The sequence below is a fragment of the Pinus tabuliformis genome, chromosome 1_2 (assembly GCF_031772625.1).
Source record: "Pinus tabuliformis cultivar Carrire ecotype Pingquan chromosome 1_2, CPIR1, whole genome shotgun sequence".
Taxonomy (NCBI): Eukaryota; Viridiplantae; Streptophyta; class Pinopsida; order Pinales; family Pinaceae; genus Pinus; species Pinus tabuliformis.
In genome coordinates, this window is record NC_142298.1 from 1,175,857,060 (window position 1) to 1,175,929,148 (window position 72,089).

The window sequence follows — 72,089 nt, forward strand, 5'->3', positions numbered from 1 at the left end:
AAGTGTGAGCTCCTTCTCCAGCTCCTTTATCTTATCCTTAAGGGCCTTTATTTCCCTTCCTTTTTCTGCTACAGTCTGCTTGGATTTATCATATCTTTCATTGAGCTTGGCTAGACTCTCCCTGGCCTCATTTAGCTCTCCCATTTGGGCTTCCAGGACTTGGATTTCATTCTTGAGCTTCTGCATATCCAGGCTTGGAGCCTGCTCTGTTGTTGGTGCAGTTGCTGATGTAGATGGTGTTGTCTGTTCAGTAGGAGGAGCCGTAGTCTGAGGAGGTTCCTCCAGGTTAATTTTTTCTGGAGGAGGCTGAGATGTTTGTCCTCCTTATTTTTGTTGTAATGCTGCCTGCAGTGCAGCCTATGCAGCCTCTGATTCTCCCAATTTCTCTTGTGTTTGGATCAGCTGTTTGTATAGGGACACTAGCATAGCTGATGCATCTTGGTCATGTCTCAGCTGGGCAACTTCTCCAGTTTGTGGGTGAATGGTTGCTGGGACTTTTACCATTTTCCTTAGTGCTGCCATATCTGCATCTCTTAACTTCAATAATGCTTGTACAGCCTTGATGTCCTTGGGATCATGCCCAAGTTCTATGATTATCTCCTCTAAGGCTTTGATTCTGTTGTCCTTTGCTTGAGAGGATGCTCTCTCCAACTCAAGTTGGGCAGCTGTATTATTTAGGCTATTTTCTAGCCTGTAGTTCTCCAATGTCTTATCTGCCAAGGAGGCATACACCATCTCACCCGTTTTCTTATGTAATTCGATTTTATCCATTGGGTGGATGTCCTTGGCAAGGACCTCAAGGTTGGTCCTTATGTAATCTGCAGCTGACTGCGGCTGCAACACGGCTGGCATAAAGTGGCTCATGATCATCTTGCCCTCCTGGACATCATACGCAGACATTAGTCTCTGCTGGTTAGTGGGAGCCATTTTCAACAAATGATTATATAGCTGTACTCTTATGGGCTCATTCCTCTTCTTTATATCAATGAACTGCTGCTTGATGCCCACCTCAGCTCCTCTTTGCCGGCTTGAGGAGCTGACTTCTCCTCCCACTGTCCTCTCTTGTTCCTGCGGGAAGGAACTTGCAGATTCCTCCATGCTAGGTGGGCCCATGCCCAAAGATTTCCCTATTGGCATTTCTTTCTCAGAAAGGGGATTCATTCTGTGTCTTTTCTCCCCATGAGTTGTTGATGTTGTGAGGGGAGTCTCTCTGTCCCTCTTTTTACTTATGTCTTCTTTTTGTGGGGTTTGGAGGACTAAGGCCTCCACTGCTGTCTCCTGCCTAGGAGGCAGGGTGTCCTGAGCTTGCTGCCCGGTGGATTTCGGGGCTTGTGATGTCTGCTCTTGTTGCACTGGTTGTTCTTTTTCTTGCTGCTCCCCTTGTTGCTGTTGTTCCTGTGGCTGTTGCTGCACTTTTGGCTGCTGTACCTGTTCAGGAGGTGGCTGCTGTGGCTCCATCTCTTTCTCTTTGCCTTTGCCAGAGGTTTGATTAGTAACTTTGGCTGCTTGCTGATGTGCTGTGGAGGATGAGGCAGCTGCTCCCACTTGAGTGCCTAGAAGAGCAAATACCTGTGCACAAAGCTCTAAGTCAGCCATCTTTTGGAGATTTTTAACTGCTCTTTGATTTAATTCTTCTTGTGTGACAACTTTGTCTAAGGTGCCTCTCCTCCACTTTATTTGATTTGCATATTTTTCTATGTGAGGCAACCTTACGTGGTCATAACTGGCCAGCCTATACTTGACCCTTCTTAAAGTTATGAAGTGATTGGGGTCACAAGGTTTCCAAAGGAAACTGGGCTATAGGCCAAGGGATTCTAGCATTCTGTCTGCTTCTTGCCAACCTTCCTCCCTTTTGTTGTAAATGAAGTGGCCTAATTGGTTTCTTACCTTGAGCTGTGCTTTCTTGCCTTTTCCTGAAAAATGTAGCACATCAGCATTCCCAAACTGCCTGAAGTATTCAAGGGCAAACAATCTCATGGGCACATATCTGGGCAATCTGTATGGGGGCAACTCATACCCATATATTCTGATGACTGTGTGGTGTTGGTAATAGTACCAATCCCCAATGATGTATGCCTTGGACAGCTGAAGAATCCTCTGCATCTCATCAGTTAGTCTAGGAGGAGGTGAGCTCATAAGCAGAGACATGCCTGGGTGGATGAAGAGGTCTATAAACTCACAATAAGTGTATGGAGAACAAGATCTGCAATGGATAGCAGAGGACCAATAGACTACTGACCTTGGATTGCCTTGCGCATCCACTCTCTTCATAGCAAAGTGAAATTTCTCATGTTGATAATACAAAATCAAGTGGTAGATGTAGGAGGTGTATCTAAACACCCTTTCTCTTGCCATGTTCATCAATTGCTCATGTCTTTTGTCAGATATGTAGGTGGCATAGTCATAGCAGATTGGAGGCTTGCCAGGGGAAAACATGAGCATCATCACCAACACAGTTTCATCAACAAACTCAATTGAATTATAGCCCAGAATGGGACTGATCATGTCTACAAGGTCCCTGCCCAATTGGTTGAGATAAACATGAGAAATGGGAGGGTACTTCACAGTGTCAGATTCAATGTATAATTGATTTAGTTTGGTGACCTGAGCATCTGTCAATTTAGCTCCTTGCTTTATCAGATCAGCCAGTGATAAAGGGACTAATTTCTTCTCAGTTTTGAAGTGCAGCATCTCTCTGATGGCTTCATGGGTGACATAGAAAACAACTGAGCCTGAAGGGTCAATCACAGCCCTCTGCGTGGCGTCGTAGCATTCAGCACATAGGTGGATTAGGTCAGGAAACTGGTTGACCTGAGGGAGTTTGAAGAGAGGGAGGAAAGAATCCCAAATGCCCAATACATCTGTTCCAGCCTTGTGTTTAATCTTTAATTCGTTTAACAAGTGGATGTGGTACTTTCTGTGCATTAGCATTTCTTCTGATATCTGATAATCCAGGTTTGCTAATGGTTGCCATTCCAATTCTCTCTGAGGGGCATTTAATGGAGCAATGTTGAAGGCTACAGGAGCTACTCGTGCATCCATGGTTACTTTAGGCTTCTGTTTGTATGCACTGGTGTTACTATGCAGAGCAACACAGAGGAGTATTTTTGCAATATAGAGGTGAATTGCAAGGAAGAGAGGGTAAATTGTAACAGCAGCAATTGGAATACTGCACAGAGGACTACTAGAGCAAATGCTCAGCCTTAAAACTCTCTTCAGGGTGAATTGGTGCGGCTTGGGTTCTTAGTTCATGAATGCGCGAACTAACTGTATGTTTTGTGAGAATTTGGCTAAACAAGGCTCTGCAGGTGAATTTTGACTTTACAATTGAAAAAGGAGGCTAGCCACAGGGGATTTTCCGGTAAATTATAAGCTTGCCCACTCTTTTAACTTTGTTTCAGACAATTATGGACACAAGCGAGCGCAGGGGAGGTAAATTCGATAAATACCTGGTGAATTGCTTGGCAAAGTTTGCAAATGCAGGTGGGATGGAAGCGCCGGCGATCTCCTGGTTGATTTCAACTGGTCGCGATGGATTTGGACGTAAAATGCATGCAGGGGGAGTAACAGTCTTTTTCGCAAAAGTAACGAAAAACATGAATTTTGGCCAAAATATAGACTTTTGGGTTATTTGGCGCCTTTTTTGGATGACGTCAGCATGACGTCATCAGGTGGGGTCAAGGTCAGATGACGTCAGCATGACGTCATCGAGGGACGTGGCAGCTTGAGAGTGGTCCACGGGGATGATGAAGTGGCGAGCAGGTCAGAGTAGTGGCGGACGGGGGCGCTGACACGGCGGTGATGTAGCAGTGACGCGGTAATGACGTGGTAGTGACGTTGGCCAGGCGGGTTGACAGAAACCGGAAACGGTAAGCGGTTTAATATCGCACCGCTCTCTATACAGAAGCGGAATTGTCAGAGGGTGTTCCGATACGATCTGGGGGTGACGCGTGGCAGAGGCCTGACATCACCCTCTGACAAATTTCGGAAGGTAACTTTCGGACGTCGAGCCCGTTCCGAAATGCATGAGAGCCGTCGGATGAAAAGGGCTAGATCCGACGGTCGACAGATCGTTAATGTGCCAGGTCAATACGGAAGGGGGCGGGAATAAAATAATATTTTTCTTTGGAGGATGCGCCCGATGGGGACTTTAGGACTTTCGGCGATTTGTATGGTTTTCAATGTATTTTTTGATGCAAATGCGCTTTTGCGCCAAACTTTGGATAAAGCCGAAATGTGGGTTTTTCATGTATTTTTGAAAATGAGCGGGTTAGGGGTGAAAATGGGTTTATTAACAAGGTTCTTTAGCAAATGAAGGGGTTAATGGTTTAGATAACTTCTGAAGGGGAAAGAGGGGTTGGGTTTGGGTTCTTAAACTGACCGGATGTCAATTTAATCCCTGACAATGAACATATGGCTATAATGCCAAGGGAAGGGGATATTTATAGAATGCTTGGGGTTTATACACCATAGTGTTTATAATAATAGGGAAAGGGTAACATAGGGGATTTAGATAATAAGAAGTTAGGGGTTAATATGAATGGAAGAGGTGAATGAGGGGTGATATCACTAAGTTTATGTGAAAACAACTTAGCTTAGGGAGTAGATCAAAATGAAAGGATTTTAGACAAGAAATGTGGCTTTTAAAGGAATAAGAACCAACCTAAAACCTTAAATTCTTTCATGAACACAACTGATGAAGGGATGTTAGTAATGAATGTGAAAGGGGAGAAAAGGGAGTTAGTCATGCTCCTTTGCTTTGCTGCAACATGATGGAGAAGAGGAGCTTCTCTATCCACTGATGTTCATTTATGCTAGACCAGCAAATTCATTTGAAATGATTGACATTTCTGCAACCCCATCTACCTACCCATCTACTTGCCTAGCATTTTTTGTTTGTTCATGGAGGATGCACTTAGACTTGCAGACCCTTATGTGCCTTTTCTTTTCTTTTGGCCTTTTTTTTTGACTTTCTATCTAAGGCTACCCTTATTGCTTCCAAGGTCCCAGATTAAGCAGTTGGGAACCTTACTTTCTCTACCTAGCTACTGGTCTGCCAAGATTAAACAGTTTGGACAGACTTCTTTCTCTATTCTACAACATAAAATTGAAACATGGCATGATCCAGATTAGGCTGTTGGACCATCCATCAAAATTGAGACAACATCAAGCTTATGTACACACCTTGTCTTCTCATGAAAATATTGGATCTTTGAATCACCAAAGAAAAGCATATTTGGAACTTTTATTTATCAATCATGAAATATGAAACCTATTGGTATAGGTAGCTAACAGTGGCTCCACATGGGGATGGTTTTTCCATTTGAAAGACCAAGAACAACAGGTCAGAATGCCTTGGCCCTTGACTTCTTGTATCAAAACTTGGAGTATTCCTCTTTGAAATCCCCAAAATTGTGCTCTTCCCCTCTTGGTGCATCTCTGAACTTGTTTGCCTTCTGCTGATAACTAATAAAACTTGAGAAACTGCATTTTTACATGTTAACAGAAAGTAATATATACACCTGAATATGTACAAGGGAAACTTAGGCTGCAGTTATGTATAGTAGTCAAAATAGTGCTTCAACATCCTGCCATTTACAGGACCTTCATCCAAATCAGCTTCATCAAGACTCCTAAGGAAGTAAGTATTATTTCCTTGCACTGCTTGAACAACAAATGGTCCTCTCCAAAGGGAATCAAATTTTCCATGTTTTCCTTTATCTTCCCTTCTTGAATCCCACTTGAGGACTTTATCACCTATGTTGAAATCTTCAGCCTTAGTCCTTCTGTCAAAGGCTTTCTTTAACTTTTCTTGTAAAACTTGAACTCTGTGATAGACTTGGTCTCTAGTTTGCTGCAAACATATAATTTGATTTACCCTTCTTTGCACATCATTTGGTTCTGCCTGGCTTTCTTGAAGAAGTTTCATGACAGGGATCCCTAGTGATGAAGGGAATTTGGCTTCTAATCCATAAACTAACTCATATGGGCTGATCCCAATTGATCTTTTGGTTGTTAGTCTATCTGCCCATAGGGCATTGACAAGCTTCTTATGCCAATTCTTCTTATTTTCTTCCAACACCTTCTTTATGATGTTCACAAGGCTTTTATTTGATGATTCAGCAAGGCCATTTCCTTGGGGATAGTATGCAGTAGAATGGCCCAAGGTAATGTGAAATTTGTGGCAGAAATTCACCATCTTCTTAGATCTGAAGGCAGCAGCATTGTCTGTTATTATCTTGTCAGGACAACCAAATCTAGAAAGAATATTGGTCTCAAGGAACTGAATGATAGTGGAATCATTTGCTTGTCTGCATGGAACAACTTCAATCCATTTAGTAAAGTAGTCTGTAGCTGTTAGAATCCATCTATGTTGGCCTGAAGATGAGGGATGAATTTCTCCAATGAAATCCAAGCCCCATTGTTGAAAAGGTCTCTCTGTTGCAATGGGCCTCAAAGGAAGTGGCAGTAACTTTTTCTTTCCCTCAAACACTTGACATTTATGACATGAGGTGGTGAATTTCTTGACATCAGAGAAAACAGTGGGCCAATAGTAACCAGCCCTCAGTATCTTATCCACAGTGGACTTCCAATACAAGTGTCCACCACAGTCACCTGCATGAAATTCTTTGGTGACATTGTTAGTTTCATTCTCAATCAGGCAGTTTAACAATATGCCCTCATGGTTTTTCCAAAGCAAATTGCCATCCATAACACAAAATCTTGAAGCTTTCATTTTTAGGAACCTAAATTTAGTTCTGGACAATCCTGGGGGAGCACACAGGTTTTGTAACACATAACAGATGTCAGAATACCAAGGGGATTGTTCAAAGGCTACATTGATCTTTGGAGTCGCCAGCTCCGGTTCATTGTCCAGCTGGTTTATGTCTAAGGCTTGGAAGTTTGCTTCTGTCATTAGTTTGGCCAAACCTTGCCCTTTTATTATTTTTGTAGGTTTTATTTCAATATCAAATTCCAAAATGTTGGCAATCCATTTTCCTCTTCCGCCCTCTAAGTTTTCTTGAGTGAGTATGTCTTTCACGATGGGACTTGGCACATAAGCTATAACATGGGAATATAGGATGTAAATCCTAAAGTCTTTGATGGCTTTGACCAAAGCATAAGCTTGTTTCTCCATGATTTGATATTTCAGAGGTGCATCTCTAAGAGCTCTACTAAAGAAAGCAATGGGTTTCTCATTTCCTTGGTCATCTTTCTGTAATAAAACAGCAGCAATAGTATGCTGGGAGGCAAAAGAGAAAATGATAAATTCTCTATCAAATTGAGGATTTGTCAAGACTGGGGTTTGGGTAAGGGCCAATTTTATACCTTCAAAGGCTTGATTTGCTTCTATTGTCCATTTCACTTTTGAATCTTTCTTTAGCATGTTGTTCAATAATCTGATCAGTTCTGCTAAGTTTGGGATAAACCTTCTTAAGAAATTGATCTTCCCTAAGAAAGCTTGCAATTCTTTGATGTTTCTTGGGTGGGGCATTTGTAAGATAGCTTGTATCCTGTCTGAGTCAATTCTTATGCCATCCTTTGAAATGATATGTCCTAACAGCTTACCTTCTTCCAAACCAAATAGAGACTTCTTGGGATTCAAGGAAATTCCATATTTCCTACATGTTAAGAAGATCTGCCTTAAATGCTTCAAGTGTTCTTGGTCAGATTTTGAGAAAGGTGTGAGGTCATCCAAATAAATGACAAGAAAGTCATGAATCTCTTTGGCAAAAGCAATATCCATTGCCCTTTGAAATGTTGCCCCTGCATTTTTCAATCCAAAAGGCATTTTTACATATTTGAAAGTTCCCCATGGGGTTGTGAATGCAGTTTTGTCTTGATCATCAGGGTGCACTAGGATTTGATTAAAGCCTGAGAATCCATCAAGTAATGAGATCCTTGAGGCCCCTACCACTCTTTGGAGAATGTGATCCATCTTGGGTAAGGGATAGTTGTCTTTGAGGGACACTTGGTTTAGATTTCTAAGATCAACACAAAGTCTTATCTCACCAGTTTTCTTTCTTGTAGGTACCAAATTAGTAATCCAATCAGAAAACCTGATGGGTGCTATGATGCCAGCTTTAAACATTTTTTGCAGTTCTTTTTCGATTGAAGGGAGAAGCATGGGGTTGATCCTTCTCAATTTCTGCTTGAATGGCTTTTGATTAGGCTTGAGAGGGATAGTATGCTGGATAACAGAGGTGTCATAGGATTTTAAATCCTCATAACCCCATGCAAAGACATCCTGAAACTCTTTGAAGAGGTCAATATATTTGGGTTTTTGATCAGGAGGTAAGGATGCAGACAATTTTATTATTTTGGGCTTCTCAATAGTTCCAATGTTGCATTCCTCAATAGCAGCATTAAGGGGCTGCATTTTTGGTTTTCTAGGGATATCATTTGAGTCAAAGATGTCCTCTAATGGAGTTAGGCCTGTTGGAAGAAAATTGTCTTTCATCTCTATGATCTTAGCCTCTGAAGCAGCTATTTCTTCATAACTGGTTTGTTGAATTTCTTGTATGTTGTTTTTGTTAAAAATTGTTGGATGTAGGATTTGGTGAGCTGTCTTAGGTGATATTGGCTTGTTGTTCTGTTCACTCTGTATTTGTGATTGACTTGCTCCCTCAGTGTCAATGTTCAATCCTGCAAATTCTTGTTGCAAGGTCAAGAAGTTATTTATTTGTGTATCATCTTCAAACACTTGCCAGTCTTTAACATTGTTTGGGACAGAAGGTCTGTGTTTTACCTCAGCTGTAAAGAAATGGCTAGTTTCAAAGGGTAGTTTGCAGGTGCTTGCAAATGTGGCTAAACTATGAGCATGAAGATTATGGGTCCTAGCAATTTTGGTGATTTGAAATTCAGTGAAGGAGTTTAGTATTTCAGCGGCAGCAGATCTATAAGATCTCAGTCTTTTGTCATTGGTGAAAAAATTACCCTTTACTTGTTGGACAACTAGGTCTGAATCTCCTAGTATTGAAACTTTTATGGCTTGAAAGGATTTTACTAGTCTGAGGCCTAGTAAGAGAGCTTCGTATTCTGCCATATTGTTGGTGCACCTAAAGTTTAACCTATAGGCTCGGCCTTCTGCATGACTGTTTTTTTTATTATGTATCCAAACTCCAGCTCCTGCCCCTAATTTGTTGACTGACCCATCAAATTCAAGAAACCATAGGATCTCTTGTTCTAGGGGAGACTTAATAACTTCTCTGTGATCTGGGATTGTGAGTTGAAGTTCTGGTTCTTCATTTAGTTTGTCTTTTAGGACAGTCTCATCACTTGATTGGATCAGCTTTATTTCTAGAGCAGCAGTTTGTTCATTAATGTCCTGATTCTTTTTTAGTGTCTTGGTTTCATCATCATTTGTAAGACCTGAATTATCATTGAAGAGAATATATGAATCTATATCAGAATGGACAGCATATATGGGAAAGTTTTGAGGTTTTTCTTCACTGTTGACCATGTATTTCATAAGTGACTCTCTATATAACCTCTTGGGTTGACCAAAGACTGAGATGGTTGCATACGACATTTCTAATTGTAGGGAACCTTGGAGTTTAGCCCCCCATGATCTTGATAACAACATCCCATATTTGGGTGGGATATCAGCAACTACAACATCCATTAGAATTGTTTTATTTGGGTACTGAACTAGGGACACACATAAGTCTTTTATTAAGCCTAAACACTTAACTTGGCTGGAGTCAAATGAGAATAGGTCCTTATATGGTCTTGTAATATCTAGATTCAATCTTTCCATGACTTATTTAGGCATCAAGTTGTGAGAGGCACCTGAGTCAAACATTGCATTGTGTAGTATCTTATCATGAACATGCAGGATGACATAGAAAGGTAAGACCCCTGTAACTGCTGTCTTTCCATCAACCTCTGGACCAAAAAGCAATTCTGGGGTGTCATCCAACACATTGAAATTATCTTTATTACGAGTAATTTGAAAGGAATTCTTAATTTGTTGTCTATAAATGTCATGCTTGGCTAGTTCTGAAAGAGGAATAGCTACCTTCAATTTGCCAATTTCAGCTTCTAAGTCAAAAGGTTTATCCAGTTGGGTCTTGGTATTTTGGTTAATAGCCCTTTCCTTTTCAATGGAATCCTTGATGCCCTCCTCTTGATTCTCTTTCTGATCTTGAGGCTTATCCTTCTTACTTGTCTTTTGAGAAATGTTGCTTGGGTTGTGTTGGAAGGGTGTTGTATCTACTGGTTGCTGTTTTGAGGGGGATGTTTCAGTTATTTCCTCAACTGTTACCTCATCTGTAATTGGACCAGTTTTGTCACTTGGTTCTGTGACAATAGCTTCCTTAGGCTGTGGAGTGTCCTTTGTCTTATCAGGCTGTGTCACATTTATAGTTCTTCTTCTTAGCTTGTATTTCTTATGAACTTCATAAACAGATGTGTCATATCCTTGTTTAAAGTCAAATGACTCACCTGACCTGGTTTGGAATTGCTGAATGTCATCATCCTTATGATCCTCTTGACTCAATAAGACTTGTTGCTCATCATTCAGGCCCATCAGGTTAATGTGGGTGTCATCTGTTTGCTCATTCGAAGTGGATGCCTCAGTATAGTTTTCCTGAAAAGGAGGTCTTATGTCAGGATCAGAACCGGCCTTGCCAACGTTTGGGTTTTGATTTCTCCTAAAATTGGGATTCCTGATAGGGTTATTTTGTGGTGCTTCCCATTATGACTTTCTCTCAACTGAATCTACTCTGTCACCCAATCTCTTCATACCAGTGAGTATTGCATCTAGTTTTTTATCAAAGGCTGAGGGTTCTTCTTTGAAGGTGGTTCTCTTTTCCAATCTTGCCCTGTTTCTTTTGGCAATCAGGTTAGCCTCTACTATGACAACAACCTTTTGGGCATCTTTAAGGGTTTCAGGAGCTCTTTCCTTCAACTGATATGCCATATCAGGGTCAAAACCATCCGGAAATTTGTATAAGGCTAAATCAGGAGGAGGTCTTAAATTCTGTGGTATTGCGTTATATACGTTGTTGAATCTTGCACAATACTCCAAAACGGTCTCTTGAGGACCTCGTTTGATTGTATCATATTCACCAAGTATGTGCAGGGGATCCTTATTTTTCTCCCATCTGTTAGTAAAGGCTTGATAAATCTCATCAGGAGTTGTGATGGTATTTGCAGCCAATGATCTAAACCAAGTTCTTACATCCCCTGTCAGGCTCTGAACAAAGATTCTCATTCTCACACTGTCATCATCTATTTCATAGTTCTCAAAATGGTCTTGCATCCTTCTGGCATGCTGAATTGCTGTGAAAGGGCACGTGGAGTCAAAATATGAGATCTTGGATTGGTAATCCTGAGGTAGAGCTGCAGCATTAGCAGGTAACTGCAGAGGTGCATATCTGTTAGCCATATTTGCAGGATTTATAGGGTTGACAGGGATAACTGGGATAACATGACCGACTGGTACAACAGGGGTAGTGGGGATGGTAGAAACTAGAGTGTTGGTCAAGGGAATATGTGCAGTGGATGGAGGTGTGAAAGGAGGGCTTTGAGATGTGGATGGGGAACTGGGGGAATCAACGGTAGATCGAAATAGAACCTTGATTGGAGTTGGAACAGGGCTTCGATAAGCTGTCTCAGGACTTAAATCAGCAAGAGTTTCCTGTCCTTGCTGCTTCCTAATGATTTTAGGGATTGTATTAGGATTTTCAAAAACAGTTGGGGGATTGGGGTCAGGATTTGACCTTGTATATCGCGGATTCTTCTTGGGAGCCAGCTTCTGAACTTGTTTTTGAGTATGTTTTTTGGAATATTTTTGTGTCTACAAGGGCTAGACAAGATTTTGGAGTGACTGTGTATATATTAAAGCTAGCATGAAAATTTACTGATGCAGCTTAAAGAAATATATAGAAATTAGAAAATCCTGAGGAACTCCCCAGTGGAGTCGCCAATTATGTTAACACCCAGGTTGTTCCCTTTGACTCCCAAGGGAATATGGTCGGGGTAACCACTAACCAATCTTTGGATTGCAGTTTCTAGCCAAACTGTAATCAGAGAGGGCTCTCTCTTTAAGGTTTGTCTATGTTTTGTGAAGTTTTTAGGCTAGTTATGAGTTCAGGGTTTGGTTTTATGTTTCGGTTGGAGGATGTCTTCTGTAGCTAAGGTGGAAATCTTCAGATAGTTCTAGTCCATTGGGTAATGGAGTCTGTGGCTACAGGTTGTCTAAGGGATTGAGTTGAGTTGCTGAAACTACAGGGCCATTCAAATACATCATGAAACAAAATTTAAATTGTGATTATGAACTGTGATTGAACAGTGAAAAGCAATCAAGGATTTTCCACTAAGCTGAGGGTGTAGGAAAGAGATATGTTGCACAGGAGCAAACTTGAATTCTTGAAACAACAATCACTGTGAAAGATATAGTTTGGAGGTGCAGCAATTAAGAATTACACCTTATGACTATAACTAAAGAAAAACATTTATAACAGCATAGATTGAGCTCAGGGTATTCTGTGAATAAATCCTGGAACTATTCTTTTTCTTTTCCATTAACTATGAAACACAGGAACATGGGTGAGCTATGAAAAGATAACAAAACACATAACGAAGAGTTTTTAAGGAGAACTTATTGTGCCATGAAGTACGCAGGAATCCTGTAACATTCAGCAAAACACCACAATGACTCAGATAACGCAGACCTTTGGAAATTCCATCAGCCTTTTTATTAATCCTCTGAAAATTTTACAGCATAAGGAACTCTAGAAGAGAAATCAACAACAACCCCTGCAAACTTATGCGAGGGGGGTATATATACAAATGGTCATACAAAATATTTGAGGCGTTGAGTCATCTGAGAAATAAATACGTTCACCAACTTGTACAGAAAAGCAGATAAGAAGTTATCACAGCTTTGAATACAACATAAATGCTCTTCAATTCTGTCAGAAGACTTTTTGACCTTTGGAGGCCACTGAGTCGGTTGAATGTTCTGTTATAAATGATGAATGACGTGTCTTTGTAGCTCTGTTATCTTGTAGCATTTCGGCCCTGTCACCTGTGACTGTCAGTGCTGCTTTAGTGGCCGAATAGTTTTGCTGAGTTGGCTCAGCCCATTCTTCTCCATGCATGCTGATTTTATCAAAATTTTGCTGTGCATGATAATTTATATAAAAAAGAAAAACTTGAATATAGGCTCTGGTTTACAGTATTGTTTGTATCATTTTGGTCCAGAATTCCTGTGTGGGCAATTGATGTCTCAGGATTTCCTCTAGAGTCTCATCTGCCTCTGTGTATTTGTAGAAATTTGGAGGCACTTCAAACAAATGCTGGATCTCATTCATAATGAAAAAACAATTCTCAACCCTGTTGTAGAGACTCTGCCCTGATGCTGGCCCTGATTCTTCTGAAGTACTGGGGCTTTCTGTAATCTGATTTGTAGCAAATGTGTTGACCCTTTTGGCATAATTTTCATGGGAAAGTAGTCTTCCTGCGCTGTTAAGTAAGCTAGGAAGACCTCTGTTTTGCAATGCCACAAATTTGTTCGTGAACTTATTTACCTCTGTCTGCATGTCCTGGCTTCTTCTTTCCAGTGTTTGTACCAGGTTTCTTAGTGTGCGGACTCTTTTTATTAGCTGGATGGTTTCAGTTCTACTGGAGATTCCCATTGCTGCCAGCTGAGCACTTGTTCTGTTATTAAGCACATTAATCATTCTGTTGGCAACCTCAGGCATGTTGCCTAGAGATGCCCTTGATCTCTGGATTTCTCTGTGTGCTTTTCCTATGAGCTCTATTTGCTCATGAATGGTCTCAATGTATTGCCATTGATCAGTGATTGGTTGCCCAATGTTGGCCCATAAAACTGTCCTAAGCTCAGCTGTCACTTTGTCAAGTGTGAGCTCCTTCTCCAGCTCCTTTATCTTATCCTTAAGGGCCTTTATTTCCCTTCCTTTTTCTGCTACAGTGTGCTTGGATTTATCATATCTTTCATTGAGCTTGGCTAGACTCTCCCTGGCCTCATTTAGCTCTGCCATTTGGGCTTCCAGGACTTGGATTTCATTCTTGAGCTTCTGCATATCCAGGCTTGGAGCCTGCTCTGTTGTTGGTGCAGTTGCTGATGTAGATGGTGCTGTCTGTTCAGTAGGAGGAGCCGTAGTCTGAGGAGGTTCCTCTAGGTTAATTTTTTCTGGAGGAGGCTGAGATGTTTGTCCTCCTTCTTTTTGTTGTAATGTTGCCTGCAGTGCAGCCTGTGCAGCCTCTGATTCTCCCAATTTCTCTTGTGTTTGGATCAGCTGTTTGTATAGGGACCCCAGCATAGCTGATGCATCTTGGTCATGTCTCAGCTGGGCAACTTCTCCAGTTTGTGGGTGAATGGTTGCTGGGACTTTTACCATTTTCCTTAGTGCTGCCATATCTGCATCTCTTAACTTCAATAATGCTTGTACAGCCTTGATGTCCTTGGGATCATGCCCAAGTTCTATGATTATCGCCTCTAAGGCTTTGATTCTGTTGTCCTTTGCTTAAGAGGATGCTCTCTCCAACTCAAGTTGGGCAGCTGTATTATTTAGGCTATTTTCTAGCCTGTAGTTCTCCAATGTCTTATCTGCCAAGGAGGCATACACCATCTCACCTGTTTGCTTATGTAATTCGATTTTATCCATTGGGTGCATGTCCTTGGCAAGGACCTCAAGGTTGGTCCTTATGTAATCTGCAGCTGATTGCGGCTGCAACACGGCTGGCATAAAGTGGCTCATGATCATCTTGCCCTCCTGGACATCATACGCAGACATTAGTCTCTGCTGGTTAGTGGGAGCCATTTTCAACAAATGATTATATAGCTATACTCTTATGGGCTCATTCCTCTTCTTTATATCAATGAACTGCTGCTTGATGCCCACCTCAGCTCCTCTTTGCCGGCTTGAGGAGCAGACTTCTCCTCCCACTGTCCTCTCTTGTTCCTGCTGGAAGGAACTTGCAGATGCCTCCATGCTAGGTGGGCCCATGCCCAAAGATTTCCCTATTGGCATTTCTTCCTCAGAAAGGGGATTCATTCTGCGTCTTTTCTCCCCATGAGTTGTTGATGTTGTGAGGGGAGTCTCTCTGTCCCTCTTTCTACTTATGTCTTCTTTTTGTGGGGTTTGGAGGACTGAGGCCTCCACTGTTGTCTCCTGCCTAGAAGGCAGGGTGTCCTGAGCTTGCTGCCCGGTGGATTTCGCGACCTGTGATGTCTGCTCTTGTTGCACTGGCTGTTCTTTTTCTTGCTGCTCCCCTTGTTGCTGTTGTTCCTGTGGCTGTTGCTGCACTTCCTGCGCTGTACCTGTTCAGGAGGTGGCTGCTGTGGCTCCATCTCTTTCTCTTTGCCTTTGCCAGAGGTTTGATCAGTAACTTTGGTTGCTTGCGGATGTGCTGTGGAGGATGAGGCCGCTGCTCCCACTTGAGTGCCTGGAAGAGCAAATACCTGTGCACAAAGCTCTAACTCCGCCATCTTTTGGAGATTTTTAACTGCTCTTTGATTTAATTCTTCTTGTGTGACAACTTCCTCTAAGGTGCCTCTCCTCCACTTTATTTGATTTGCATATTTTTCTATGTGAGGCAACCTTACATGGTCATAACTGGCCAGCCTATACTTGACCCTTCTTAAAGTTATGAAGTGATTGGGGTCACAAGGTTTCCAAAGGAAACTGGTCTGTAGGCCAAGGGATTCTAGCATTCTGTCTACTTCTTGCCAACCTTCCTCCCTTTTGTTGTAAATGAAGTGGCCTAATTGGTTTCTTACCTTGAGCTGTGCTTTCTTGCCTTTGCCTGAAAAATGTAGCACATCAGCATTCCCAAACTGCCTGTAGTATTCAAGGGCAAACAATCTCATGGGCACATATCTGGGCAATCTGTATGGGGACAACTCACACCCATATATTCTGATGACTGTGTGGTGTTGGTAATAGTACCAATCCCCAATGCTGTATGCCCTGGACAGCTGAAGAATCCTCTACATCTCATCAGTTAGTCTAGGAGGAGGTGAGCTCATAAGCAAAGACATGGCTGGGTGGATGAAGAGGTCTATAAACTCACAATAAGTGTATGGAGAACAAGATCTGCAATGGATAGCAGAGGACCAATAGACTACTGACCTTGGATTGCCTTGTGCATCCACTCTCTTCATAGCAAAGTGAAATTTCTCATGTTGATAATACAAAATTAAGTGGTAGATGTAGGAGGTGTATCTAAACACCCTTTCTCTTGCCAAGTTCATCAATTGCTCATGTATTTTGTCAGATATGTAGGTGGCATAGTCATAGCAGATTGGAGGCTTGCCAGGGGAAAACATGAGCATCATCACCAGCACAGTTTCATCAACAAACTCAATTGAATTATAGCCCAGAATGGGACTGATCATGTCTACAAGGTCCCTGCCCAATTGGTTGAGATAAACATGAGAAATGGGAGGGTACTTCACAGTGTCAGAGTCAATGCATAATTGATTTAGTTTTGTGACCTGAGCATCTGTCAATTTAGCTCCTTGCTTTATCAGATTAGCCAGTGATAAAGGGACTAATTTCTTCTCAGTTTTGAAGTGCAGCATCTCTCTGATGGCTTCAGGGGTGACATAGAAAACAACTGAGCCTGAAGGGTCAATCACAGCCCTCTGCATGGCGTCGCAGCATTTAGCACATAGGTAGATTAGGTCAGGAAACTGGTTGACCTGAGGGAGTTTGAAGAGAGGGAGGAAAGAATCCCAAATGCCCAATACATCTGTTCCAGCCTCGTGTTTAATCTTTAATTCGTTTAACAAGTGGATGTGGTACTTGCTGTGCATTAGCATTTCTTCTGATATCTGATAATCCAGGTCTACTAATGGTTGCCATTCCAATTCTTTCTGAGGGGCATTTAATGGAGCAATGTTAAAGGCTACAGGAGCTAATGGTGCATCCATGGTTACTTTAGGCTTATCTTTGTATGCACTGGTGTTACTATGCAGAGCAACACAGAGGAGTATTTTTGCAATATAGAGGTGAATTGCAAGGAAGAGAGGGTAAATTGTAACAGCAGCAATTGGAATACTGCACAGAGGACTACTAGAGCAAATGCTCGGCCTTAAAACTCTCTTCAGGGTGAATTGGTGCGGCTTGGGTTCTTAGTTCACGAATGCGCGAACTAACTGTATGTTTTTTGAGAATTTGGCTAAACAAGGCTCTGCAGGTGAATTTTGACTTTACAATTGAAAAAGGAGGCTAGCCACAGGGGATTTTCCGGTAAATTATAAGCTTGCCCACTCTTTTAACTTTGTTTCAGACAATTATGGACACAACCGAGCGTAGGGGAGGTAAATTTGATAAATACCTGGTGAATTGCTTGGCAAAGTTTGCAAATGCAGGTGGGATGGAAGCACCGATGGTCTCCTGGTTGATTTCAACTGGTCGCGATGGATTTGGACGTAAAATGCATGCAGGGGGAGTAACAGTATTTTTCGCAAAAGTAACGAAAAACATGAATTATGGCCAAAATATAGACTTTTGGGTTATTTGGCGCCTTTTTTGGATGACGTCAGCATGACGTCATAAGGTGGGGTCAAGGTCGGATGACGTCAGCATGACATCATCGAGGGACCTGGCGGCTTGAGAGTGGTCCACAGGGATGATGAGGTGGCGTGCAGGTCAGAGTAGTGGCGGACGGGGGCGCTGACGTGGCAGTGATGTAGCAGTGACGCGGTAATGACGTGGTAGTGACGTTGGCCAGGCGGTTTAATATCTCACCGCTCTCTATACGGAGGCGGAATTGTCAGAGGGCGTTCCGATACGATTTGGGGGTGACGCGTGGCAGAGGCCTGACGTCACCCTCTGACAAATTTTGGAAGGTAACTTTCGGACGTCGGGCCCGTTCCGAAATGCATGAGAGCCGTCGGATGAAAAGGGCTAGATCCGACGGTCGACGGATCGTTAATGTGCCAGGTCAATACGGAAGGGGGCGGGAATAAAATAATAATTTTCTTTGGAGGATGCGCCCGGTGGGGACTTTAGGACCTTCGGCGATTTGTATGGTTTTCAATGTATTTTTTGATGCAAATGCGCTTTTGCGCCAAACTTTGGATAAAGCCGAAATGTGTGTTTTTCATGTATTTTTGCAAATGAGCGGGTTAGGGGTGAAAATGGGTTTATTAACAAGGTTCTTTAGCAAATGAAGGGGTTAATGGTTTAGATAACTTCTGAAGGGGAAAAAGGGGTTGGGTTTGGGTTCATAAACTGACCGGATGTCAATTTAATCCCTGACAGTGAACATATGGCTATAATGCCAAGGGGAGGGGATATTTATAGAATGCTTGGGGTTTATACACCATAGTGTTTATAATAATAGGGAAAGGGTAACATAGGGGATTTAGATAATAAGAAGTTAGGGGTTAATATGAATGGAAGAGGTGAATGAGGGGTGATATCACTAAGTTTATGTGAAAACAACTTAGCTTAGGGAGTAGATCAAAATGAAAGGATTTTAGACAAGAAATGTGGCTTTTAAAGGAATAAGAACCAACCTCAAACCTTAAATTCTTTCATGAACACAACTGATGAAGGAATGTTAGTAATGAATGTGAAAGGGGAGAAAAGGGAGTTAGTCATGCTCCTTTGCTTTGCTGCAACATGATGTAGAAGAGGAGCTTCTCTATCCACTGATGTTTATTTATGCTAGACCAGCAAATTCATTTGAAATGATTGACATTTCTACAACCACATCTACCTACCCATCTACTTGCCTAGCATTTTTTGTTTCTTCATGGAGGGTGCACTTAGACTTGCAGACCCTTATGTGCCTTTTCTTTTCTTTTGGCCTTTTCTTTTGACTTTCTATCTAAGGCTACCCTTATTGCTTTCAAGGTCCCAGATTAAGCAGTTGGGAACCTTACTTTCTCTACCTAGCTACTGGTCTGCCAAGATTAAACAGTTTGGATAGACTTCTTTCTCTATTCTACAACAGAAAATTGAAACATGGCATGATCCAGATTAGGCTGTTGGACCATCCATCAAAATTGAGACAACATCAAGCTTATGTACACACCTTGTCTTCTCATGAAAATATGGGATCTTTGAATCACCAAAGCAGAGCATATTTGGAACTTTTATTTATCAATCATGAAATATGAAACCTATTGGTATAGGTAGCTAACAACTAGCGGAGTCGCCATTTTGTTACATGGAAAATTGTCTATACAGAACTGCTTATCCCACTAAGGTGTGGTAGCTACCTTAGAAACAAACAAAGTAAAGCTACTTTCGTTTTTCCTTTATGAAAGATAGATGAGAGAAGAATAGAGGAGACCAACCTCTGTCTTGCGCTTGACTCCTAGTTCGATTCCTCTCTCTTCTGATAGTCCTTTGCCACTTGCTTCCTTGTACACCTAGCTTCACAGAGTACCTGTAGAATCAAAGTAGCATAACACTATACAAGAACATGGATCTATTATCATAAACAATCTAGGATCAGATGTAAATTGACCATACAAATACATAAAACATAAACGACACAAGAGTATGGAGGAAAACTTGAATAGCTTTTATTGATAATCAAGAAAGAGCCAAGGGAGTTACAACCAGTTGTTCTGACCTAGCATCATCTTCTCAGCAAGTAAGCCCTTCTTCACCTCATACAAAGCTCAGATCACCGAACACTATGATGTTGCCTCAAGAAACTAACAACAATTCCTTACAAGATGCAAAATTCCAGCCTTTGGATCTCTGGGATGAGGGATCCATATATAGATATCTGTAAGGGAGATGAGTCAGCTTGTGATTTTATTAGTGTCTTCCCTCTGATAGTTCTTGCTTCCACTTGGAGATTGATGATCTCTTACTCATCCTTGGTCGAATTCAGAGAGGCAAGTGTCACAGGAGAAGTTTCTGGAAGATTCCATGCCTTTCCACCTCGCGGATTGACACTGCCATTTGTCATTTCTCGCCCATCGCACCCCATAGAAGATCTTTTTGAAATGCAACGCACCCACAGAGTGTACTTAGGTGAGATGCATTGCACTTTGCCTATTGAGTAGGTGAAATGATCCTGTTTTGACCAGTTCTGAGTAGTTTTTCATGGAGAACTTCTGGGAGAAGCTGTAATCAGTTGACCTTGTTCCTTTAGGGGTTAGAACAACACTTTTAGGTACTTAGGAGCCCTTGGTTTATGGACAATTTGTGCTTGGGGTTGCAGTGCCCAAAAATGTCTATAACACCAAGGTCAGTCATTTTTTGGACTTCTATCTTCCACCAATCTTTTGCTTTCGCTTATTCATATAATGAATTCATTGACCAATTTGTTCACCCATTGACCACCATGCTGACAGGAAATCCTTCTCCTAGGATTGGTGATGAAATCAAAAGGATCATTCAGCTATCAAAACAGTACAAGGTAGGTAACTAATACTTGTATCACACAGAGATCAGGATATATGGTTGTGAGTTTCCTCCATTCAAGCTACCAAAATATGTTCCAATGAGTCTGTTTGCTTTGGAATATTATAGACAAATGATCAACTTAGATCAGATTCACTTTACCAAGGCCAAGAAGAAAGCACAATTAAGAATCAAGGATAACCTAGGCCCATTTGTCTGCAACAATAGAGAAGCAGGCAAAGCAGTAGAGCAAATCCTAGAAAACCACATGAGATTAAACAAAAGTTTTAGTCAGAAATATGACCCCCATAGTTTCATCTGTGATCGAAGAATGAAAAATAAGTTATCACCTTATTTTCATCACAAAATCCCAGAAATTGAGCAATATTCTAACATGGATGAATGGAGGGAAGGGACTCTTGTAGAGATGGATAATGATCAGGTCAATGTAGAAAATGTAATGAAAGATCTAGAAAAGATAATTGACTTGGACTCTTTTGAACAGGTGCCAGTTGGGACTTCTTAGAAACCAACACCAGGGATTAATGCCTCAACAACAGATACTTCTCAAAGGCACTCACAGGAAACACGTGCACCACTTGCAGGACCATCACAGAAAAAAGAATAAGGAACCAGCACTCCAGTATCAGGGCAATCAAGCATGTCAAAACAGCCTGGAACCTCTCAAGAACAGGCTCAAACACAGACCCACCCAACTCAATTTAATATGGGAGACCCCCCCAGTTTTGCAAACTCCTATGAATGAGAAAAATTGCTTAAAGAGAGACAAGGAGGTAGCTACCCCTGCCAGTGGCCCTACAAACCACCCCGGTGCTAAGAGGCATAGGCTAAATCCTCATTCAGAAGAAGAATTTTTTGAAGAAACTATAGGGAGTTTGAGGAAAGAAGGTGCAAACAGTTAGCATACTTTCCTAGTAGGTGGGACACCTTTTAACTCACAAAGACAGGAGCTGGAAAGATAGCAAAGAGCTGAAGTATCATCCTTCAGGCCTTCATCTAACAAGTCCGTAGACATCAAAGAAAAATTCAAAGAGATAAAGGCCAAAAATGAACCGTTAAAGGCCCAAGTCTACAATCAATATTTGAAGATGGCTCCTACATATTAGACTATGTTGATGTCAGCTTATGATATCAAGAAAGAAAAAATGCAGATGAGCTTTTTGAAGCCCAAAGTACAACAACCCCAATCACTTGCAGACTACCTCAAAACTGATTTTGAGGTCTTGGCCAAGGACATTCACCCCATAGATCAAATAGAATTGCACAAGCAGACAGGGGAAATGGTGTATTCAACATTGACAAGTAAGGCCATGATGGCACATAGGTTAGAGAATTCACTGAATAATACTGCTGCTCAGTTACAGTTGGAAAGAACCTCCTCACAGGAAAAATACAATAGAATTAAATCATTGGAGGAGTTGATTATTGGATTGGGTCATAACCGAAAAGATGTAAAAGCTATAGAGGCCCTGATAAAAAAGAAAAATGAAGACATAGCGACCTTGAGAAAGCAGTTAAATTTGCCTCCACTGATGCATCCAAAAACTGCTAAAGTTATTGAAAAGAAAGCTGAAGAAGAGCTTATGGACCTAGTCCTCAAGCTAAATGAACAATTAAAGGAGACTGAGCAGGAATTGAAAAAATCACTAAAAAGCAGGCAGAGTGAGTCGACATCTCAGCCTCAAAATGTAGTACTAGTGGTCTCCACAACAGTCCCTTCTAAACTTGCAACAACTCTTGCACCAAATGTCCCTTTGGCCATAACAGAAACTATCATAGGTGCAGTTACAAGTACAATAGGTACATCACAGGTGGGAACTTAAGGTCAGAGCACTGAAGAATTAATCAAATCCATGGAGGAGATGAAACTCCAAGTTTTTGAACTCCAAAAGATAAAGGAAAAATTTGTCTCCTTAGAGCAGAAATATGATGTGTCTAAAATTAATTTTGCTAAAGAAGTGAGGAAAAATAAAGGCTTGGCTCAACAGGTGAAAACACTGGAGAATGACCTCACATTTGAAAAGCCTTTAATAGATATAAGGAAAATTCTATGGACCAACATCACTCAGTTAATAAATGATGTTTGGTCATCAATACAGATCATTTTTGAACAGATTGACATGGTGAAGGTTGCTCTTCAAGAGATTCAGAAAACTAAGGAAGAGCTGGGAGGAAAACTTGAAGAAGCAATCAGGTTAATAAACTTTTTGAACAGAAGAAATAGGCATCAATTAGAACAGCTGAATATTGAGGATAGAACTAGAACTATCCTAGAAATAAAAAAAGTATTGATAAAAAGAGTTCTAATGTAGAACTTAGAAAGAAAATGTCAGAACATGCAAGAGGATATAGATGAATTTATGAAAAGTTTGGCATTTTGCAGAGTAAAGGACTTCCTAGTCCTTTAGTAATCAATGATAAATTAATGAGACATGAGGATTATGTTGACAAATTGGGTCGGTATGAAAATAACCAAGCAAGTTCATCAACGCCCAAAGCACTACCTACAGGCAGAGTTCTCTATGACAGTCTAGAGAACCTTTTTTATGTTGAGCATGAATTAAAACATTTGTTTCCAGTACAGCCAAATTTTGTTAAATACATTGAGGCTGATGAAATCTTCAGGAAGCTACAAAGGACCAGAATACCAAGGGATGATTGGTGGAAAGATATGACAAACATTTTATAATTTACCTTGGTAAAAAGTAAAATTGAAGTATTCACTATAGTCAATTTTGGTAAAAAAGGTGAATAAGGATAAAGAAGGAAAAGAGTATCAGAACAGCTCAAAGAGTATCAGTAAGAAGATGAAAAGCAAACAGCTAGCACAGAATTACGAGCAAGACAACAAGATGCTCAATCATAGGGCCTGCCTCTAGCTCATTCACAAAAACAGGGACAACAAGCCATCAGTTCACTTTTAGTTTCTATCTTCGAGACCATCTGTCTCTACTTTTATGTAAAATATAGTTAGTCTTCCTAGATTATATCTCTCTTAGTTATGAGATATTTTGTTGTAAATTTTTGTATAAGTACTTCCTCATTCGAAGTACTTAGGGTGGATTCTTAGACATTTCTATAGACTTATTATTTTGTAATAAAAGTGTTGTTGAACAACTTTTCTATGGCTGGGTGGATGAAGAAATAAAGCAAAGGATTTTTACAGGATTCATGTGTCAAACATTGGACAAATAAGTATTCTATATCTTATGTGTTACTGTTTTCTAGTTTAATATTTCACTCGTGTTTCATATCTAAATAATAAACGAAAAAGTATATTTTAGAAAGTGCTTTATTGCATTCTGTCTTTAAAATCATTTTTGTTCTAAATGTTTTCTTCTAAGCTTTCATAGGCAGGGAATTCTTAACTGCTCATTGTTTCTGTTAGCTACCTATACCAATAGGTTTCATATTTCATGATTGGCAAATAAAGTTCCAAATATGCTCTGCTTTGGTGATGCAAAGATCCCATATTTTCAAGGAAAGGAAACATGTGTATATAGCTTGATGTTGTCTCAATTTTGATGGATGGTCCAACAGCCTAATCTGGATCATGCCATGTTTCAATTTTTTGTTGTAGAATAGAGAAAGAAGTTTGTCCAAACTGTTTAATCTTGGCAGACCAGTAGCTAGGTAGAGAAGTAAGGTTCCCAACTGCTTAATCTGGGACTTTGGAAGCAATAAGGGTAGCCTGAGGTAGAGAATCAAAAGAAAAAGCCAAAAGAAAAGAAAAGGCACATAAGGGTCTACAAGTCTAAGTGCACCCTCCATGAAGAAACAAAAAATGCTAGGCAAGTAGATGGGTAGGTAGATGGGGTTGCAGAAATGTCATTCATTTCAACTGAATTTTGCTGGTCTAGCATAAAGGAACATCAGTGGATAGAGAAGCTCCTCTTCTCCATCATGTTGCAGCAAAGCAAAGGAGCATGACTAACTCCCTTTCCTCCCCTTTCACATTCATTACTAACATCCCTTCATCAGTTGTGTTCATGAAAGAATTTAAGGTTTTATGTTGGTTCTTATTCCTTTAAAAGCCACATTTCTTGTCTAAAATTCTTTTCATTTTGATCTACTCCCTAAGCTAAGTTGTTTTTATATAAACTTAGTGATATCACTCCTCATTCACCTCTTCCATTCATACTAATCCCTAACTTCTTATTATCTAAATCCCCTATGTTACCCTTTCCCTATTATTATAAACACTATGGTGTATAAACCCCAAGCATTCTATAAATATCCCTTCCCCCCTGGCATTATAGCCATATGTTCATAGTCAGGGATTAAATTGACATCTGGTCAGTTTAAAAACCCAAACCCTACCCCTCTTCCCCCTTCAGAAGTTATCTAAACCATTAACCCATTCATTTGCTAAAGAACCTTGTAAAAAACCCCATTTTCACCCCTAACCCGCTTCATTTGCAAAATATACATAAAAACCCACTTTTCCCATTTTACCAAAAGTATTGGCGCAATGCGCGTTTTGATAAAATACATTGAAAAGTCATACAAATTCACCAAAGTCCACAGTCCCGCTGGGCGCGCTTTTCAAACAAATATATTATTTTAATCCCCGCCCACGTCCGTATCAACCTGGCACCTTAACGATCCGTCGACCGTCGGATCTGGCCCTTTTCATCCAACGGCTCTCATGCATTTCGGATCGGGCCCGACGTCCATAAGTTACCTTCCAAAATTTGTCAGAGGGTAACGTCAAGCCTCTGCCACGCGTCACCCCCAAATCGTATCGGATCGCCCTCTGACAATTCCGCTTCCGTATAGAGAGCGGTGCGATATTATACCGCAACCTGCCTTGCCAACGTCACTACCACGTCATTACTGCGTCACTACTACATCACCGCCGTGTCAGCGCCCCCGTCCGCCACTGCTCTGACCTGCCCGCCACCTCACCATCCCCATGGACCACTCTCAAGCTGCCACGTCACTCGATGACGTCATGCTGACGTCATCCAACCTTGACCCCACCTGATGACGTCATGCTAACGTCATCCAAAGAAAGCGCCAAATAACCCAAAAATCCATATTTTGGCCGAAAAATCGTGTTTTTCATTACTTTTGCAAAAAACGACTGTGGCACCTCTGCATGTATTTTACGACCAAACAAGCGTCAACCTGCTGAATTCGACCCGAGGACCGTTGGTGCGCCAAATCCACCTGCATTTGTGACTATTGCCGACAGTTTACCAGGTATTTATCCCAGTCATTCCCTCTACGCCTGGTTTTATCCTGCATTCTCCAAAAATAGCTTAAAGAGTAAGAAAACACTGTGTTTACCGCTAAATCCCCTGTGGCTAGCCTCCATTTTCAGTTCTAAAGTCGAAATTTGCCTGCAGAGCCTTGTTTACCTGAGTTTTCACAAAACATACAGTTAGTTCGCGCATTCGTGAACTGAGAACCCAAGCTGCACCAATTCAAGGTAAAGAGAGTTTTTAAGGCCAAGCATTTGCCCTATCAGTGCTTTGTGCAGTGTTTCAATTGCTGCCATTGCCATTTTATCTTCTGTTCCTCAGTAAATCACCTCTCTTTCCAAGAAATACTCCTTTGTGTTGCTTTGCACAGTAACACCAGTTCATACCAACATAATCCTAAAGTAACCATGGATGCACCAGTAGCTCCTGTAGCCTTGAATATTGCTCCATTAAATGCCCCTCAGAGAGAATTGGAATGGCAACCATTAACAGACCTGGATTATCAAATATCAGAAGAAATTCTAATGCACAGCAAGTACCACATCCACTTGTTAAACGAATTGAATATTAAACACGAGACTGGAACAGATGTATTGGGCATTTGGGATTCTTTCCTCACTATCTTCAAGCTCCCTCAGGTCAACCAGTTTCCTGACCTAATCCACCTATGTGCTGACTGCTACGACGCCACTCAGAGGGCTGTGATTGACCCTTCAGGCTCAGTTGTTTTCTATGTCACCCCTGAAGCCATCAGAGAGATGCTGCACTTCAAAACTGAGAAGAAATTAGTTCCTTTATCACTGATTGATCTGATAAAGCAAGGAGCTAAATTGACAGATGTTTAGGTCACCAAACTAAATCAATTGTACATTGACTCTGACACTGTGAAGTACCCTCCCATTTCTCATGTTTACCTCAACCAATTGGGCAGGGACCTTGTAGACATGATCAGTCCCATTCTGGGCTATAATTCAATTGAGTTTTTTGATGAAACGGTGCTGGTGATGATGCTCATGTTTTCCCCTAGCAAGTCTCCAATCTGCTATGACTATGCCACCTACATATCTGACAAAATACATGAGCAATTAATGAACTTGGCAAGAGAAAGGGTGTTCAGATACACCTCCTACATCTACCACTTAATTTTGTATTATCAACATGAGAAATTTCACTTTGCTGTGAAGAGAGTGGATGCACAAGGAAATCCAAGGTCAGTGGTTTATTGGTCCTCTGCCTTCCACTGCAGATCTTGTTCTCCATACACTTATTGTGAGTTTATAGACCTCTTCATCCACCCAGCCATGTCTTTTCTTATGAGCTCACCTCCTCCAAGACTAACTGATGAGATGCAGAGAGTCCTTCAGTTATCTAAAGCATACAACATTGGGGATTGGTACTATTACCAAAACCACACAGTCATCAGAATATATGGGTGTGAGTTGCCCCCATACAGATTGCCCAAATATGTGCCCATGAGATTGTTTTCCCTTGAATACTTCAGGCAGTTTGGGAATGCTGATGTGCTACATTTTTCAGGCAAAGGCAAGAAAGCACAGCTCAAAGTAAGAAACCAATTAGGCCACTTCATTTACAACAAAAGGGAGGAAGGTTGGGAAGAAGCAGACAGAATGCTAGAATCCCTTGGCCTACAGACCAGTTTCCTTTGGAAACCTTATGACCCCAATCACTTCATAACTTTAAGAAGGGTCAAGTATAGGCTGGCCAGTTATGACCACGTAAGGTTGCCTCATATAGAAAAATATGCAAATCAAATAAAGTGGAGGAGAGGCACCTTAGAGGAAGCTGTCACACAAGAAGAATTAAATCAAAGAGTAGTTAAAAATCTCCAAAAGATGGCTGACTTAGAGCTTTGTGCACAGGTATTTGCTCTTCTAGGCACTCAAGTGGGAGCAGCTGCCTCATCCTCCACAACACATCAGCAAGCAGCCAAAGCTACTGATCAAACCTCTAGCAAAGGCAAAGAGAAAGAGATGGAGCCAGAGCAGCCACCTCATGAACAGGTACAACAGCAGGAAGTGCAGCAACAGCCACAGGTACAACAACAACAAGGGGGGCAGCAAGAAAAGGAACAGCCAGTGCAACAAGAGCAAACATCACAGGCCCCAAAATCCACTGGGCAGCAAGCTCAGGACACTCTACCTCCTAGGCAGGAGACAACAGTGGAGGCCTCAGTCCTCCAAACCCCACAAAAAGAAGACATAAGTAGAAAGAGGGACAGAGAGACTCCCCTCACAACATCAACAACTCAAGGGGAGAAAAGACACAGAATGAATCCCCTCTCAGAGGAAGAAATGCCTATAGGGCAATCTTTGGGCATGGGCCCACCTAGTATGGAGGCATCTGCAAGTTCCTTCCAGCAGGAACAAGAGAGGATGATCGGAGGAGAAGTCAGCTCCTCAAGCCAGCAAAGAGGAGGTGAACTGGGCATCAAGCAACAATTCATTGATATAAAGAAGAGGAATGAGCCCATAAGAATACAGCTATATAATCATTTGTTGAAAATGGCTCCCACTAACCAGCAAAGACTAATGTCTGCATATGATGTCCAGGAGGGAAAAATGATCATGAGCCATTTTACGCCAGCAGTGTTGCAGCCGCAGTCAGCTGCAGATTACATAAGGACCAACCTTGAGGTCCTTTCCAGGGACATCCACCCAATGGATAAAATCGAATTACATAAGCAAATGGGTGAGATGGTGTATGCCTCCTTGGCGGATAAGACATTGGTGAACTATAGGCTAGAAAATAGCCTAAATAATACAGCTGCCCAACTTGAGTTGGAGAGAGCATCCTCTCAAGAAAAGGACAACAGAATCAAAGCCTTAGAGGAGATAATCATAGAACATGGGCATGATCCCAAGGACATCAAGGCTGTACAAGCATTATTGAAGTTAAGAGATGCAGATATGGTAGCACTAAGGAAAATGGTAAAAGTCCCAACAACCATTCACCCACAAACTGGAGAAGTTGCCCAGTTGAGACATGACCAAGATGCAGCAACTATGCTGGTGTCATTATACAAACAGCTGATCCAGACACAGGAGAAATTGGGAGAATCAGAGGCAGCACAGGCTGCACTGCAGGCAGCATTACAACAAAAGGAAGGAGGACAAACATCTCAGCCTCCTCCAGAGATAATTAACCTTGAGGAACCTCCTCAAACTACTACTCCTCCCCCTGAAAAGATAGAACAAACAGCACCATCTACATCAGCACCAGCGCCAACAACAGAGCAGGCTCCAAGCCTGGACATGCAGAAGCTAAGGAGTGAAATCCAAGCCCTGGAAGCCCAAATGGCAGAATTAAATGAGGCCAGGGAAAATTTGGTCAATTTGAATGAAAGATATGATAAATCAAAACAAAGTGTTGCTGAGAAAGGAAGAGAGATAAAGGCTCTCAAAGAGAAGATAAAGGAGCTGGAGAAGGAGCTCACACTTGATAAAGTAGTGGCTGAACTCAAGACAGTCCTATGGGCCAACATTGGCCAATCCATAACTGATCAATGGCAATACATTGAGACCATTCATGAGCAAATAGAGCTCATAGGGAAAGCACATAGAGAAATCCAAAGAGCAAGGGCATCTCTAGGCAATATGCTTCAGGTTGCCAACAGAATGATTAATGTGCTTAATAACATAACAAGTGCTCAGCTGGCAACAATGGGAATTTCCAACAGGACTGAGACCATTTTGCTAATAAAAAGAGTCCTAACACTAAGAATCCTGGTGCAAACACTAGAAAGAAGAAGCCAGGATATGCAGACAGAGGTTAATAAGTTCATGGACAAATTTGTGGCATTGCAGAACAAAGGTCTTCCTAGCTTACTGAACAGCGCAGGAAGACTACTTTCCCATGAAAATTATGCCAAAAGGGTCAACACATTTGCTACAAATCAGATTACAGAAAGACCCAGCACTTTAGAAGAATCAGGGCCAGCATCAGGGCAGAGTCTCTACAACAGGGTTGAGGACCTATTTTTCATCATGAATGAGATCAAACATTTGTTTGAAGTGCCTCCAAATTTCTATAAATACACGGAGGCAGATGAGACTTTAGAGGCAATTCTAAGACATCAATTGCCCACACAGGAGGTCTGGACCAAAATGATACAGTTAATACTGTAAACCAGAGCCTGTATTCAAGTTTTTTCATTTAAATATATAAGTTATCATGCACAGGAAAATTTTGATAAAATCAGCATGCATGGAGAAGAATGGGCTGAGCCAACTCAGCAAAACTATTCGGCCACTAAAGCAGCACTGACAGTCACAGGTGACAGGGCCGAAAAGATACAGGAGGACAGAGCCACAAAGACACGTCATCCAGCATTTATAACAGAACATTCAACCGACTCAGTGGCCTCCAAAGGTCAAAAAGTCTTCTAACAGAATTGAAGAGCATTTATGTTGTATTCAAAGCTGTAATAACTTCTTATCTGTTGTTCTGTACAAGTTGGTGAACATATTTATTTCTCAGATGACTCAACGCTTCAGATATTTTGTATCACCGTTTGTATATATTCCCCCTCGCATAAGCTTGCAGGGGTTGTTGTTGATTTCTCTTCTAGAGTTTCTTATGCTGTAAATTTTCAGAGTATTAATACAAAGGCTGATGGAATTTCCAAAGCTCTGCGTTATCTGAGTCATTGTGGTGTTTTGCTGAATGTTACAGGATTCCTGCGTACTTCATGGCACAATAAGTTTTCCTTAAAGACTCTTCGTTATGTGTTTTTTTTGTTATCCTTTAATAGCTCATTCATGTTTCCGTGTTTCATAGTTAATGGCAGAGAAAAAGAATAGTTCCAGGATTTATTCACAGAGTACCCTGAACTCAATCTATGCTGTTATAAATGTCTTTCTTCAGTTATAGTCATAAGGTGTAATTCTTAACTGCTGCACCTCCAAACTATATCTTTCACAGTGATTGTTGTTTCAGGAATTCAAGTTTGTTCCTGTGCAATATATCTCTTTCTTACACCCCCAGCTTAGTGGAGAATTCTTAATTGCTTTTCACTGGTTAAACACACCTCCTAATCACAATTTCAATTTTGTTTCATGATGTATTTAAATGGCCTTGCAGTTTCAGCAACTCAACTCAATCCCTCAGACAACCTGTAGCCACAGACTCCATTGCCCAATGGACTAGAATTATCTGAAGATTTCCACCTTAGGTACAGAAGACATCCCTCAACCAAAACACAAAACCAAACCCTGAATTCATAACTAGCCTAAAATCTTCACAAAACAGAGACAAACCTTAAAGAGAGAGCCCTCTCTGATTACAGTTTGGCTAGAAGCTGTAATCCAAAGATTGGTTAGTGGTTACCCCGGCCGTATTCCCTTGGGAGTCAAAGGGAACAACCTGGGTGTTAACAGTTTCTTAGTTTATCATTGTGGTCATTTAATAAGAAATTCTTAATTTCTTTTGGTTAATGATCACCCACTTTCCCTCCTTTTGAAATTTGTTGAAGGATTCTTAATTGCCCTTCCTCCCTTTCTAAACCATTTCATTCTTTAAAGTTACCATTTGTCTCCTATTTATCTGTCTTTCCCTATGAAGCCATCCTTTGTTGAATTAGCCTAATCCAGTTAAGCCATCTTCAGTTGACTCCATAGCCCAATGGCCTGAGATACTCTGTTCTATCCATCTGCTCCTGAATTCCACCACCAAATACAATCAAAACCCCAAAGCCTTCATAAATAGCCTAATACCTTATAAAACAAAGCTAAATCTTAAAGAGAGAGCCCTCTCTAAGTACATATTTTCTAGATTCTGTAATTAAAAATTGGTTTGTGGTTACCTCGAACCCCTTTCCTTCTTCTGACAATTTCAAGGAAAATCTGAGTGATAACATATGGAACAACCTATTGGCTTTATACAAACAAAATCCAGCCTTGTATGTCAACTTAAGAAATCCCTTTATGGTCTCAAGCAAGCTCCTCAGGCTTGGTATGCCAAAATGGATAGCTTTCTTTTAGAATCTGGATTTTCTAGGTGTCATTCTGACAATACTGTCTACACCAAGAAAGTGGGAAAGTCTCTTATCATTCTTGTTCTTTATGTTGATGATATTATCCTCACTGGTATTGATCCCAACCTTATCAACCATGTGAAGTCCAGCCTTAAAAATATGTTTGAAATGACAGACTTAGGACACTTGCATTAGTTTCTTGGTCTTCAAGTCTTGCAATCCAAGGAAGGTATTTCCCTTTCCCAGTCCAAGTATGCTTGTGATCTTCTACGCCATTTTCACATGGAAGACTGTAAGCCAGCCCCTTCTCCCTTTCAGTTTGGAGCCAAAATTTTAGTCACTTGTACTTCCCTTGAAGTTGATGCTACCTTATACCGTCAACTTGTAGGAAAACTTTTGTATCTGACCCATACTTGTCCTGACCTTTCCTTTGTTGTTGGCCTTATTTCTCGGTTTATGCAAAACCCACATGAAAGTCATTGGAAAGCAACTAAAAGAATACTTCATTATGTTCAAGGTACAGTCTAGTTTTGGATTCATTATAGTGCAGAAGCATCTCCTCTATTGGTTGGTTTCACTAATTCTGATTGGGCTGGTGACCCTGATGATCAAAAGTCTACTGCAAGTTATGTGTTCACTCTTGGTTCAGAACCTATTACATGGGCTTGCAAGAAACAAAGTGCCATTTCTCTTTCTTCAACAGAAGCAGAGTATCGTGGTGTCGTTGAAGCTAGTAAGGAAGCCCTGTGGCTTTGTCAGATCTTGTCAGAGTTTGGCTTTCAGCAGCAGCATCCAACTACATTTTGGTGTGATAATCAAAGTGCCATTCAACTATGCAAAGATCTAGTCCAACATCAGCACAACAAACACATTGAACTACACATGCACTTCATCAAAAATCTCATTCACGACCATATTCTTGAAGTGCAATATTGTTCAACAGATGATCAAGTTGTAGACATGTTTACAAAGTCTCTCACCAAGGCGAAGTTTACTAAACTTCGATTTATGATTGGAGTTCAGGAAGTTGTCACTAAGGGGGGATAGGCTCTAGTGCCTCCTTCCTTCTCCTATTGTGTCATATTTGTACATCCTTCAATGCTATCCCAAGTTGTTCTTAAGGGGGGATGTTAGGATATTCCGACACATAGGAAATAGTTAAGTATAACTTGGTCTAGTGTAGAGTTAGGTAAAGTGTGTTTCTTTACCATGTACTTTTGTAACTTACAATCCGATGGTCACGATATGTAGTGATCCAACGGTTCATTCTCTCCTCGTTATTACTGACACTTGATCCGTGGCTTAACACCCGATTGGTCCATGATCTCTATTTAAAGAGTATGGAGGGTCATTTGTAGGAAAACCATTCATGAGAGAAGCTTATGTAAATTTTCATTATTTTATAAATAAATTGCCTAAATTGGCCGCGTTGGTTTAGGTCATGGATTGCTTCCCTCTTTGAGGGTTTTAACCACGTCAACAATACTAGTGTATTGATCTGTGATCTGTTTGTGTGCGGTGTCCTTTGGTGTTCTGTCTGAGGAACTTACCCTGTAAATTCCTACATGGTATCAAAGATCTGATACCATAGGCTCTAGTGCCTTCTTCCTTCTCCTATTATGTCATATTTGTACATCCTTCAATCCTATCCCAAGTTGTTCTTAAGGGGGGATGTTAGATAGTTCGTCTCATTTCTCTGCAACATTTCCATTGATACTTCAAGCTGAACTGCTATCTCAACCATTTCTCTATCATATTCTTCATCACTCATTCTCATGCCATTTTCCTTAGCATCTTTCTTCTTTTGTCCTCTTCTGTGATCTCTTTCAGAACCTCTATTATGAATGTCACTAGTCATCATCCTTTCCATCTCTATGAGTTCCTTTCACTCATTCCCTATGAGCTACACTAAAGCCTCTACAACAGCAAGTCCTCCCTGCTGCCACTTACCTCACCAAGCTTTCCTCTGTACTCGGTCTTTTGGAAAGCACTTCGTTCTCTGTCTCTAGAACCTCCTTTGAGCACTTCTCTCTGCTCCTTCTAGGCTTCAACTCATCTGCACCTCTTAAGAACACAACTGTCCTCTTTATCCAACCTCTGTTGGAACTTCCTTCATTCCCTAGCAATTCTACTCAACACTCCTCTGTGGAATTCCCTTTGTGAGTTGAAACAATACCTCTACAGTAACAAGTCTCTTTCTTACTACATATGCCTCACTAAGCTTCTATCCTCTAAGCTTAGTTCGTTAGTGTTCTCTGGTTCTTTCCTCTGGAACCAATTGAGCACTCCTCACTCTAGATTGCTGCAACCTTCTCACCTTCTTATGCTGCTACCTGTGCATCATTATAAAAACCACATATTCTCCAATCTTAAAATCAAATCAAAACAAAACACATCACCTCACCTTAAAGATATATGTCTAATCTTTTCCCCCATTCACCTGAACTTTGAATGTACTGTTATTTTATCCAGCCTTCAGCTGTATATTTAAACTCTGCTACTTCAGGAACTTGAAAAAGTCCTTCTTATAGTTTAAATACAATAATCCTGCTCTAAATTCTCATTCATTCGATTTCTGCTAATCATTAGACAAATTTGCATACCTCACCTGCCTTCAGGATCTCACCACTCCTGCAAATCTGTTTCAGCAGATCTTCATGCTTCCACTGCACAAATTTTCAACATTCAACTACTGTCAATCAAATTTAAAATCTGGTTCTTTCTTTCAATCTCCCAGCTATATCTTGGCAAAGATCTAACTGTCAACAACAATTACTCCTTCGTTGAGTTTTCTTTCACTGGTTCGTTCTTGCCCTGAATTATTCAAAAACATTTACCTGTTTCTGCAAACATTTACCTATTCTAGCTCTGATAAATGGTTCGACCATAATTCTGCTCTGATACCACTTTGACATAGGTTTTTCCTGCATCCCAAAGTATGCATATCTAATTCATAAACCTAATTGCCCCAGGAATTTCAACTCTTTGTCAAGTCAAATCTTCATTAATCAAGGTTTAAGGCCCCTTTATTAAATCTCTGCGGAATGATTTATTAAACTAACCACAGTCTAACCCTTCATTCAATCCTTCATTGGGACTTTATACTCTACCTCATTAAGTCGTGATTAATCCTTAATCTTTATGCCACACACATTAACCAAACCCCATAAAACCTTTATACTTTGGATATTCACGGACTTAACCCACAAACCATCTATCGCTTTTATTTCTGTTATAAATATTTTACAATAGAAATACTCCATAAACATATGTAAAACATACCTTTTCACCTTTTCCTCGCCTTTGCACAATTCTCGAGGCTTAGCTTTATCGCAATCACAATCGATGGATTTCAAAATTATTAAGCACATGTGTTCAGGGCTCTCGATCCGTGGGATGCAATTATACCTTCCACTATACCACGACCTTTATACATTTCCTTAATTTGGTTTTACTCTTCAGACCCATCGCTATCGCAATTCTCACAGGTCACACTTAACAAGCCTTCCTCCTTTCCTATCTGATATGAGATAATGCAACCGCACTTCAAATCCATTAAACTGGGTCCATATCTTTCTTGGGCCCGCTCACATCGCATGTCGCAATCGTAATTGATAAGGGCCACGACACATATACTATGGAATATTGCAACGCAATCTGATCGTCGATCGCATTAGATTTCACACGTTCCACCTCTTTAAAGCCCAAGGTTAATACATTTGCAAAGAAATATTGTGATGAGGGATTTAATTGATGATCTTCCACCGTTGATCAAAGCATTGATCCAATGATCAACATTGGCATCACATATCGCAATCACAATCACTTAAGGCCAGGCTCGTTCACTCCTGAAATATGTTGCGATGCGATACCATTTGTTCCATTTGTTGTGACTTAATCTTGTCCGTTGATCGTAAAGATCCAATGGCTCCTGAGCATCAATACTTCACTTCCTCATTCCTCTTTTCACTTTGATTATATGCCATTTCTTCAATGTTATACTGTGGTTTTAGGTTTCTTTAGGTTCTCATTGTTTTGTTGTTCTACTATGCAATTCCTCCTGAGCTTAACTTCATGTGTCTTTAACACAGTCACTCCAGGACTTTACTCTGATTCTTTGATCGGTTCAACGATCCATTATGGACCTCTGTATTATTCTTCTCCTCTATGTTTGGCCTGAACTCCGCCTGCATCCTCTGTTATACAAAATACTCTGATTCACACATAACTTATCATTAATATGCAAACACACACTTACACAGTTTGGAATTAAATCTTTGTATATGTATATACAAACCAATGATTACATAATAAAACTCTTTGTCTCTCTTTGGCCTGATATTCTAATTAGTGGCCTCTATTTCACAATCTGCCCGTAGGCTTACAATCACACTTTTACCTAGCTTAATTATCCAACCATCTAACTCTTCAGCCTTTTTGGCTTGGATTTATACAAAAGAATTCTAAAACCAATTCTTGGTTTAGATCCATAATCTCCTCAACAAAATCCTAAAATCTGTTTCTCATCCCTAAGGATCCTCTCTAATCCATAAAATCATGAACTAACTCATAATCTAAGATTTACAATTAATTCTCAAGTCTCTCAATCTCTCAACTATCCTAAATCTCTCATATTCTCCTACATTCGAGAATATTTACAAATATGTCTCACAATATTCAATTAAATCCTATTCTCATTAAAATCACTCAAAAGCCTAAATAATTACATTAATTCACACTTAGGAAACCAACTTCCTTAAAACACAAGACCCCCTATGTCTACTAAAATACAATGATATTTCTTGAGCTGAATGCTTCTACATCACTTTGTGATCAATTTATTTCTATTTTGATTGATCCTAGATCTAACTATAGTTATATTAGTCCTAGCCTAGTGGATAAGTGTGATTTGAGAAATGAAGTGCATGCAAAATCTTGGTTTGTTAAGTTAGCTATAGGTATGAGGAAGCAAGTTCGCCATTGAGTAAGAGCTTGTGCATTTGAGTCAAATGGTGCACCTACAATAGTGCATTTGAATGTATTTCCATTGGGATCATATAGTATTCTTTTGGGTATGGATTGGTACACCTTCACGAAACCAAAGTGAATTGCTTCGACAAAGCCATTGAGTGTGTGGATGCGAGTGGGGAAGCCTACATTAGTGAGGATAGTTACCTCTATGCAGGCTAAGTGTAGTTGCAGAAAAGGTTGTGTGATGTTTCTAGAGAACAATTCCAATGAAAAGAGTAAGAAGGTTGAGGATGCAAATGTGTTAAGTAGGTACCCAGTTTTGTAGCAGTTTGAGGATGTATTCCCTAAGGGCATTACAGATTTTCCACCTCAAATGGACGTAGAATTTTCTATTGAGTTAGTGCCAGGTGTAGCTCGAGCATCGAAAGCACCTTACAAGATGAGCACACATGAGTTAGTAGAGTTGAAGTTGTAGTTAAAGGAAATGTTGGACAAAGGATACATCAGGCCCAGTGTATCACCTTGGGGTGCACTAGTGTTGTTCGTAAAGAAGAAAGATGGCACTCTTATATTGTGCATTTATTACAGGTAGCTGAATAAGGTAACAATCAAGAGTAGGTACCCTTTGCTAAGGATTGATGATTTGTTTGATCAACTAAAGGGAGAAGCAATGTTCTCTAAGATTGACTTGATATCGGGATACCATCAGGTACGCATCAAGGAACAAGATATCTTCAAGACTGCATTCAAGACCATGTATGGGAAATATAAGTTTGTTGTTGTTCCATTTAGTTTGACTAATGCTCCAGTTGTGTTCATGTGTTTGATGAATAGAGTGTTGCATCCTTATTTGGACAAGTTTTTTATTGTATTCATTGATGAGATACTGGTATATTCTAAGGATGAGGAGGAATATTCTGAACATTTAGCAGCAGTATTGAGATTGCTAAGAGAGCATTAGTTGTATGCTAAACTTAGCAAGCATAGCTTCTTTTAGACTAAGGTACATTACTTAGGACATGTTTTCTCCAAGGAAGGCATAACAGTAGATATAGAAAAGATAAGGGCCATCATGGAATGGGAAGCTCCTAAGAATGTAGATGAGGTGAGATCATTCATGGGATTGGAAGGTTACTACAGGAGGTTCATTGGGAACTTCTCACGTATTGCATATCCTATCACATCATTATAGCAGAAAGGTAAGAAGTTTGAATGGACGGTGGAATGTGAAGAGTATTTTGAGTAGCTTCAGTTGTTGTTCACACATGCGCTAGTGCTAAAGATTGCAGAACCATACCGAGAGTTTGTAGTGTGTATAGATCCCTACAAGAGGGGACTTGGTGGATTTCTCATGCAAGAAGGATAGATAGTGTGTTGTGAGTCACAAAAACTGAATGAGAACGAGAAGAAATATCTGATGCATGATCCTGAGCTAGCAATGATTATACATGCATTAAAGACATGGAAACATTATCTTCTAGGTAGGAGTTTCACATTGATGAGCGATCACAGTGGGTTGAGGTATTTGTTTGGCCAGCCAAATCTAAATGTTAGGAAAGCTAGATGGTTGGCCACCCTTAGTGAGTTTGACTTTGAGATCAGACACATCAAAGGGAAGGAGAGCCAGGTTGCAGATGGTCTTAGTAGGAAGGTAGAAGTAAATCATATAGCAACTATAAGCTCTTATGGGACAAAGTTATAGGATAGGATCTTGTAGGCATGACAACAGGATGAAAAATACATGGAGATCATGCACCTTTTACGGTGGAGTGCAAGTGTAGCTACAAGTATAGGGGATCAGGATGCATACAATTGTCTCACGAAAGATGGCTTGGTGAGGTTTCAAGATAGGATCTTTGTGACGAATTGTAGTGAGCTCAAGAAGCTTAACTTGAGGGAGTTTCATGTGAAACTATATTCGAGTCATCTGGGATATAATAATACATTGACAGTGGTAAGGAAGTTCTATTATTGGCTGAACCTGAAGAAGGATGTGTTTGAGTTCATGGATAGATGCTTGGATTGTCAGTAGATAAAGGTAAAATGCAAGCATCGAGGTGGTTTACTACAACCTATTGTGATTCTGGAATGGAAATGGGAGGTCATTTCCATGGATTTCATTACAGGTCTTCGGAGGAAAGTGAAGCAACATGATTCTATTATGTTCGTGGTTGACAGGTTGAGGAAGTTAGCTCACTTTATTTTGGTGAAGACTACATATTTAGCTAGTGAGGCAGCACAGGTGTTGATCAGAGAGATAGTGAAATGACATGGTGTTCCAAGGAAGATTTTTTCAGACATAGATTCAAAGTCCACTTCCAAGTTTTGGAAGGAGCTATTTGTAGGCTTGTGCACAAAGTTGGCCTTTAATACATCTTATCATCCACAGAAAAATGGTCATACATAGAGGGTCAATAGGATCTTGGAAGATATGGTGAGGATGTATGTGATGCACCAGCAGAGGAAATGGGAGGAGTATCTTCCATTGGTTGAGTTCGCATACAACAATGGATATCAGGAGTCATTGAGTATGAGTCCTTTCAAGTCGCTGTATGGATGGTGATGTAACACTACCATCAGCTGGAGTGATCTAGTGAACATGGTACTTATTGGACCAGACATGTTCGCAAACATGGAACAGGAAATGCGGGTTATAAAGAAGAATCTAAAGGAAACACATGATAGAAAGAAGCATTATGTCGATCAACACAGGGTGTTCAAAGAGTTTCAGGTTGGGGAGCATGTGTATTTTCACATCAAGCACAAGAAAATATCTTTGAGGATTGGTTCATGTGCTAAGTTGGGACCACGGTATTGCGGGCCTTTTGAGATCCTAGAGAGGATTGGACCAATGGCATATAAACTTGCACTACCTCCAACAGTGAAATTCCATGATGTTTTCCATATTTCATTGCTTAAGAAGTATATAAAGGATTTCGATCATGTTATTGATTGGTTTGTATTGCAGGTGGAGCAAGAAGGAGAGTTCCAGCTGGAGCCTCAGTGGATAGTGCAGAGGAAACATCTCATGCTCAAGAATAGAGCCATAGAGAAAGTTAAAGTGCAGTGGAAGCACTTTGGGCCTGAAGAAGCTACATGGGAGATGGTAGATCAGATGTGGGCCCTATATCCTTAATTTCTTTCCCATTGAGGAAAAACAATTTTGGTTAGATGTTGTTTTATGTTTGGCATATTTTTTGCTGATGTTTTGTATATGTATATGTATATGGATGTAAATTTCATGTTGAGATGTGTTATAAAGCTCCAGTATGCGGTATGGTTAATATATTATCATGTTATCATGATATTTTTCTTTTGAGAAGGTCTTTCATTGTAAATACTATAATGAGCTATGTTATAAACTTCCATAGGCATTATGTTTACTTTTCAATAGTTTTGTTGAGGTCATGGTGTGGTTTAACATCGAGGATGGTGTTCCCCAAGGGGGAGGGTTCTGTAACAACCCTAATGAAAAGTTCATACGATAAAAGTTAATAAACACAAAATAAAACCACGATTAAGGGACACTTGTTCCAAACTGAATGTTGGGCAAAAATATCCTAGTGGGCATCACTAGATATGTGTTTTGGCTAAGAAAAATTGGCAAAGGCTAAGGAAAAGGCATTAAAAGGCAAAAAGGCATTTTGGCACATTTTATTTATGAAAATAAAGTAAATTAGGAGAAAAGTAAGGTGAAAGGTCATAGGTTGCATGTGAGGAGGAAAATAAAGGAAAATAATGGAAAATGAAGAAATTATAGGCCTCATCTAGAAGAAGGCTTTTGAGGACCAGTTCATGGCTTTTGTTAGTTTAACCTTTTGTTAGTATTAGATTGGGAGCTCTCTCATTATTCACTCCATCTCTCACTCTTGGTCACTTAGAGTTTTCTTGGGGCACTCTAGTTTGGAGCAATGAAAAGGAAAGCAATAAAAGGAAAGGAAAAGCAAGCAAGGATCAAGGAAGGAAAGCAGAATCAAGCAACTTCAGCTGGAATACTTGCAAGTAAAATTTTGCATGTGTGATTTCCTAGCTGGTTTGGACATGCATGGCTTTGCATTTTGGTGTATGGTTCTCTTGTTGTCGGTGGCATGGTTTTTTCGGGTTATGATAGTGGATTTCAGCCTAGCCTAGCCTTTTTCCATATGCCATGGTATGTTGGGATGTTTATCTCAGTTTTTGAGCTTTGGTTTTTTGGATGGATTTTGAAATCCGACGTGGAGGTGGTCTCAAAGTTTATTCCCAAAGGCCTAGGAATCCCTTGACCAGTTTTGGTAGGATACGAGGTAAAGCCTGAGGGAGCGGTCTCAGTTTAGGGCCTAGTGATCTGGGTTTGGATTGAAATAAAGTGTGAGAGACATGGAGATGGAAAATTCCTCAAGGGTAGTTATGGATTCCAGATGAAATTCCAAGTTTTGATCAGTGGTGATAGGAGCACCAGTTTTGGTGTGATCACAGTTTGATGAGGGTGGAGGTGGTGTAACCTCTAGATTCCCTTGGTTGTTCTTGGATAGGTTGTTCTATGAGATCCCACATTCATTTTTGGAATATGGTATGGGGGTGACTAGCTGAAAAAGAGATTTGGTTCAGCCATGTCTATGGTCGGGTGGTATGTGAAAGTCCCGAACTTTGTCAAATTTTCCTATGATTAATAAAACATGAGTTTTCTTACACTTGCACTAATTTATATGTGGATTTAATGATTGTCTTATCTCTAATATTTACTTCGTTTAATGTTGGTTATAAGCATGGTTATGTGTCTGGTTTATGTCATGGTTATTTCATGTATTTACTTGTAACTATTAAATGGATTGATGCAAGACCTAATTGATAATCTAGTAGTTCGATGGAGAAGGAGGTGATCCTTCTCGTGATGTTTCATAAGTTGTTTCAGTCGTTTATTCTCTGTATTGTATCCTAGACTTGTACGTTTCATTGACACCAAGTGTTTGATAGAATTGCAGTCCTGGTTGGGGATGCTCAGGCCTAATCCTTAGGGAGATTTTTTATTAATCAACCTTTTTATCATGTTTTTAATGAATTTATGGAAGTTACAACAAGTTTTGTGCAAAGGCTAGGATTTTGGGCTAGAAAAGTGGCTTAAATCCCAAGGTTTTTCCAATAGAACTAGCAATTATGGATCACAGTCATTGGCAAACAGGCCTGTGAGAGTGAATTTAGGTTGTTGGTCGCTCCCTTGCCCATATCATGAGAGAGACTATGACCTAAGTGTTATTGCACCATTTACCAACCTTGGTAGATTTGATGCTTTATGTTATGGCCTAAGGAAACCCTTCCCTTCTAGACTTGGTCCAAATTCTAAAAACAATGTTCTGGCTCCCACACATTGTTTTTACCCGTATAAAAAGCATGTACACGTGGGTCATTCTATACCTAACTCACATATATGTGTTAGAACATTAAAAAATATATAACCTCCTTAAATTCGGGCGGAGTTTACGGTTTTTACCTGTTACTCACTTGCTTTAGCCTGTGGCCCAACTGTTTCCCAGCTGAAAAACTAATTTGGAGAAGTATAAATAGACCTCCATGGGAAGGCCTAAAGGAGAATAAAAGATTAGATATTGATATTATATTTGATACCATCCCTGATCAAGTCTGAAGAAATCCCTGTGTCTTCTACACTCCCAAGTCGTAGGAAACCTTAGTTTCCTTCTTGAGATATCCTTCATCCCTTTATGAAATCCTTCTTTATACCTATGGAGGAGTATTGCTGAGGCCTGGACATGACAAATCCAGAGGACATTTTTTCTTGGAGCTAGTGGATGACTCAGGTTGTAGTTCTTCCATACTTTCTTTAGTTTACATCAATAAAGAGGCGATGTCTTGTTCCTGATGTTTATGGTCTTAATGCATTAATATATGTTATGATTTGTTTATGAAATCTTATGTTAATTGTTATTTTCTTATGAGATTATATTACCTAACACCCATCTCATGAACATGCTTTCTATTATTGTTTTTGTATATGCTTTGCTTGAATGAGTTGCAAGTTTTAAGACATTGGAAGAAGCAGAGGTTTTGGACCTTGTGGGAACAACCTCAAATGTAGGACCTCCACTTAATAACTCTTCTTCCTACTTTAATAGTTTAAGTATTAGGACTACCAGTTTGAATGTCTCTTTATGTTGTAAGCCCTCCTCTCTGTTGGGGTTCTCAACCCAAGACCCTAGGGTGATTTTACCCATAATAGAATTGGCGACTCCGCTGGGGAAAAGATTCTTGTTTTTCCTAGATTGGGTTGTTTCTTCTTGATCAGAGCATGTTTGATTAGTTTCTTTCCCTTATAGTGTTTGTGACCTTTTTGGTTCCTAGGAATAAAGTCTGATGTTTTGTATCAGGCGTGGATTTTTTGTTTTTCTTGATTGAGCTTTATATACACTTTTATCTCAGGACATAGTAGTGTATACACACTAGTTTCTCCAAATAGACTCGCGTATACGCGAGTTTCCTCTGTTTTAGTCATGTATACACGCTTCTGTGTCTTTACACAGTCGCGTATACCTTATTTTGAATTAATTTTTCAAAATCTTTGGCCTAGTTAAGTTTATTGCCTGGTGGTTTTTGTTATTTTTTGGTCATTCACTGTCAGTAAAGCTTTGCTTTCTTGCAAGTTTTCAATCTCTAATCTTCCTCTTGTTGAAAAGCCTAGTTAACCTAGGGTTTTATTTTTTAGTAACGTTTCAGTTTGGGCTTTGGGTTCAAGGATTCTTGTGGAAGTTCTTGGTTGTCTTGACTTTGGAGAACAAGAAACTGATTGCAGTTTTGTTTATAACCCAATTTTCAAATTGCTTTACTTTTCTTTCCCTCTTTGGTTGACCTATTTTTTTTTTCATGGTTTTTGAGTGCCTCTCCGATAATCTTGAAATTATTTTTTGACATTTTTTAGGTTTGATTAAGTTCTTTGTACTATTGTTTATATCAATCTATGCAATTTTGTAGTGCTTTATTGTTTCAAGTATCATTACATTGGTGATGGACATAACTTGCGAATTTCGGGACTCTTGATGCTTGTTTTTGGTCTTTGAAGTTTAGTAGTCTCTTGTGGTCTCAAAAATTTCTTTGAGTTATTTTAAAAAGAAAAATACAAAAGCATAGTTCTTTCATTTATTTTTGTTTCAGTTTTGTTTTTGGTTTCTTCGTTGTTTTTTAGCAATTGTGAACTTTTTCGGTTGGTTTTGCTTGGTTTCAAGGGAAGATTTTCATTGAATGTATGCCCTCCTTGTGGTCAAGTTGGCCTATTGACCTTGTAAAGAAACACATTTTCTTATTATATGAGAATTCATAGGATCTTGCATCATCATTATAGTTTGCATTAGGTTAGTTTGCATTGTAAGAATTTTTAGTCTTTTTTGTTAGATTTTGAGTGTGTGGAGCATGGTTTTGAAAAAGAAAAAAGAAATATTTTTCTTATATAAGTTTTTCGTAGAACCAAGTAGAAATCTCTTTTCCTCAAAGAAAATAGTTGCATTTTCATATAGCTAAGTTTCTATTGATTTCTTTTTTGTCAAAACACCATAATTTTCACTCTCATTGTACCCGTGACCTAAAGAACAACCCTTTAAAATCAAGTGCGTAATTAAAAAGAACTAGAACATTTTTTAATTTGTCATTAATTACACCAACAAGTCTAGCTCTTTAGGCCTTGGAATAGGTGAGTGGAGAGTTAACTCTCCAAGGCCACTCAAACTATTAAACATAGATGTTGAATAATGAGTGAAATGCAGTGTCGTTAGAAAGACCGAGAAAGCTCTGTTACTGGGAGTCAAGCACGAGGAATAGTGAAGACAAGGAAGAGAGATAACCCCTCTCCTAATTGTTGGATCCCGCCCTAAGACTGTTCCGCCCAAATTTTGATACGAACTAGTGCCCATAGTTTCTATTCTTACAGATCACATAGGTGGCTCCGAAGGGGAATCCCGTAGCACCTGAGACAGATGTTGCATCATATTCATTATTACTTCTGGAGGGTACCCTTGTGAAGCTTGTGTTCTTTCACCAAAAAAGGCTTTTGTCTGGAGGTCAACATAACTATTTCTGTTACCTTCAATGGTAGGCTTGGGCTGTCATTATCCCAGTCTGTCTTTGGAAGGTCCTTGATTTCACTTTCTTGTATTTTGGTGTCCGGTCCTCATCACCTGAAGTGGAAATACTTGGAAGTTGCTTGATTAACTGTATATTTTAGGGACTTTGTTAGAGAGTGCTATTTTCTCCTAGTTTTCCTAGATTTATAAATTTTTTGAGTCTTTAATTAGTTCTCTTAAAATAATTAAAAGTGGTTGATTGACCTATTTGTCGGTCTAGGAGGCTTCATGGGATTTCACCTACGAGTGCTGAGCCTTATTCTAGAAGGCATAGGAACAATTCTGCCAGTGATTTCCAATCAGTGGCAACAGACATGACGAAGATTGATTATCTGGTTCAAGCTATTGATTCATAGAATAGCCCTGGTGTAAGTCAAGATTTGGAGAGGAACACTCCAGTCCTTTCTAGAGTCCTCTTCCAATCGGAAGATGTTATAGAGGTTGAAGAACTCCATGAGTCTCCTTTGACTCCTTCTTCTCCTCTTCCTCCTGATTATCTAGACTTTTTATTATATGTCGAGACTGTGACTCATAGGGCTTCGATCCCTGGTCTATTTCGATATTTTCCTTCAATGGCCACTGCTGGGAGCATAATTTCAACTATGAGTGCTACTAGTGTACAAACTCCTTTATCAATACAAGGAGGAAGTACAATTTCCATACCTTCAATCACTACTAGCACTACATTTTTTGGCTCTACCTCCATTCCATCTTCGAGTGGGGGCACCCAAGATTTTGCCTCCAACACTTGTTCTTTCTCCTTTGGAATGCCTACTAGCACGATTCCTTCACTTCTGTTAAGTTTTCCATCCATTGCTTCCATGTCTATAACCTCCATGGAAAGTGGGTCAATTTCTTTTCAGGGTTTCCCTTTTCGGAGTGGTCATATATCAAATTCTAACCCATCTTTAGGATCAATACCTTTCCCCTCCAAGGGTCAAAGTTATAATCCTTTCCAAGGATGGACTAACCCAACTGTTAGCAGACTTGGAGTCGAGAATCCATTCTCTTTCGACCAATAGGGTAATATGTCGTATTCCTCCGTGATTTCATTCTAGAGTTTTTCTCCCTATGTTAGTGCTTGGAACCCTTACCAAGGGCTCTCTGCTGCATTCAACACCTCTCTAGGGGGCGATTTCACTGGATATGGAAATTGTTTGGCAAGAGTTGCACAAACTCCATTTTTTCTGAGCCACAAGGTTTTTCTTATGGTTCAGGTTTTTCTACGAATTACTTCAGGCAACCTGGTGCCTTCAAAAATTGAGGGTATTCTCTTTAGAAAGTTGGAAATTCTGCCCAGACTGGGTGGAATCCTCAAGGTTCTCCATGCTTACCTTTCCTAGAAACTTTAAACTTGCTAGATCTATCAAAATTGACTAATAATCCGATCCGATATGACCCATCTTGGCCTCTGGGTCCAACCAAACTTCTATCAGAAATACCCAAATTTGAAGGGAAGACTGGTGAAGATTCGGGTGATCATATAACCACTTTCCACTTATGGTGTTCGTCAAACTCCCTGATAGATTATTCAATCAGGTGGATATTATTTCAACGCACCTTAACTGGGAATGTGGCTAAATGGTACATTGAACTCCGAGGGGGCACCTTCGCTTCATTTGGTGACTTGGATACCATATTTTTAAACCATTTTCAGTTTCTCGTTCATTATGATGTTGGAACTAAGCTCTTAGCTAATTTCCAACAAGACCAGGTAACCCACATTTATGATCATATCCAGGAATGGAGGAGAAGGAAGGGGCTCACTAAAGTCGATATTCTGCAATAATTCCTTCTTGAATGGTTTCTCAAATCTTTGAAGCCTGAAATTTCTAAGGATGTATCACTCTCTGGTGTATTCACCAAAGGACAGGCTATTTTTAGATCCAAGCAACTAGAACATATATATTCTCAATCTGGGGTTCTTCATAAAAATTTTCCTGATGCTCCTAGATCTAAGGTTGATCTATCCAATCCAAAGCCTGGTCCCCATGCCATAGGGCTAGTAGGATTGATTGATCATAGCACAACTAACCTACTAAATCAATTGCAATAGTTGTCTTTACAAACTGCTTCTTCTATGCAGACATCGCCATTAGTGTCCATGCCTTCTCAAACTTCATCTATAAATGTCGTTCAAACTTCTAACCTCAAAGGAAACCAATAATCTGATGGGTAGGAGAAAGGATGTGGTAGGAAAAGGAATAAGGATGGAAAGGGTAATGCAAATAAGCCTGTCAATGATGCCTGGGGGGGAGGTAAAAAAGATTCTAAGAAGGAAGTAAAGTTTCCATGCAAGTTATGCAATGGGTGACCATTTGACTCATGTTTGTGCAAAGATTCAATATGCTCAATACTTGTTGGTTTAGCAAGGGTCTTCTAGCTCCCAGGCTATGCTAACTAGCTATTTTCCTCAAGGGCAGTAGTCGTTGCTACCACAAATTTTAGTATCAGTACCCCTGTTGGGGGCAACCAGGAAGGGGAAAATACATCAAATGTTTATATGATGAGTTCACATATTTACGTTGCTACATAGTCACGTGATTATGGTGAATCGAAATCGTCTAAGGCTAAGATTACTCCTGATGTTTCAGAGCCACTCCATATCGAGAGGCCCGTAGTTGAGTTTATACCTTGGATGACAAAAGGCTTCACAAAATGTTAGACAATTAACCCCAATGCGAAGGCAGCTCAGAACTACTCTATTGTAGAAGATCTGGCTCAAAGTCCTTGTGCCATGTTAGCATTAGAGGTACTCCAGTCGTGCCCAACACAAAGGAGTGCATTACTCACTGCGATCGGAGCAGTTGATCCAAAAAACTCTCTTGTTCTTACATTCGACATGTCAAACATCAAGAAGAGACTCCCATATCATATGGCTTTTCAAATCAAGTCTACATACCGAAAGACCGATATCTTTTGACTCATAGTTGATGAGGGAGCTTCCACATGTGTAATTTCTATATCATTTTGGAAGGCTATTGGATTACCTCAGGATGTTCCTTCACCTACTCTATTAACAAAATTTGATGGTCATTCTCATAAACCACATGGGATTATTCTAGCCTTTCCCATTTGTGTTTGGGGTAAAGTTGTAGATATTGAAGTAGAAATAATTGATGCAAATTTGGATTACAATATCCTTTTAGGTAGAAATTGGATTTATGAGATGGGTGATATTATATCATCGTTATTTCGCATCCTTTGTTTTCCTCATGAAGGGAGAATTGTAACGGTTGATCAGATGGATTATTCTCCAAGTCAGTCCAATGCATCTTCTAAATCTACTGTTCCGTTAGTGAACAATATGAAGTAGCCTATAGAAAATCTAAGAGTTGGAATGTACTCTTCCTTAATGGGTACCTTTGATTTTCTTGCTCCTATTGCTATAATTAATGCTATTTCATCCTCCAAGGCACCTTCTCGAAGAGAGATCTTTAGAAATCATTATTTTTCAGATCCTTGGCCCTTACCCTCTTCTACCACCACATTAGATGAGGGTTAGTTGGGTGGAATGGAATTTCCTATGTCTGCAGCTGAAATTGCTTATCAGTCTATAGTTAACACTGCAGACACCGATCCTACTCCTTTTTCACCAGAGGATCTGGATGGGGATGTGGCTTCGGCCTGGACTCTAGATTCAACTTCTGCTATGGATTTCTTAGATACTATTTTTCCATCTGATGAAGCTATTATATAAGAAATAATGGGTTTTGAGATGGGATGATTTTCATCGTCGGTCATATTTCCTCCCTAATTTGCAAGAAGTAGAATCAAGCTTTTCCAGTTCTTCATCTACTAGTTGTTATATGGAATTTGAACCTATAGATAACTGCATTTTCCATAAGTGGGTAATTACACTTAGAACAACAGAAATAAAGTGGTTTAAACTTTTCCTATAATAGATAGATGAGATGAAGGAAATTACTTGTGATATTTCGCTTCCTTTGATCTCCTTTGAATTGCTCCTGTCGTTCCCGCTCGAACTGAATTCGCTCAATTGGTACCTATGAACGGAAACATAAAACGACAATGATGAAACCATATTGTTGGGTTGTGTTATATTCTTTCCAAGACTAGCCCACGTAGTTAACCGGGGGGTTAGATGGGGGTCAGAGCCCCCCTTCATTGCGTCGATTGTGTGGGGGGGGGGGGGGGGGTCACAAGGGGTTTGAGATGTACCTATAACCCCACTTTATGGGGTCTAGGGCAGCGCCCCAGAAAATTTTGGTTTTGGACCCTATGTTAAGATGGGTGGACCCACCTATGGTTTTGTGCATGATTTTCGCACATGTTTTTGGATGCGATGGTTTTCGGTCCATGGTATTGGACGCGATGGTTTTTCGGTCCATGGTATTGGATGCTTCGGCATGTATAAATATGTATTATAACATTGAAAGGAACATAATGAAAAATCAAGCTGGTAGTCCCGATTTTGGGATCCAGGGGAAAATCTCTGTGTATATGTGTTTTATGTGTTATGCTCTCGCATTGTTTATTTTCTGTGTTTTAGAATTCATATGCAGGTAATTTCTGTACAGGGTTAAAACCTACATTTGGTATCAGAGCTGTTTTTGGCTTCAAGGGGATGCCTTTGTTACTGAGAGGTTTCGCTCGGGCTTGTGGTAGACCCTATTCAGTGGGAGATTTGCGAGATCGATTCTGGTGGTGAAAGAAGATGGCGAGCAGTGGAAAGATAGAGAACGAGAAATTTAATGGTCAGAGTTTTGAGTTGTGGAAACTCAAGATGGAGGATTTGTTGGTGGATAAAGATCAGTGGATTGTGGTAGATCCAGATATTAAACCAACGGGAGTGTCTGATGAAGAATGGAAGAAGTTGGATCAGAAGGCAAAGAGCAAAATACGATTGTGTGTCTCAGATTCAGTATTGCTAAATGTATTAGGGGAAGCTATGACGAAGGCTTTGTGGGTCAAGTTAGGGACTTTGTACCAATCTAAATCTCTAGTGAATAAACTATTCCTGCAGAAAAAGCTATATAACTTGAGGATGACAGATGGAAACTTAGTGACAGAGCATTTGAACGCATTTAATATTGTGGTAAGTCAGTTAGCATCTGTTGATATTAAAATTTCAGATGAAGGTAATTTCATCAGTTTGTTGTGTTCTCTACCAAATTCGTAGGATAGTCTGGTTATTGCAATAGGTAGCAGTACAACTGCCTTGCAGTTTGATGAAATAGTCTCATCCTTGCTGACGGAGGAGATGAGACAGAAAAATATGGAGAGCTAGAATGGTGATTCCTTGTCTGTACGAGGACGGTCCAAAACACTAGCAAAAATAAGTCATCGAGTGGGAGATCTAAATCTAGAGGGAGATCTAAATCTCTAGGAAAACCTGTAAAGGTGGTGTGCTAGAAATGCGGAAAGGAAGGGCACTACAAAAGGGACTGTAAATCTAAATCTCTTGATAAAGGAAAGGGATCTGATGATGCTCCTTCTACAGAGATGAAAACCACCTCAAATGAAGGTGGGGATGTGTACTTGGCCTCTTCAAGTACACATGTAGATCATGAGGCATGGTTGATTGACGCAGGTGCATCCTTTCACTTCACTTCCCATAGAGAGTGGTTCTGCGAGTATGAGAAATACGATGGTGGTGATGTCTTCTTAGGGGATGATAGGAAGGCTAGAATCATTGGTCGCGGAAAATTAAAGTTGAAGTTGCAAGGTGGAAGGGTTAGAACACTTCCGGGTGTTCTTCATGTTCCTGCATTGGCCAGAAATTGGATTTCTGTAAGCAAGCTAGATGATGCAGGTGTAAAAACAGTGTTTGAGAAGGATACCTGGAAAATGGTTTGGGGAGCACTGGTATTAATGCAGGGAGTTTGAATTGGAACTCTGTACAAGCTGCAAGGTAGCACTGTTATTGATGGGTGCAACAGTTCTGTGGTTCCTGAAAGTGGAGCAGAAAATCTAGTGGTCTCTGGAGAGAAGACCATGTTGTAGCATCAAAGGCCTTGACATATTGGAGAGAAGGGCCTTCGAATACTTCATGGTAAAGGTATGAGTAGTAGCTCTCTAGATTTTGATTTCTAAGAAAATTGTGTATATGGGAAGTAGAATCAGGTGAGTTTCCCCTCTAGTAGTAAGAGGGCAAAACATATATTAAAACTTGTGCACAGTGATGTGTTTGGACCTATGAAGGTTCCATCATGGGTAAGTCTGTGTACTATGTATCATTTATAGATGACTTCTCAAGGAATACATGGATATATTTTCTTAAGAAGAAATTTGAAGTCTTTGACAGGTTTAAATAATTTAAGGCTCTGGTGGAAAACCAGATAGAGAAGAAGATAAAAGTACTGAGGACAGATAACGGTGAAGAGTTTTGCAGTAAGGAATTTGAATAATTCTGTAAGAAGTGTGGTATATCACGACAGAAGACTACTCCATATACAACTCAGCAAAATGGAGTTGCAGAAAGAATGAACAAGACATTGATGGAAAGGGAAAGAACCATGCTCAGTGGTGCCGGGTGAGGACAGGAATTCTGGGCAGAGGAGGTGGAGACAACATGTTACCTGGTCAACAGATCACCTTCATCAACATTGGAGGATAAGACTCCAGAAGAGGTATGGACTGGTAAGAAAATCTCTCTTTCACATCTGAGGGTATTTGAATGTGATGCATATGTACATGTTCCAAAGGAGAAATGAACCAAGTTGGATAGTAAATCTGAAAAGTGCATCTTTATTGGGTATAAGGATGGTTTAAAGGGTTATAAGATTTCGAACCCAACAACAAGGAAGTTTGTGTACAAATGAGATGTGGTGTTCAGAGAGGTGAAATATGTTATTAAGCATGAAGTCCAACCAAAGGAACCTGACAAGATAGAGTTTGAGCTAAAGGAGGAAGAATCAGACTCTACAGCAGAGGGGGAATCAGAAGATGAAGAGCCACAAACTCCGAGTGTAAGAAGATTAGTTTGAGAAAGAAGGCAGCTAGAAAGGTATAGTCCATCTGCTTTCTGTTCAAATTTTTCTTTATCTATTACTGATGATAATCCCAGAACTGTGAAGGAAGCAGTAGATTCAGAGGATAGAAAACTCTAGAAAGAGGCCATGGTCGATGAAATGGCATCTTTGCACAAAAATGAGGCTTGGGATCTGGTGGAGTTGCCGGCTGGAAGGAAACCCATTGGCAGCAAATGGGTGTTCAAGATGAAGACAAATGCAGAAGGAAAGGTGGAGAAATACAAAGCTCGGTTGGTAGCAAAAGGTTATTCCTAGGTGTCAGGAATTGATTTTGGTGATATTTTTTCTCCTGTTGCCAAGATAACTTCTATTAGAATACTTTTATCTGTTGATGCTGCTTTTGATTTTTAGGTAGAACAGATGGATGTGAAGACAACATTTCTTCACAGGGATCTGGAAGAGGAAATATACATGAATCAACCTGAAGGCTTTGCGGTGAAGGGTAAGAAAGAATTGGTATGCAAGTTAAAGAAGTCTTTGTATGGGTTAAAATAGTCACCAAGGATGTGGTATCATACATTTGATACATTTATACGGGGACTTGGCTTCAACAGAAGCAAAGCAGATCACTATGTGTATTTTAAATTAATTGGTGATCGCGTTATTTATCTAGTCTTGTATGTGGATGATATGTTGCTGGTTGGAAATGACAAAGAAATTATCCAGGATTTGAAGACCCAATTGTCCTCGAAATTCGACATGAAAGATCTTGGTGGTGCAAACTATATTTTGGGCATGGAAATTGAAAGAAATCAAGAAAAGAGGAATCTCTGGTTAAACTAGAGGAAGTATGTCAAGACAATACTGCAGAGGTTTAATATGTAGGATAGTAAACCGGTGAAGGTTCCTATTCCTGTAGGTGTGAGGTTATCCGCTAATAGTGTCCCAAGACACAAGAAGAGGAAGAGGACATGTCCCGTGTTCCATACGCGAGTGCAGTCGATAGCTTGATGTATGCAATGATCTGTACTAGACCAAACTTTGCACATGCAGTGGGAGTATTGAGCAGGTTTATGTCAAAACCAGGGAAGGAGCACTGGATAGCAGTGAAGCGAGTTTTCACGTATTTGCGTGGCACTAGTGATTATGGTTTGTGCTACCAAGGAAGATCAGGATTGGACAGAATGTTGGATATTCATGGCTTTGTTGATGTAGACTGGGCTGGAGATCTGGATCAGAGAAGATCTACAAGTGGGTTTGTGTTTAACCTATATGGAGGTGCAGTTAGTTGGATGAGTAAGAAACAATATGTAGTGGCACTATCAACTACAAAGGCAGAATACATGGCAGCCACTCATGGAACCAAGGAAGCAGTTTGGTTGCAGAGATTGTGTTAAAGTATGGGTTTAGTACAGGGAGCTATAAGGATAGACTATTGGTGGGCTCCAGTATTGCAGCAATAATGCTGCAACTCTTGGTACTCCCTTCTTTACTTTTATCAACCCGATAGTTCGTATCAAACTTGGAAGTGACGCTGCTGTATGCACAAGTACTAGCTCTTGTCGCAGCTGTCACTTGGTGAGCTGGCACAAGTCTGTTACGAGCTTAAGCCAACTTATATGAGCTCTGAGAAGAAGCTTTTTAACTGATGGATGAAAGCTAACTCAAAGAAGGCTGATCTACTTGCAGAAAGAAACTGGAAAGCTGAAAGGAAATGTAAACCCTAGCAAACCCTAATTTTACCAGCTAGCCCTATTGATGCAAGAAAGAGGATGCAGGCTACCGAAATAGATTCCATTGACTTCTAGGAAGGTAAAATGCATGTGTCCAAGCTACTTCTATAGTAACGTCTGAAAAAAAACATCTTTTTGTATTTTTGAATAAGTTGTCAGAATTACCATGCATGCGATTTAACTGTTTTGACTGTGCAGAGGTGGATTGGCGAGAGGAAATTCTTGGAGGAGGTCGAAAAGGTTCAGAGCGGGCCTAAGGGGTCCCTAACACCCTTCTAGATAGTTTCACAGAGTTTTGCTGTCAATAAACCTCATTCGTGAGCTTCTACAGGAAGTCTGTAGGGGTTCTACAGGATGTTCTGGAATTTCTACAAGATGTCTGTAATTTTCTACAGGTTGTTCAAGATGGGATTTTGGAGGATGGATGGACGAGGAAAGATGAAGGAGTGAGTATGGATTTAGGATAAGGGTGTGAGGAGGTCCAGGACTTGGTGGATGGAGCGGAGGAGAGATGAAGATGGCTGGATTTGTTCAAGGAGGAGTGAAGCAATGTTGCATAAAAATTAGGGTTATGTGAGCAAATGGCAAATGTCAGGCAAGAATCCGCGTTAGGGGATGGAGAAGATGGGATTGATGGAGTATGGGCAGATAGAGAAGTGACACGGGTGCTTTGCAAGTTGTTTTCTTCAACTAAACCAACGAAGACTTTGAAAATCAGAGACCTAGTTATGTTAACCTAATCTGATATAGCTAACAGTAAATAGAATGAACAAAAGTTTAATTGCAATGAAACCATGTGTACTAACTATGCAGTGAAGCAATCAAGGATCTGAACATGTAACCAACTTCTGCAAATAAAAAACGAACACTAATGATTGCATGGTGAAGCAAAGACAGTGTTTTTGTTGGCAACAAGGTCACCTTGATCCCAGCTCCTGATCCCACTGAGGGAGAGGTGAAATTAGAGGTGCTTGATGGCATTTTTGTGAAGCTTTTCCTTGTTAATAACCTGTCAACTCAATCTGAACATCAAAAGCCTTTCTAATCATCAACAGTGACCTAGTTAATTAGCAAGATTTTAATCTACTTAACAGAAATTATTTTGCAAAGACATCAAAAGCAAATAACAATACATAAAGGAAGCCTTGGCACTTGGGTTGGGCCCAACCCCAAGAGCTACAGGCTCCTATAAATAACTCAGAACTGATGCCAAGTAAAGCTGCTCTTCATTACTAAAAAATAATCATCACAAGAAAGTTATACAACAGTAGCTACAAAAAATGAGCTGAGACAATGATAGCACTATAGTGCAAAACCCAACAGTTCCAAAAGTAAACTACGAAGGCTGAGGCCTCCCTATTTATGCCCTACGAGGGTCCTAGAAGCCCTCCTTAATTCAAGGGACTCGGTTGTTCAAACTGCCAGTAAACAGTCACTCTTCACAAAGCTGCTCGGCTGCCTTTAGGATTCGTTTTGGTGGCCTGCTGAGCTCTGAGTTGAGGGTGGAGATTTCGAGGAAGGGCCATTAAATGCAAGAGACAACCTCCCTACGAATCCTCACCCTTGCTTCCTCATGCTTGGTTGTCACCTGGCTCATAATTGCTTGGATTTGCTCCAAAATTTGTCCAAAAAAACCTAAAATAACCACGTATTAGCCTCCTTGGTAAAGTGACCACCCTTATTCATTCAAATAACATAAACATACTCAAAAAACATGCATAATCTATGAAAAATGGTGGATTGACCAAGAACAATTAGGCAAAATGAGCCCAATAAGTTACCCAATTTGGGGCTCATCATCACCCCCCTGCTAAATGGGTTGCTCATCCTCTGAGAAACTAGTCCAGCTCATCATCCTTTATAGCTTTGACCGCCTCCCTCATGTCCCAAGCCTCCGTGGTGATATCTTCTTTCCGGTCGTGGAATCCTGCTTTCATTTCCACTTCCCCCCACTGTCTATCTTCCTCCTCTTCCTTAACTCCTTCTAGCAATCCCAAAAGCAAAGGACGACGGAATTTCAGGCCAATCCAATTGGCCTGCAGATTTTGCATCAACTGTTTGTAGAGAGGTACCCTTGCCAAAGCATCCCTCATCCTGGTGGGAGAGTGGTATTCCCTTATATTCAAGCTGTGAGGTAGTGTGTTCCACCGCCTTGTGCAGGCATGAAGGCTGTTATCCCCCAACAGTCTCTCCATGTCCTCAAAGTGGGTAATAGCTTGAGCCTGTTGCTCAATGTATTATAGTAAATCCTGAGGGCTATTGGCCAAGTGTTGGTGGGTGCTTATCACTGCTGAGGGGTCATCCGCCTATGCTTTGATCATTAGTGGCTCGCTGAGTTCTCTACCCATGATACTGCGGACCTCTGCTACTCTTTTTTCCTCATGATTCATCCAAGAGGCCATGGCCATAAGTTGGACATCTCCTAACATAGTGTTCGGATCCCATGCATTCATTTTTGGAAGGGCTAACTTGTGCAAATAAAACTCTGATAATTTGGCCTTGTCCTCTGATGAACTACTGCCACATAAATCTACAAATTGATGATAATTTTGAAATGAGTGATGCCCCTTTGGGCCAAGGTGTTAATCTGAAACTCTAACCACTGATCCTTAAGGCATATGGCGTATGATTTGGTAGGCTTCCTACACTGCAGAGATTCCATCGCCCAACTGGCCATGTAGGCCAGTTGAGCCTCCTTTTCTTGTACCTGCTGTTTCAGAGACTGTATCTCTTGGCCTGCTTGCAATTCCTTCTCTTGTAGTTGTCTATTCAGGGTCTCAATTTCAACCAGCAACCTTTCTCTTCTCTGCTGCTCATCAAGGGTTTCTTTTTCTGTTGTGGCCTCCTTCTGTGGCTGTTGTTCTCCCAAGATGTGAGGCCTATCTTCCTTCTTCTGTCCTTGTAGCTGTAGCTGCTGTTTAAGCAACTCATTTTCTTCCTGTAGCTTGGCCTGCTGGTAGCTTTCCACATGCCATACATAGCTAATTTCTTTCTCGCCTCTTTGAGTTGTTCCTCCAGGGGACCTATATCTGCCACACCCTTGGACTTAGAGATCTTCATCCAAGTGTGGGTCCTCACTCTCTCTTCTTCTAGTGCAAGGAAAAGTGGCATTGTGAATTTTTGGGGAATGATCTTTCCGGCCTCTAAGAAGTTATAGTAGGAGTCCAAGCTGGGCTGGGGGCTAGGTTCCACAATGTTCTCCACCTTTTCTTCCTCCTGTGGTGATTTAGCTGCCTCTCCTTCCATTTCTTCGGTCTCCTTTAGCCTAGCCAGTGTTTCTTGTAGAACAGTCTCAGCATCCTGTAGAGAGGCCTTTGTGTCCAACATTTTCATTATTTCTCTCTAGGTGGATGTCTTCGGGCTTCCCCATTCATAGGTGATGCATGCCTTTGAGGGAGACCTCTCCTTTTGTGTAGCTGCGGTGTCTAAAATCGTGATTGGCTCTTTTGACGGTGGCTGGGGTCTGCCAGGTTTTATCCACATGCTCCTCCTTGCCTTAAAATACATGGAAGGATCCCTCTTTCACTTCCCCTTTTGCTTTGGAGATGTGCTTAGGGTAGCCATCACAACTGCTGCCTCCCTGGATAAAATCTCAGGCGATTTTTCCTTTTGTTGCCCTATTTCTAGACTTCCTGTAGAAAGTCCTGTGCCGACTGTTTTCTGGCTTCCTGTAGAAACTGTCTTCACTGTTTTGGTTTGCTTGGCTGGGGGTGCCTTCCCTTTTAATTTTGGTGTGGTTGTCTTGGTTGTGTCCTCACTTGCTTGGACCTTTTCAGTCCTCTTTGTCCTGCTCTGCAATCATTTCTCCCTTGGTGTTTGTGCCTTTGTTCCACCCACAGTTTTGGGCTCAGCAGCTTGGCCTTTCCCTCGTTTCTCTTCTTGTTCTTTCTGTGGTGGTCTGTCCTGTGTTTCCTTACCCCTGGATTTCTCTTCTGCCTCAATGTGCTCCCTTTCTTCACTGCTGGATGAAGTGAGTTCCTTGGCCAAAATTCGAATATCATCATCCTTGGACATGTTGCAGAAAATATCCCAGGAGAGAGGGACAGTGTAGGTATGGAGGGCATCTTCCACTAGAATCTTGATAAGCCCATGATGGGCTAGCTGATCTAGTGTCCCTTCCTTCAATTTTGTGCCACACTCAATTAATGATTGTAGGAGGAAATAGGGGATGCTTAACTTTTGTTCTGGGGGTAAATCCATCCCATGTTTGAGTTCACTTAGCAACCGGAAGTGATAACCGTAGACAATACTGAACCGCCCCTCACAGGTAATGTATTTCATGATCTGAAGACTGACTTCGCTCCAAAAAGGATGTAGGCTGGCTCTCCGAACCCCATTCTTATCTTCTGAAAACTGTTCCTTTGGTAGGAAGAATTCTTTCTTGGCTTTTTTTCCCAATGCCCTCTCCTCTTTGCTCCAGGGTATCCCTAATGGCAGATCAGTAACCCGATTAATGAGTTGTGGGGTAAGATTTAGGGTCAACCCTCTGAAATTCATAGTGGCCAGTGTCTTTGATTTAGGCTGCAGGGACATTAAGAACTCTTCTGTTACCTCATCGTCATGACCTTGAATTCTGTCACAAAAGGTCATCCAATTGGCACGGGTGAAGAGGTTCACGACCTCAAGAGTTTCACGCAACTTTCTGGAATCCGAGGGTTCCTTTCTGATAAACCCTCCTGGCATGGTGAGAGTGCTCTGTTTTGGTTTGTTCTCTGATTAGAAAGGGAAATTGTGTTTATGGTTTCCCCCCTTGAACTTGAAGACAATATCCCTCAGGTGTTTATGTTTTAACTTTGCACCAGCTCCTTGGTTTAAAAAAAAATCGACTGTCCGTGTACAGAAGGAAGACTTTGGTTTCCCCAGATAGAGTGCAGAGCTCAATTTCCACCCCCCAGCGTACATATAACCATGTAAAATTCACATTTTTCTTACACAAGTTAGTCCTGACAATGCTTTAACTTTCCTACAGGAGGAATTTTTTAGGAACAGTGGAGAAACACTTGGATGCAAAACCAACGAAGAAATTTCATGCAACCACAAGTAAATTGCTATTTTGACTCACAGGCAGACTTGTCTCTAACCTTCCAATTCAAGACAGCTCAATTCACCATGTTTTCGACATATACCATGCATGGGAATGGTGTTTTCGAGCCTACCTCTCTTCAAAACTCCAATTTCGACGCAAAAAGTCTAGGTTTCTCTGCTCTAGGAGGCTCTGCCGTATTTCCTGTAGAGCCTCTTCCTGTAGAATGCTTTGCCAGCTTCTGGAGGACGTTACGGCGCTTCTGAACGAGCCTGGGATGCAGGAGAATTTTGAAACAGGCCGAGAAGCTCAGGCTAACAGACTGTGGAGGAGGAGGACGTGTACTTTGCTGAGAACGGTTGCAAGTGTAAATGACAGCGGTTAACGTGAGTTCTTTGGCTGAGAATTTTTGAATTACGACGCAATTCATGGCGAGGGGGGTGAGGTGGCCAGGCCGATCCGTTAGCCAACGTCACGACCATCATTCCTCTGCGTGTCTCTGACCGCCATTACCTTTCCTCTGCCATTAACCACCACCACCCTGCCAATCCCGCCGATTCTCCCCGACTGGACACTTCCCACGTGTCGGCTGCATGTCTCTTTGGCGAATTCGAACGTAACTAAGCTCGTTCGGATCCCACGAAGCCATTCGACTGATTGTGGGTGGCCAATTGACTGGCCACTGAATTCGTTTAATCCGAACCATTTCACAGACATGCAGTTTTCGGAATATAGTCTATGCAATTTGACGAATAAGGTTAGACACTTACCTGTGTGGCCATGGACGTGTTCTGTAGGCTTCGGGATGTGGAATGATGGCTTTTCTCGCTGCTGCTTCGTGCACAGGTGCTAGAACTCCTTCTTTCATTGGTTGATGCTATATGCACGGCTTTGGGACCTGATCCTCTGGTTGTAAATGCTGCATGCACAGGCTCTGTCTGATTTCAGCTGTCGAGGAGGTGTTCACGTCCAAGCGGAGTTTTTTGCATGTCCCCTGTGTCGATTTCAGCTACTACTGACTCCATAGTATGTGCTCCAGACGGATCAGCTGCTTCTCCTCCTGGGATGCATGCTTAAACAAGCAAGGTTGTATTCATGGATGAAGAGTCCTGATGGATCTTTGACAGGTAGAGTGTGCGAGCCTTTGTGTGCTTGATTTGTCACTTGGAAAAAAAAAAATTCAATCTAAGGAAAACAGGACTCTTTGTATGACTGTGCAGGAATACATAACCAGATTGTTGCAATGGCAGTGGAAAGAGATGAAACAGGTGATGGATGGAAGAGAGGGGTGGCTGCAGGCCTAATCGATAGACTTCATGCTTCAAATCCCCTTCTAAAATCAAATTTGGCCTGCCCGAAGGCTCTACAGGATGTTTCCTGTAGAAATGCAGAACTTCTTGTAGAAAGCCCCAAAACTTCCTGTAGGAGGTGGAATCTCGACCCGAATGTGTTCAAATCCTGGTAAAAGTGAGTGGCTATGGAGGGAGTGTCTGTAAGGATGTCCTGTAGCCTAGTACGGACCCCTGTCCTCGTTTTGCATGACCTTCTTTATCTGCAATGTATTCCCTGCAACCTGCAATAATTTTATAGAGATTAGACCTGTTCCTTTTTTTCTTTTTTCTTTTCTTTTTTCCTTTTTTTTTTGAGAGACAGCAGGGGTGCCTCCATGAGGTTTTCACCCCCACTATCTGCCCTGGGCGCCTCAGAGAGGTTTTCACCCAAGGATCTTTTTTATTCCATTTATTTATTTTCTGAGGGACAACAGGGGCACCTCCATGAGGTTTTCACCCCCACTATCTACCCTGGATGCCTCATAGAGGTTTTCACCCAGGGATCTTTTTATTCCCTTTTTTTTTTTATGATCAAGGTGTGGGCAGAATAGGGACAGAGCCCTACTCCACCACCAGCATTGATTTTTCCAAATTTTCAATGAACTCATGCCTCGAAAGGGGTTTCCTGTAGATTTTCAATCGATGCCCATTGACAAGCATGGGGATGGCTTCTTCATCAATGGTCCTAATAAAGATTGAACCATTGTCATTGCTTTTCTCCACTGCATATGGTCCTAACCATATTGTCCTCAGCTTTCCTTTGAAATCCTTGTATCTTAAGTCATACAGTAGCGCCCCGTCTCCCGGCTGGAATTGCTTTTCATTAAGGTGCCGGTCATGCCATATCTTCCTCTAAAGTTGAACTACTTCTGAGTGGAGGAGGGCCTGCATTCGTTGTTCATCTAATCCATTCAGCTGCAATAATATTTCACGTTGAGCATGGTTGAGATCTAGGTCCAGCTGAGCTGCCACCCTCAATGTGTTGTACTTGAACTCTATGGACATCAAAGCTTTCTTCCCGTAGACCAGCTCATAAGGTATGAAACCTGTTGTAGTCTTCCAAGTGGTGTTGTAGGCCCAGTTGGCCTCAACCAAGCGATCTGCCCAATCCTTTCTGCTACTTCTCACCACCTTAGTCAAAATCCCTTCCAATGCTCTATTAGTGACTTCCACGTGCCCATTTGCTTGAGGATGATATGGGGTGGAAGTCCTGTGCTTGATCTTGTGACGAGTGAGCAAGTCTTCAATCAGGTTGGAGGTGAACTGGCTTCCTTGATCAGTGACTAACTCTCTTGGGTAGCCAAACTTGTAGAAGATATTTTCCCTTAAAAATTCAGCCACCTTTTCTTCTGTTGCTGCTTTGATTGCCTTTGTTTCTGCCCACTTTGTCAGATAGTCAGTGCACACAATGATCTAAGACCTTTGCTTTGAAGGAGGGTTGATAGGAACCAAAAAATCCATGCCCCACTTCTCAAATGGCTCAAAGGTCACTTGAGGTTGGAGAGGCATTTCATCCCTTGGAGTCGGTTTCCCCATCCTCTGACATCGGTCATACTGGCTGATGTATCTTCTGACATCTTGATGAAGAGTAGGCCAATAGTAGCCTGTCTATATAATTTTGAAAGTAGTCCTTTTTGCTGCAAAGTGACCTCCACAAGGTCCTTCATGACAGGTTAGGAGGATGTCAAAGACTTCCTCCTCCCTAACACAACACCTCAAGATCTGATATGGACCAGGTTTAAACAGGTTTCCCCCGATCCAAGTGAATGGGGCACTCTTCCTTACAATTTTGCTCTTCTCCTTTGAGGATAGATGCAGAGGGAACTGTGCTGAGACCAAGTAATTTGCTATATCAGCAAACCATCGAGAGAGTACTGACATAGAAAACATGTGTTCATCTGGCATCTAGTCATCCACTGTCCCTTCCTCACCTGCAGGCAAATCCAATCTAGACAAGAAGTCAGCAACAACATTTTCCTTACCTGGCTTGTCGACAATAGTCAAATCAAATTGATGCAACAAAAGTAACCATCTAATGATACGACCATTGACATCAGGCTTATTCATTAAATATCTAATCACAGCATGATCAGTGTGTACAAATGTTTGATAACCAGTGATGTAGTGTCTGAACTTGTTTAGGGAATGGACTATAGCCAAGAACTCTTTCTCGGTTACAATGTAGTTCATTTCTGCCTTGGACAGGTTTTTGCTAACGAAGTATATGGCATATGGTAGTTTCTCCTCAACTTGTCCTAAGGCTACCCCTATGGCTTTGTTCGAGGCATCAATGTGGATGTGGAAAGGTAGGGCCCAGTTTGGACCTCTCAAGATCGGGGCGGACACCAGCTTATCTTTCAACTCATCCAGAGCCCCCTGACAGTCGTCAGTCCATTTAAACTCAACATCTTTCCCTAAGAGGCCAAACAATGGTGAGGCTAGCTTACTGAAATCTTTAATGAATCTTCTATAATATCCTGCTAAGCCTAGGAAACTCCGAACATCTCTCACCTTTTGAGGAGGTGGGACCTTCTGGATGATAGCAATCTTGTTAGGATCCACCTGTAATCCTTGCCGAGAAATGATATGACCTAGCACGGTCCCTTTAGTCATCAGGAATTCAAATTTTTTGGGACTGAGGGACAAGTTCATCTCAATGCACTTGGTTAGAACTTTTCCCAGATTAGTCAATGCTTCTTGGAAGTTGGACCCATAAGGAGTAAAGTCATCCATATAGATTTCTACCGAATCATGGACCAACTCAGAAAATATGCTCAATACTGCTCTCTGGAAAGTGGCAGGAGCGTTTCATAGCCCAAAGGGAAGGACTCGGTAGGCAAAGGTACCCCATGGACAAGTGAAGGTGGTCTTATCTTGGTCCTCCGGGCTGATGTGGATATGATTATACCCGCTGAACCCATCTAGGAAAGAGAAGAAGTTATTCCTTGCCAGTCCATCCAACACTTGATCTATGAAAGGCAAAGGGAAATGGTCTTTCTTGGTGGCTTTGTTAAGTTCTCGGTAATCTACACAGATTCTCCACTTCCCATTCTTCTTGGGCACAAGCACTAGAGGTGAGACCCACTCACTATTGGAGATGGGGTAGATGAATCCTGCATCCAACAATTTTTGCAATTCTTCTTTGAAAATGTCTTTAAGGGCTGAATTCATTCTCCTCTGAGGCTTCCTGATTGGTTTACAATCTTCTTTAATGTAAATGTGATGGGTACAGACCGAAGGATGGACTCCTTTCATCTCCTTACAGCTCCAAGCGAAAGCATCTAGATGATTGTTCAGTAAGCTACACAGCTCCTTCTCCTGGGAGGGAGATAGGGAGGAGCTAATATTTAAGGTTTTTTCGGGGCTAAATTCCACATTCTTAATTCTGGGAGAGGCCGGATCAGTCACACAGAGGTCCACTAAGGTGTTGGCTTGGGTATCTTCCACCAATTCCTCTAAGGACAATGCACTGGGAGGTGGATTTTGAATCAAATTCTCAATCAAATCATCCTCGGTTTGAGGGACTCCCCTGGTGGTTTCTACTGTGCACAATGGTGTAGAGTAGACCTCATCCTCATCTCCTTCTTCCAACCAGAGTGGTAAATCATGTTCTAGCAGAGGTTTGGCAGGAGGGTATAAGACTAGCTGCTTAGACATAGGCCCATTCTTGATGGTCATGCTTCCAGCTCGACAACTGATGTAAGCATCCGTAGTGGCTAACCAAGGCCTTCCCAAAATAAGGGGGTATCCAGTGAGCTTTTCCTTTGGCTGAAGGACCAAGAAGTCTGCAGGGTACTCCCAAGAGTCAACAGAGACCAAGACATCTTCCACAATCCCTTCGGGAGTCATGGTGGAGCGATCTCCTAACTGCAAGACTGTCGAGGTCTTCCTTAAGGAACTCTGAAGGTTGAGTTTAAGCATGGTGTCCCTGGTCATCACATTAATGGTAGCCCCTAGATCAATCAAGGTATGGGGGATTATAGTGCCATTGATGTGGACATCAACTATAGGACTCCCAGGGTCCAAATACTTTGGACAGATTACTTGTCCCAACATTAGATCGCACAGTTGTCCTATGACATTGATAGTCGAGGCATCTCTCTTTCGCCTGCCTGGGTGCCTGAAACACTTCTCCTTTTTCAATTTGTTGTATATTGGTACATATTTTATGGCCTAGAGAAGTGGTATTTTCACACACAACTGTTTAAGTTCTCCTAGAAGTTCAGTCTCCTCTGGGTTTGGTTGCGTGGTTACTGTTAGTCGCTCAGTGAAGGGTGGAATGGCTTTGGGTTCACTTTCCTGTTTCTCTTCCTCGTCCTCTGGGGGAGGACGTTGGCGATCTGGAAGGGTCTTCCCAGATCACAGGTTGATCTCCTGGATCTCCACAGCATAGGTAGGGCATGTTGTCTCCCCAGTGTATACCTGCTGGGCCTGTCGGTTGTTGGGGTTCGGGTTCGGTTGAGCAGGCATCTGGGGTTGTCTTGGAGGCGCAAGAGGTAATGGTTATTGCTGAGCCGGTGGTGGAGGCTGAATGGCGGGAGGAGAGTTTTATTGGGGCCTCCACCCCGTTTGAGGTGCATTCCACTAAGGTTGTGGCTGGACATGTGAGTGAAACGAATGAGCAGTGGGTGGAGTATGGTATTAAGATGGATAAGACCACGGAGGAGGTGTGGACCAAGAAGGATGAGCAGGGGGGGCCCAAGAAGGTATGTGAGAAGATTGGTTGGGGCTATAATAAGCTTGGGATGTCCCTTGCATCCCTTGCTGGTAAGGTCTGGGCCCATGCGGCCTCCTTTGGTTGAGGAAGTAGAGAGGTTCAGTGGTTGCCTCGGTCCTTTGGTACATGGCTTTAAATCCGGGTAAGGTTGGGCATTGGTTTGTGGGGTGGTTTTCCTCACAAACGAAACATACCTCTACTGAGTGCAATTGACACTCGTTCTTAGGGTTCTTCCTCGTACATCTGGGACAAAAAATGGCCAAAGCCCTCTCAGCTTCCTATTTCTTTTGTTGGATTCGGAAAGTATCAAGTTGCATGGCAATGGTCTGTCTCATCTCACTTTTAAGGTCTTCCATCTGATTAGCAAACTCATTCTTGGAGAAGGTGGTACTAGCTGAAAGTGGATTCCCCCTACCTCTTTTTCGGGCTGCCCTAGAATGGTTTCTAAACATAGTCTTTATGTCATCATAAGGAAGTTGGTATATGTCTCCTCTAGCTAGCATGTGAAGGGTATCTAGAAGGTCTTCAGGGACTCCTCGGAGTAGAGCCAGCTTTAGGGATTCAGGGTCAAGTGTGCACCTGGCACGTTTATAGCTGAGTTGGAACCTTTCCTCATAGTCTTCTAAAGACTCATCATTTACCATGGTCATCCGAAAGATTTCTCCCTTTGTTTTCTTTGACCTACAGTAGTCCCGGTATTTGTTATTAAATGCTTGTTGCATCTGAGCCCAAGTTGTGATACTGTTTCCAGGTAACCCCATGAACCAGCGTAATGCTGCATCCTTGAGGGTAGAGGGAAAGAGTTTCAACTTTTGTTCATCTTCTGCATAGTCATAAGTTCGACAAAGGACAACAAACTCAAACAGGAAGGTATCAGGGTCTTCAGTGGTCAATCCATGGAAATGAGGTAAGGCTGAGGGACTTATGTTCTTCATCTTCATGTCCCCGTTGGTCTCTCGGATGGGGAAGGTACCTTCTATTCTCTCATCATCTTCTCTACTGTTTCTATTTTCAGCCATGGCCTCAAAAGGAATGTTTTCTTGCTCTTCTTCTTTTATAGGATCTTTGTATATCTCAGGAGGTTCACCTATAGGTTCTTCTGGGTCACTGCCACCAAAGAAGAGAGAAGGGTGACTCAGTGAAGTGGTGCGGGTGTTGGGTAGGAATTTTCCGGTATTATCTCTGTTCCTAAGAGGCATGAAAAGATTTTTGGTTTCTTTTGCTTTTGTCTGCTTGTACCTGCAAAACTGAAACAGATGGAATGGAAAATAACTAAAGTCTATCTTGTGGAAATGAAAATGTGAAATTGAAATGAAAGCAGGAAAGGACTAATCTATTTTGCTGAAATCAAATTGCAAGAATGAAATGCTAAAATACGCTTGCAGAATTGAAATGCTATTCTACGCTTGCAGAATTGAAATTTCAGAATTAAAAGGCTAATATATGAAAGCAGGAAATGTCTAATTTACTTTTGTAGAAATGAAATTGCAGAATGGAAATGAAATAAACTACTTAGCAGAAGGTTGGAGTAGAAAAATAGAAGAAAAGCAGTAATCACAAATACTCTGACGCTTCCCCAGCAACGGCGCCAAAAATATGGTGGGCTCCAGTATTGCAGCAATAATGCTGCAACTCCTAGGACTCCCTTCTTTACTTTTATCAATCCAGTAGTTCGTGTCAAACTTGGAAGCGACGATGTTGTATGCATAAGTACTAGCTCTTGCTACAGCTGTCACTTGGTCAGCTAGCACAAGTCTGCTAGAACCTTAAGCCAACTTCTATGAGCACTGAGAAGAAGATTTTTAACTGATGGATGAAAGCTAACTCAAAGAAGGTTGATTTACTTGCAGAAAGAAACTGGAAAGCTGAAAGGAAACGTAAACCCTAACAAACTCTAATTTTACCAGCTAGCCCTACTGATGCAAGAAAGATGATGCAAGCTACTGAAAGAGATGCTACTAACTTCTAGGAAGGTAAAATGCATGTGTCCAAGCTACTTCTACAGTAACATCTGAAAAAAACATCTTTTTGTATTTTTGAATAAGTTGTCAAAATTATCATGCATGTGATTTAACTGTTTTGACTGTGCAGAGGTGGATTGGTGAGAGGAAATGCTTGGAGGAGGTCGAGAAGGTTCAGAGAGAGCCTAAGTGGTCCCTAACACCCTTCCAGAGAGTTTCACATAGTTTTGCTATCAAGAAACCTCATTCGTGAGCTTCTACAGGAAGTCTGCAGGGGTTCTACAGGATGTTCTGGAATTTCTACAGGATGTCTGTAATTTTCTACAGGTTGTTCAGAAATGGGATTTTGGAGGATGGATGGAGGAGGAAAGATGAAGGAGTGAGTATGGAGGTAGGATAAGGGTGTGAGGAGGTCCAGGACTTGGTGGATGGAGCTGAGGAGAGATGAAGATGGCTAGATTTGTTCAAGGAGGAGTGAAGCAATGTTGCACAAAAATTAGGGTTATGTGAGCAAATGGAAAACGTGAGGCAAGAATCCGCGTTAGGGGATGGAGCAGATGGGATTGATGGAGTATGGGTAGATAGAGAAGTGACACGGGTGCTCTGTAAGTTGTTTTCTTCAACTAAACCAATGAAGACTTGGAAAATCAGAGACCTAGTTACGTTAACCTAATCTGATCTAGCTAACAGTAAAGAGAATGAACAGAAGTTTAATTGCAATGAAACCATGTGTACTAACTATGCAGCAAAGCAATCAAGGATCTGAACATGTAACCAACTTCTACAAATAAAAATCGAACACTAATGATTGCATGGCGAAGCAAAGACAGTGTTTTTGTTAGCAACAAGGTCACCTTGATCCCAACTCCTTATCCCACTGAGGGAGAGGTGAAATCAGAGGTGCTTGATGGCCTTTTTCTGAAGCTTTTCCTTGTTAATAACCTGTCAACTCAATTTGAACATCAAAAGCCTTTCTAATCATCAACAGTGACCTAGTTAATTAGCAAGATTTTAATCTACTTAACAGAAATTATTTTGCAAGGACATCAAAAGCAAATAACAATACATAAAGGAAGCCTTGGCACTTGGGTTGGGCCCAACCCCAAGAGCTACAGGCTCCTATAAAGAACTCAGAACTGATGCTAAGTAAAGCTGCTCTTCATTACTCAAAAATAATCATCACAAGAAAGTTATACAACAGTAGCTACAAAAAACGAGCTGAGACAATGATAGCACTATAGTGCAAAACCAAACAGTTCCAAAAGTAAACTACGAAGGCTGAGGCCTCCCTATTTATGCCCTATGAGGGTCCTAGCAGCCCTCCTTAACTCAAGGGACTCGGTTGTTCAAAGTGCCAGTAAACAGTCACTCTTCACAAAGTTGCTCGGTTGCCTTTAGGATTCATTTTGGTGGCCTGCTGAGCTCCGAGTTGAGGGTGGAGATTTCGAGGAAGGGCCATTAAATGAAAGAGACAACCTCCCTACGAATCCTCACCCTTGCTTCCTCATGCTTGGCTGTCACCTAGCTCATAATTGTTTGGCTTTGCTCCAAAATTTGTCCAAAAAAACATGAAATAACCACGTATTAGCCTCCTTGGTAAAGTGACCACCCTTATTCGTTCAAATAACATAAACACACTCAAAAAACATGCATAATCTATGAAAAATGGTGGATTGACCAAGAACAATTAGGCAAAATGAGCCCAATAAATTACCCAATTCGGGGCTCATCAACTGTGACAGCCAAAGTGCAATTTTCTTGGCAAAGAACCCCGCATATCATTCAAAGACAAAGCAAATTGATGTTTAGTATCACTTTGTGAGGGATATGATAGAAGACAAAAATGTGTTGCTAGTAAAGGTGGACACTTTCAAGAATACTGTAGATGCATTGACAAAATCTGTGAGCTCTAAGAAGTTTTCTTGTTGTAGAGAGACAATGGGCATTTCAGGGCTGGAAAAATGACTAAGCTCTCTTGTGGCCCCCTGTAAAAAGAAAACAACATGTGGGAGAATGTTGGGTTGTGTTATATTCTTTCCACGACTAGCCCACATAGTTAACCAGGGGGTTAGATGGGGGACGGATCCCCCCTTCATTGCACCGATTCTGGAACGGGGTGGCGGGGGGGGGGGGGTCACAGGGGTTTTGAGGTGTACCCGTAACCCTACTTTATTGGGTTTTGGGTGGCGCCCCAGAAAATTTTGGTTTTGGACCCTATGTTATGTTGGGCAGACCCACCTATGGTTTTGTGCATGATTTTCACACATGTTTTTTGGACACGATGGTTTTCTGTCCATGGTATTATACGCGATGGTTTTTCAGTCCATGGTATTGGATGCTTCGACATGTATAAATATGTATTATAACATTGAAAGGAACATTATGAAAAATCAAGCTAGTAGTCTCGGTTTTGGGATCCATGGGAAAATCTCTGTGTATATGTGTTTTATGTGTTATGCTCTCGCATTGTTTATTTTCTGTGTTTTAGAATTTGTATGTAGGTAATTTTTGTATAGGGTTAAAAACTACACATACGATCTATCTATATAAACAAATTGAATTGAAAACATTTAAACATATATGCATCATAGATATGAACAAGAATATGGGAAAAGGAACAAACAACTTTATTGGTGTAGAAGGAAGAGTTACACCCAATGCCGTTTGATCCTGTGTCACTCATCCAGCTTCAGTGAAAACTCTCATCACACTAAAATCACATCAATCCAACAGAATAGCATTACTTGACACGAACTCAAATCTCAGACCAACAGTGTTTCTCTTTAATCTTCAAATTCTAGCCCCTGATCACTATGATGAGTGGTCAATTTATAGGGAAATGTAGGTGGTTATGTCATAAATTTGGTATTGAATGGTTTTCCAAAATTGGAGATAGTTTCCATGGATAAAGGGATGAGAGGATAGAGGGATAATTGTCAGGCGGAAAGAGTTGTTTGTGCGGACACAACCAACCTCCCTAGGAGCCTAGACTCTCTAGTGACAAACAAGACAAAAAGGAACGATCTTTCTCTAAATACACCTTTTAAAACATGAAAAATACAAGTGATTAGGCTTACTTTATTCCAAACGCTGTTGTTGTAGTTCGTTCGTCCTTGCCGATCCGGATGAGCTCCTCCTTCACATCAATTCCTGCAACCACCAACAGTCAAACAATTACAAAGCACTTGCATTTCATATAATAAAACATATATTCAACATGCAGACCAAGGAACACATGAAATAACTCATTAACACAAGCTATTGAGAAAAATGAACCAGTTTGTATTAATAACGAAACAAAGAAACTCTTACAACCTGGCCTTGGTGTTGTGCAAGTTCCTCCCAGGGTCCATCAAGGGTTCTCCTTTACTTTGACAAAGCTCACCCACTTCCAAGTAGAATCAAGCAAAGACAATCTCTCCTCACAAGGTTCTAAATGGGAGTCCTAATTCCTGCAGCATTTACCTAAAGAAAATGTATAGCTTCAACCTCTCCTCCTTGTGGCTCAATGTCTTTATTTATAGTGCTGTAAAGAGGTTATTCAGGTCCACCATCAATGGGATAATCCCCCTCTTTGGGTGGGATAGCTCCCTTATTGATGGGATAAGTTCCTCCTTAATAGGGATACATGAACCAACTGGAGGCGCATCCATTTCATCAAACCGACCTCTAGAATGTTCTAGAAGTAACCACAAGTAACTTTTTTAAGATGAAACTTGCGCATTTTGCCTTTTACAGAAGGACGCACCTGTCCCTTAACATACAGAGCGCCCAAGGACGCAGCTTTTGTGAAAATTGTGAGCGTCCTCGCAGGTAAGGCTTGAGAGAACCTACGTCCCCAGAGATAAACACATTTTTTACAAGACTTTCTCTCTTCTTTGAGTTTGAGATGGATAGCAGAGGCATAAGACTTGCCTAAGAGGGTAACATGACTGTTGATTGAGCCATATTAACTGTACATGACTATGGTGACATTTTTTAGTGTAACAGATTGCCCCCTAAAGTGCGAAGCCTGGAATAGATTAGGGTTTTGTAATTCTAGGAAGGGTGAAGCGCTTTATCATTTCAAGGATTGTCTTGTGGAGGACCTGGTTGGAACCTGCAATTTTCAACACAAAATACATGTATAAGATTATATCATCGCTGAGGTAGGCATTCCCATACTCAGATCAAAACTTTAACTAACAGACTAACTACTCTGATACAGGAATGATCTTGCAGTACATCATAATCATAGACTTTTGTAGACACAGTATGGGCGCAGCCATCTGTTTATGATTGGTCTACTATATAATGAATACAAAACTCCTCGCAGCCTGGATGGTAGAAACTAGATCCAGGGTCTTCATTTCCGCTTCCCAAATTGGTACGATTCTAGTCATGCGAATAAATGAGTTGATGTCGAGCATGGTAGAAACCACTTGATTACCAGTCAATGATGTAAACTGTTAACAAGTGTGAGAGAAACCACCAGTAATGTCAATGGTTCTCAAAGTACCCAGTACAATCCATGAGATGTGAATGAATGAGTTGATGTCGAACATTTCACGGAGTCCCTTGATCGAAAGTCAATGATGTAAACTGACGTCAAAGGCGAGAAACCTGCCATTGATGCATGCAGACTTCAAGGTACTGACGATTTCTAAGTCATCTTTCTAGATAATGTGCTGATGTCGATAGAAAGCGACCCGTTGCAGGCAAGCCCACAACACGAAATCATAGTTCGAGTTGAAGAAAATGTTGCTGTAAGGACTGACTCAGGGATGGTCAAATGGATGACAAGTATTTTGCAGATGAAAGTTTTGTTTGCAGACCTCTTGAACACTTAACGACACGACAGATGGCTTGGTGACGAATAACTCAGAGTTAATCCCGAAACCCGACTAAAAGACTTTCAAAGTGGTTTGGTCAACTGTGAGGTAAAAGATTTCCCAACCCAGGTGAATGAAAAGTGTCGTGTCCAAGAGTGGTAATAAGGCTTCTTCTGTGACAAAAGGTGATAAATAGGTTCATTCTTCTCTCTTTTCCCCCACCATTTCTGGCAAGTACCTCTTTATTTTTAACAAGCTTGAGGAGGATAACATATGCTTGATTGTAAGCTCATCCTTCGGACGAGTCCAACCTAGTTTAAATTCGAACCCTAGGAAGGAGTGGTTCGTTCCTGTTTGTAATTGAACAGGTCCTCTACTGTAAAAGTTTAACGAGCCCAGTATAGGAGAAACTCGGCGTTTTTCAATTTTAGAGAGTCTGAAAAAACTAAAGGAGACTCCACGTTGAACTTTTTCGTACATTTGTGTCCCTCAAGCCCGAAAAAGTATAAAATAATACCTGGGGGAACCGCTTGATCTTGCGACCAAGGAGTACTTTCATAATAGTGTCGTTGACCTGAAAAGTAAAAAGCGATCAAGGACACGTCGTTTTATTTCCGTATCGAGTTTGAAACGACAAAAACCCGGCAATCTTTTCCTGATTTTACGGTCAGAAAAGGGCTATAAGGGGACCGTCTTTTAATTCCGTTTTAACGAGTGTAAAAGAAACGCTCGGCAATCTTTTCATGTTTTAGGAGTCTAAAAAGGGCTTAAAAGAGAACTCCAAGGTTTCACTTTTTCGTAAGTTTTAACGAGTTCGAAAAAGGGATAAAAATGTACTCATGGTTTTCACTTTTTCATAAGTTTTAATGAGTTTGAAAAAATGGTAAAAATGTACTCATATGGCCGACTTTCAATTTAAATTACGAGCAAGAAA